At 49.8% G+C, this 54,709-nt stretch overlaps 5 protein-coding genes across 9 annotated transcripts; 3 read left to right on the plus strand and 2 right to left on the minus strand.

Moving 5' to 3' along the window:
- Positions 1 to 3,552: 3,552 nt before the first annotated feature.
- On the minus strand, positions 3,553 to 8,991 carry LOC128268337 (protein big brother). Its single transcript, XM_053005397.1, has 3 exons — positions 8,622 to 8,991; positions 8,032 to 8,262; positions 3,553 to 4,452 (listed from the first exon to the last, which is right to left on the minus strand). Exons 1-3 carry the CDS (start codon positions 8,784 to 8,786, stop codon positions 4,156 to 4,158), a joined length of 693 nt encoding a protein of 230 aa, XP_052861357.1. The 5' UTR covers positions 8,787 to 8,991; the 3' UTR covers positions 3,553 to 4,155.
- Positions 8,992 to 37,834: 28,843 nt separating this feature from the next.
- On the plus strand, positions 37,835 to 43,439 carry LOC128274549 (uncharacterized). Its single transcript, XM_053012782.1, has 6 exons — positions 37,835 to 38,109; positions 38,677 to 38,804; positions 38,924 to 39,257; positions 39,338 to 41,390; positions 41,471 to 41,545; positions 41,860 to 43,439. The coding sequence occupies exons 1-6, from the start codon at positions 38,073 to 38,075 to the stop codon at positions 42,095 to 42,097; spliced, it is 2,865 nt and encodes a 954-aa protein (XP_052868742.1). The 5' UTR covers positions 37,835 to 38,072; the 3' UTR covers positions 42,098 to 43,439.
- A 1,616-nt stretch (positions 43,440 to 45,055) lies between these two features.
- Positions 45,056 to 46,507, plus strand: LOC128269028 (uncharacterized). Of its 4 annotated transcripts, none has more exons than XM_053006367.1 (3): positions 45,056 to 45,671; positions 45,945 to 46,182; positions 46,337 to 46,507. In XM_053006367.1, exons 1-3 carry the CDS (start codon positions 45,056 to 45,058, stop codon positions 46,452 to 46,454), a joined length of 972 nt encoding a protein of 323 aa, XP_052862327.1. In that variant the 3' UTR covers positions 46,455 to 46,507. The 4 variants fall into 4 exon arrangements, with proteins under 4 accessions (XP_052862327.1, XP_052862335.1, XP_052862344.1 ...); XM_053006375.1 differs by having other exon boundaries at positions 45,948 to 46,182; XM_053006384.1 differs by having other exon boundaries at positions 45,056 to 45,668.
- A 4,220-nt stretch (positions 46,508 to 50,727) lies between these two features.
- On the plus strand, positions 50,728 to 53,102 carry LOC128267843 (lysosomal Pro-X carboxypeptidase). 2 transcript variants are annotated; one of them, XM_053005184.1, is made up of 3 exons: positions 50,728 to 51,088; positions 51,282 to 52,325; positions 52,507 to 53,102. In XM_053005184.1, the coding sequence occupies exons 1-3, from the start codon at positions 50,949 to 50,951 to the stop codon at positions 52,742 to 52,744; spliced, it is 1,422 nt and encodes a 473-aa protein (XP_052861144.1). In that variant the 5' UTR covers positions 50,728 to 50,948; the 3' UTR covers positions 52,745 to 53,102. The 2 variants fall into 2 exon arrangements, with proteins under 2 accessions (XP_052861144.1, XP_052861924.1); XM_053005964.1 differs by having other exon boundaries at positions 52,510 to 53,102.
- Positions 52,399 to 53,849, minus strand: LOC128269332 (trafficking protein particle complex subunit 1). Its single transcript, XM_053007086.1, has 4 exons — positions 53,635 to 53,849; positions 53,419 to 53,575; positions 53,096 to 53,305; positions 52,399 to 52,968 (listed from the first exon to the last, which is right to left on the minus strand). The coding sequence occupies exons 2-4, from the start codon at positions 53,515 to 53,517 to the stop codon at positions 52,840 to 52,842; spliced, it is 438 nt and encodes a 145-aa protein (XP_052863046.1). The 5' UTR covers positions 53,518 to 53,575; positions 53,635 to 53,849; the 3' UTR covers positions 52,399 to 52,839.
- Positions 53,850 to 54,709: the final 860 nt, after the last annotated feature.

A 54,709-nucleotide genomic window follows, 5' to 3' on the forward strand; every position in this document is an offset into this window, starting at 1 on the left:
TTGGCCCCGCACCAAACCCCCCCCCCCCATCCACCTGGCTTCCCCCATCCACCAGCTACTCGATCAAACAAACAAACTACCGCCCACGCCCACGTGAAGAAACTGAACACCCACCGAGAGGCTTGCCAGAGAGCCCCCCCGAGGTAAGAAATGCGGGTTGAAGGGCGAAGATGGCGCAACTGCAACTGCAACCCAAAAACACACCATTGCGGGGGCGCTCGAGTTTGATGTTTGACCGACCGACCTCCGGCTGCCGTAGCGTGCGCCTTCTGCACCACGACCGACGAAGGCCGACGAAACGCACCGCGTCGGATCCCTGTGTGATCCCCCCCCGTTAAGGAGGCTCCGGGGCACGGATTTTCGGGGCTGCCACTGCAGCCGAAACAGAGGCAGATGGTGGTGGTGGTGCCTTCACCCCCCCGTGCCACAAACCATCGTCGGAAGGATCGGTTTTTAATTTCCGCTTGGCGCCCGCCACGTCTGATGTGGCGTGCACACGGGAGGTCCCTGTCTCGTCCGTCCGTTCGACGGGCGCTCCTTGGAGACTTCTTAAGACACACACCAGCCGCCGCCAGCGACGACAAGACAGTTTGGTGCCACGTGCGCGGCCACGCGAGTTCGGGCCCGCCTCGCGCAAGACCTCGGGCCGCCATCACTGTCCGGTGCAGCCCCCGAGGTAGCCCGGAGTACCTCTCAAGACGGACCTCGCCAGAGGGCGAGCAATGTGATGGAGAGGGGGGGAAGGGGTTGGTAGGCAGAAGGAATCATACGGGGTGTGCCGGAAAACAAAGGCCGGAAACAAGAAAAAAGGCCGGGGGGGGGCCCTCAAAAACGAGGTGAACCGCATTCGCAAGTCGGCCCACGACTTTCTGCGGGCATTTTTCCCTGTTGAAGGGAAAAGTGGGGGTTGGCGAGGAAAAGTGGAGGTCAAAACCGGGTGACGTCCGGTGAGTGACATCGCTCGCTCGAGTCGGAGCAACTCCGTGAAGCGTGAAGGAAATGCGCGCGAGCCACACGCGAACCAATTTTATTCCGCGAACATGATACACACACACACAGGTGTTGGGCCCGTGGTGTTGATTGTTTTCCGTTGCACCCACACACACAGTGGGATAGGTGGAACTGGGGGCGGCAAAAGAAAGGAAGTACAGAAACAAGAAACTCGAACCAACTCAACGACACCAGAAACACCTTCATCGATTCGCGCGGCGGGACATCGGCACGATCGGCACGACCGCCATATTGTCATCATTACCGGGCTGTCGTGAGGATGCCACGTGGCCCAGGACCTCACCTCACCGCATTATGGAACCGTGGAACGCGGACCTCTTTCAAACTCCTTGCAAACAGCGGCGACGGCGACTCTCGGAAAAATCTCGGATCAGATCAATAAATAAACACACACACACCCACACACACACACAGACACGGACACAAGGGATGTGTTTTTGTTTTCATATTTTCACTGAAAGGACGACGACGTACGCGCGCTTAACAAAACAGAAAATCTCCAATCTCTCCTGCGCGCCGCGTGTTGCGATTTCCGGAATCCAGTGCCAAGAGCTGTTCTGTTCTCTTCTGCTTCTCCCTCTCTCTCTCCCTCTCTCTCTCTCTTTCTGTTTTTCTTTTTCTTTCTTTTTCTCTGCTTTTTCCGTTCTTTCTGCTTTTCTGTTCTTCTGTTCAATTATCTCATCTTTATTTCTCTGATTTCACCTTACTTAAACACACACATAACACGCATCGGTCAAGTTTACGGTCGCTACGGGTTTGAAATCGATTTATCTATGCGTTAGTTTACGGGTTATGCGTTATGGTTTTTTGCCCAAAATATAGCTGTTGCCTTGTTGTTGTTGTTGCATGTGTGGCCTTCGCGTTGCTGCCCGCGTCTTCGCAATTTGCATTTTTACTATTTTCACCTTTGAAGGTGTGTGATTGAGTGATTGGGGGCAAAGGACTTGCCGGACAACGACGACGACGACGAGGCTAGTGGGCAAAACATGTGATTACACCACCGTAAGACCCACTCACACACACACACACACACACAAACACACAGGACTCGTTGGCACAAAAAAACACCATTGTCTACATGTATAGCTATACATAGTCGTTTGCTTTATTAATTGTGTTCCAATGTTCTGTCGCTTTCTGTTGTTGATGTTTTTCTGTTTGTTTTTTTTGGTTCTCTATCTTACAGACCTCAACTACCCCCGCCCGTTCCCCTTCACCCCTTTCTCTGCATGTCCCCTCTCCCGTTACCTCCTCCACACACACACAAAAAGAACGAAGAATAGACGGATCTCGAGAAAACGGCTTTTATATTACACCTTAAGCTTACGGGGTTTCGATTACAGAACTAATAATAATATTATTAATAGTACAGTTATAATGAAATAATAATAATAATAATAATAATAAAATAATAATAAGTCTCCGCTCCGCTACAGAAAAAAAAGTAATAGAAATAATCAAACACAGAAACAGCAATGAGACAGATGCGTACGACACGGACAACCAAAGAAAGCAGGCAGTGCAAACGATTTGACGCAGGATGTGCATCAGGAGTGTAGGAGTAAACGAAAGAAGAAAAAAACCCTCACGAAAGTGTGACACTGTGACCTGACCTTTGATTGGTTAGGCACGACATTGAAACAAAATTTCGTTCGTTCGTTCGTTCGTGTCGTTTTCCATTTTGCCTGTTGTTGTCTTGATATCCCCGTCGGCGGGTAGGGCGATCTAGTTTGGGTTTTGGTTTTCTTCTCGGCTTTTCTTGGATTTGTATCCTGCCCTGTACTTTTTTCCACTTTTGTTTTCCTTTTCCGTGTTCTATCTGTTTGTTTGTTTGTTTGTTTGTTATTGCATTTGTGGACATAAAAGTTCGGCTCTTTTTGTATGCTCCGTCGCACGATGTCTCCGCGGCGTATTGCCGCCGGTTTGCTACTTTCTTACACAATCTGTCTCCTTTCTTCTACCCTTCTTTGTTTCGCTATCTCTCTTTCTATCTTTCACTGTCTTTCTTTTTCTTCGAGTGTTCTCTTAGTGCGCTGTTGTTTTTGTAACTGTTTAGTGTTAGCTTCACCTATTACTGACAAACGAAACGGAACGATTTCCTCTGACATTCTATATTTGCTGTTCGGCGATTTTTTATTTTGTTTTACTTTTTTTCTCCCACTCCCTGTTCGTGCTTCGTCCAATGCCCAATGACAGGAGTGTTTAGAGTTGAGTTGAGTGTGACTCTCTCAGTGGTTGCTGTGCATGCTGCTTCCGGTGCCTATTGTTAACCAGCGGCCTACACACCCTACACACTCCTACACCTCTGACGCTCACTTTCGCGACTTCCGCCCACACACCCGTGGGCCGTGTTTTAACTTAATGATTAGTATGTACAATTCGAGGATTTCCTGCGCTGTCACCAGTGCAGAAACTGCACTGCTCACCGTTCACTGTTCGCGCATCGGTGCCTTTGGTTCAAGATGATCCCCCCCCCCAATCCCCCACAATCTCAACAACCCTCCATAACCCTCCCCATCGCCTTATCGCAACAGCCTTTCCTAAGTTAAGTCAATTTTTTCTGTTTTTCTTTTCATTTTCTCTCGCGCTTTCTCTGTCATTTTTTGCGTTTTCTCCGCGTCAACCATACCATTATACACCTCACCGCACCCAGTTCAGTTCCGTAACTTTTTACACATTCGCACGCCCACATGCAACACACACACACACAGACACACACGAACACAGACTGCGTCGCACTTTCATTGCAGCTTACCGAACTAGACTGAAATTGTGTGCATTGTTGCTACTACTACTACTTCTAATCCACTGTGTTCCTACACACACACACACACGCACTAGAGTCCAAGCCGAACGTTGGCCTTACTCTGTTTTCCTTGCCGGCAGCGGGGCAACAAAAAGAAAAAGGATCCGGATCCGGAACTTCTCGATGTCGCACAAAATCAATCAAAAACAAAAAAGGAAAAATGGGGCCAACAAAAAATAGAAAGGAAAATGGCGGCCGGCCGGGACACACACACTCGCGCGCACGGTGGTCTTGGGCCCCACCGTCTGTCTGTCATCAGGCGTTAAGGACATTAGCTCCGAGGGCTCAGTTTGGCACAGTTGAGCGGGCGGCGGCGGCGGCGGCGATCGGCGATCGGTTTATCGCCGCCACATGCCGGACGCACCGGCCGTCACCCCCACGCCGATGCCGGACCCGTTCCGGCGGATCTGGTCGAACTCGTCCTGCGTGGTGCGCTGGTAGGTGCGCTGCTTGTCCTCGAAGTCGCGCAGCCGCTGGTTGTACCGCTCGAGCTGCTCGCGCAGGATCGCGTCCTCCTGGGCGGCCCGCTTCTCGTCTAGCTCCAGGCACCCGATCCCGTCCAGCCGCTCCATGTCGACCCAGCCGCGGAAACGCACGCACACCCCGTTCATGATGAAGTGCGACTTGATGTGAACCTGCGAGAGAGAGAGAGGGAGAGAGAAAAAAAAACATTAGACACACGTCTTTTGGTGCCGTGGAGACACAGTGGGTTGAAAAGTCCCGAGCCCAACCCATAAATAGCGCTAATCTGCGTTAATAATTTCTTTCACCGTTTTTTTCGGTTAGTGTTATGCTTCACAAAAAAAGCTATTCAGAATTTCATGATATTTCAGTCATAAGTTTGCGTCATAAGTGTTATAAGGACTCCACCCAAGCAACTCAGAAACAACGATAAAACGTCGCACAAGACAACGCACACCGTCGAATCACAAATCAATCAAAACAAAGGCAAAACTACACGACTTGAACTGCTCGAAGTGCTCGATACATCGACCGTATTCGTCAGATTTGAGGCTCGATCGTTGAAGCTGAGGTCTACTTTGTGGCAAATCGATAAAACGCTCTATTGAAGTGATATTGAAATGTTAGAGCGGCACTGGGGAAGCCGATTACGTTGAAAAATAAATTCATATTTAGAACCACCGGGACTTTTCAACCCACTGTCACCTCACTCACTCATTTGCACTTGTTAAAATGTTTAATTATCGGCCCCAGTTCTTCGTCGAGTTCTGCGTCGAGTGCTTCGTCAAGTACCACTCGTAAGAACAAAACGTACGCCACAGACAAAACATAGTCTAAGTTTGGCGAAAAAAAAGGAATCCATTTCCTTTTCTCGGTAGGTATCTCGTAAAGTATCGATCATACAGTTTCAAGTGTATGCTCGCTGTCAAGCTGACACTCCACACTTTGAAAAAAATGCTTTCACTGTTTTCTGTTTGTTCCATTCGGCTGTGAGTTACAGGGTGTGAGCTATGGAAACCAATACACAGAAAATTCGGTACATTTTACGGCGTTTTCTTCAGAAAAGGCGAAAATCGTTTATAGTTTAAAGCCATTTCCGCAAAGCTGTAGGCTTTATAAAGAAGCTCGATGTTTGGGTGTCACAAATTTTCAAAAACCATGATGGATCAAATTTCCATCGGCGAAGCATCCCTTTCCCAAACGGATGGTGACTGGGGATGAGAAATGGGTCACTTACGACAATACTGACGCGAAAATGATCGGCATGGCGAAGCAGCTCATCCGGTAGCTTGGCCAGGGTCTAAAACGTCAGGAAGGTTCTGGTGGGACTTGAGAGGAATCGTTCATTCATTGCAAAACTTCCCGACCGATAAGAAATTCGGGGATCTAGCGAAGATCTAGAGTGAAAATCGATTGCTAGAGTTTTTCGCCAACAGCGACCAAGACTTCCGTAAGAGAAGCATCATGAAGCTCCCTTAAAAATGGCAACAAAATCGGTACATCTTAAATAAAGTTTTTGGAAATTCACGCAAAACTACTGGGAGTTCTGGTGAGTTGTTCTACTAGGAAAGAAACATGTTCCCGGGGACGATGAACTCGTTCCGGGCCCGGTTGCATCTGGTCTGCTCAGTTAGTCAGTCGATCGATTCTGGTCCAGGGATCGGGGCACGCTCATAGAAGTCCCATTGGTCCCAGAACCAGAACGACTTGCCGGCTGGCTGGCTGGCTGGCTGGCTGGGGTTGTGACAGGCCGGAACGACTCGGAAGCAAAGCGGTGTCCGGTGACAAGTGATCGACGGTGACAGGCGATCGAGAACATCGAGGGTCCCTATGGGCTCTCTATCCTGTCCCCCGGGCCCCGCGGGAGGTAGTTTACAACGCCTGTTTAACGCCTCGTTAGGCACGGGCCTACAACTTCTTCGCCGGTGGCCCCCGGGCTTGGACGGGACGGGTGTGGACGTTACGGACGAACGGATCCATAGGCGGACCCCGTGCCTAGTCTCGGTGTCTCCGCTTTCGCGCTGCGGCACGAGCCGAGCCGAGGCGAGTGTGTAATTGAATCCGGTCCGGTCCGGTCCGCTCCGTGTCTGAGATTGGGCGGTCTTCCACCACAACAACAAGCCGGACAAGTCGTGTTGCGGACGAGTCAACGGTTAAGTCCGCGTGCGCGCGTAACAACAAATTCCCGTAATTAGCCGAAGGAGGGAACCTGAGGGTCTCGCTGCAACATGTGTGTGCCCAAAAACGCTTGGCAGGAAGCGCATGGCGTGGGTGTGATCAGCAGCAGCGCTTTTTGGCACGCGAAGGCGAAGGCCGGAAAAAAGGGGCAAGCAAAAGGTGTGCAATTAGTGGCACGCGAGCGTCGCGTTCCCCGGGACGAGTGTGCGAAACAGAACACAGGTCCGGGCCGGTCCAGCCCGGGAGTCCAGGAGAATTGACATCCACAGAACGTCAGCTGCGCGCGCGTCTTGACTTGACGGGAGCAGGCTGCAGACTCTCCTGGGGGCTCTTTTACTCCAATTGCCGCGGCGTGTCAAGTGCGGCGCCACGGCCGCCAATTATTGGCCCGCTTCTTGCGGATCCTCCGGTCCAGGCCCGGGCCAGGGTTCGCGCGCCATCTGGTGGCCGTGTGCGCTTCCACCGTAGCGAGTGCGCAAATTGCACACACCCCGGACGTCAGACGTCAGAGTTGTCCCGGTCGCTGCTGGGAGTAATGTCCCGAACCCGAACTGCACGTCCGCCCAATCGATTGCCGCGCGCCCGCCATGTGTGACCTGTCTGGCTGGCTGTTCTGTTCGGACATCTGCGCCACCAGAAGTCGTGGGTTCTTGCTGGGACTTTCTGGGAGCCGGGACTTCTCCTCCCAGCGATCTCCCAGCTCCCAGGGACTTGTTTGCCTATGGACCCCCACATGTAACTGGGGCGACATCGGGTTCCGCACCACTTCGTTCCGCGTACTGCGCCTCACTTCCGCGCACGTCAAACCCTTGGCGCGCGCGCTTGAATTCAACTGTCATTTAACTGGTCTGTTTTCGACCAGCGGATGTAATGGGTGGCCCGTCATGTGCGGAGAGGGGGGCATGGAAATCGTAGTCAGGTCCGGACCTACAGAGAGAGCCTCGTCACCACGTCCGACGTCGGGGACTGGGCGTGCTGTCATGACAGGTGAGATGGACAGAGTGAGGAAGTTGCGGGTCGTGTGCGATGCAGGTGTAAATAGTACCCTGTACCCTACCCTCCCCCCCCGCGCCCTGTACGATTGCCGTCTATCTTCAAATGTTCGTGGCACCGCCGACATGTGCACCGGACCAAGAACCGGATGTCCGGACCATTCTAGAGTTGTTCAGGACACAGACACTGGCAGACAGAGGCCCGCTCGCGATACGGGTTAGTAGTAGGAGTTGGCTACCCGTATCGCGTAGGGTAGTAGTAGGTAGTAGTAGGGTTAGTAGTAGGAGTATGGTAGCGGAGGGATTCCTGGGCAAAATGGGGAAATGCACGTCTGCGCAAGACCAAAAGCCTCTAGGACTAGGACACCCACACACACGCAACAACGCAGCAGCAGCTGGTGGTCACCGATTTAGCGTCATTCGTCGTCGGGACTACTTCCAGCATCCCTCCCTGGGAAACTTCCCCGGGGGTGGGGGCCACACCCAGCCAGCTCTATCAAAATGGTGTCCCAGACATACACACACTCACACACTGGCCGAAATTCACGTTTGGAGGAACACCTGAATGGGCCTAGAACCTACCTTGCCGTGCTCCTTGTCGAAGTCACACTCCTTCTCCAGGCCCAGGTGCGCCGGATGGAGGTGGTGGTGGTGGTGCGGGTGGTGGTAGAGGCCGTGGTTCGGGTTGAAGACGAGCTGCAGGTTGATGCCGGTCGCGGCGAACGACACCTCCGTGTGGCCCTCGCAGCACCCGGCCCGGAACCGGCCGCGCCGCTCCTCGATCGGGCGGTCCCGGAATCCGGTGTATCGAACCTGCGATGAGAATGCGGAACGGAAAGGAAGGAACGGACTCTGGATTACTGATGCACCCGGACGCTGATTCTATTGCTGTAGCTGCACATCACACACTTCTTCAACTACAAACCCCCCACAAAAACCCGATCCGGGGCATGCGCGCTAGGGCCCACCTAGGGATGCTGGAGCACACAACGGAGCCCAGACTTGGACCATCCCGACGTAGTTCCCGGCCCGGCCATTAAACGGCGGCGGCGGCGACGGCGGCGGCGGCGGCGGCCCGGCAGCGTGTTTATCCGTGGACCGTTAAATCGGACTCGAGTTCCATTTAACGATTGGCGCCAGCCGTGAACCTGGCGTAAACAACGTATACGTACCTCACTGTCGCGGCTGAGCTTCTTGAAGAGGTCGTCGCTCTCGAACTTGGACTTCTGGTCCGGCACTACGCGGGGCATCTTGAAAATGAAGCGCGGCTTCGGCTGCTCGTACAGCCCGATCGTGTCGAACGGGATCATCCCGAGCGCGGCCGGATCGTTCATCATGGCGGCGGCTGCGGCGGCGGCGGCAGCCGAATCGTCCGCTGTCCCGTACGACAGTATCCTGACGGCCGTTTGGGGTCTGGGGTCTGTGGGTGGTCAGGAGTGTCCGCTTCCGGTCGCGTCTGGACCTGGACCGCCGGATCAGACTCCGAATTCTTCACCGACTTCGCACCGACAACCGACACAGACACAAAGGATTCTTCCCGGGTGATGGCGCCGGATTGATTGTAGGAAGTTGCTCAAAGTTGCTGGACGATCGAAGGTTCCGCTCCGGTCACGATAGCACAGCACAGGAGGCGCCAGGCTAGGCGCCACACACACAAACACAAATACAGGCGGGAACACCTCCGACGATTTTAATCCGAAATCCTGACGAAAAAACGCCTTAAACGCTTCTGATTCACACGCCTCTCGGGAAGCTACGTGAAGCGAAAAGTACGTGTCAAAACACACGGTCACACGCTGCACACGACGACGACGACGACGACGACGGGTGAAGACGGTTGTGCTGCCAGCAGACGACTGACTGACTGACGAGAATGTGGTCTGCCTGCCCGCAGCAGCAGTCAGTCGGCAAATTCCTTGCCGTGGTCAGGATGCTTGCACAGGCTCAGGCCGCTGAGAGGGTTGAGAGCGAGAGAGAGAGAGAGCGCTGCTAAAGGGCATGCGGCGCGAGAGTAAGCGAGCGCACCAGTCGATCGGTGGCGAGTCGAGCTGTCAGTGAGCAGTGAGAGCGCGCTGAGTGGGCGTGAGCTAGACGCGGACCGTGAGCCAATGGGTGCGACGATGACAGCACGTACGAGAGTGTGTGTCGGTGAAGAAGCTGAAGATGATGCTTGTTTGTGTTGTTGCTACCCCCGGGGAGAGAGATGTTGAGCGTGGATGACGATGATGATGATGATGCAATCCGAATAGGGATGCGATCAGGCCACGCCCCCGGTTCCTGGTGGAAGGATCTTTCGGTCTCTCGCTCACGCTCGCTCCCTGTCGAAGCCCGGATCAGGACCAAGCATCCCCCCCTATGGAGCGCACCATCACCTCTATTGGAGTGAGAAAGGTGTGCGAGTGGGAGGAAGTGATGCTTTCGGCTAGGGAGCGAGATTGTCCAGGGCGTGGGGCGCACCGTTTTGCACTCATCTCCTAAGGGAGCTGAGATGAGCTGAGATTTCTCACGCTCACGCGCGGTCTCACTGTCTCTGTCGCATGCAGCTTGATTGTATATTCCAGTGGCGAGAGCCAGCTACTACTACTACTACTACTAGTACTACAGTGAGCTCACACTCGTTTCATCTCGTGCGTGTGTGCGAATCCGCGAATTGGTGTTTGTTTTTGCACGCTCACTTACGCACACACATTCATAACTCGTTTGTTTGGAAGTGATTCTTCTAGCGATTTCATCTAGCGCGTTCCCTGCCTGCTGCTGTCATAGAAAAAAGGTAGTGAAGTAGCTGTCGCGAAATGTTAGAGTTCGGTTCCCAAAAATATGGTAACGTCCCATTCCGGAGTCTGGAATGGTTTACCACCACTTGACCGTAATCGATTGGCAAATGTTTTCGCTGATGAGCGCCAAAATAAGAAGATCAATTCTTGGAGGCTGAGGAAAAACGGGTACTCCAGAGCGAACTCCAGCTACTCCACTCCACTCCACCTACTCTATGGAATGCACCTACGATGTCCAAATTTGTTCCAAATCATCGCAACCGGTCGTTTTCGGGAACACTCATCGATTTCGGCCATCAACACGTCGCCTTCGCATCCCCCTACATGGAGTGGACCTCTGGGTGTTTTGCTCACTCATCGAGTGGTCTCGTCAGACCCTTCATCCGCAGATATCGACCGCCTAGTTATGTGGTCCCGTAGGTGCTGTGCTCGCACCCAGCAGGAAAGAGGACTTCTGGTTTTGGGGAAACTCAAAAGGGGGGGGACTTGTAACGCTGACGTCGATACTCGCGGCGTGGAAAAAAGGGCCCGGACTAAAGAGAGCGCCTAATCTTGCTTGTCTTGCTTGACCGGGTTGAAGTTGGCCAGGGCAGACAATGTCCGGGATCCACTATCTTCAGATCCAAGGCAAGCGCCGAGAAGTGTGAGAGTATTGCAGGAGTCTGTGGGTGTGTGTGTGTATTCGCCATCCTGGTTTCCTTCCCCACCGGGGCACCCACGTTTCCGGCTGGTACAATGTTCATCCTCTTATTCAGCGCTCGAGTCCACTTTGTCCGCGCGCGCGGAACTAATACAGAATTGGGAGAGGAACAGAGTGCGAGAGAGAGAGAGAGAGAAGGAAAGAGAAAGGGGAATGTGAAGGTCGGTGCGAGAACAAACACTCTCGGCAGCGCCAGCCCATGAATTCGTGTTCGGACGACCTGCCGATAGGTCGGAAGTCCCGGCCCCCCCCCAAGACACTCCGATTGGGCTCCGAGGGTGAAGCGTTGGGAGGGGGGGAAACTCCACCGCAAATTCGCACGCGTGTCACCGAACGATGGCGGCCATTTTGCGTGTGCCACTTGTGGGCACACTTTCTGCCCGTAAAATGTTGGTCACCCTGCCCCCCGCGCGTACACCCAGGTCTCTGTCTCTACAGGTCCGGTCAGAGGAGCGCGCCCTGTTTGTGTGTGTGTGTGTGTGAGAGAGAGAGAGATAGTCTGGTAGTGTGGCTGGTGTGGCTAGCCAGCGTGCAGTGGTTTGCGCTGGAGATACGCCTCCCACACGCACCGCTCTGGGAAAATCTGGTGGTAATTGAGGAGACTTCCTTCCCCAGGCTAAACACCAGACTTGAGGGCGGCGGCTAGCCTCTAACGGCACGAGCTCGGTCAATCCCGGCGCAAGGACCTCTCTTGGACCGCCCTTGAACGAAACGAGACTTCACGAGCCCGGGGGGGATTTCAGGTCAGGTCAGGGTCCCGACATCGTGGAGCATCCCGACTTGGTGCAGGAAACACCTGGGTAGCTCACCCCCGGCAGGGGATGGTAGGAGCTACCAAGAGTTCTGGGAGACTCCTTCTTGAAGTACCGTCCCTAGTATAGTGTATCGCGTAGGAGTTACTGGGGGTGCCTCGGGGCCATGGACATCACATGTTCGCTATCCACAACCGGAACCACACTCCGGTCGGCTCCGGTCCAGGACCGGAGTCGGGGTTGGGTGTGTGGGTCTGTGGAAACCATGCAATCAGAGGGTTTACCACCGCCACCGCGTGTTTGTATCGGGGTTTGGCGGGGGTTCGGTGGGGTGCTAGAGAGGTTAATCCGCCGATCCGCCAGCTCAGAGCTGTTTCGTTTCGCTCACCACATCACCCGCCCGCTACATACCAGACCGATGCTCAGACCACCACCAATGCCGCGGCCGCCGCCGCCGCCGCCGCCGGTCAGAAGTCAGAAACCGGGATCAGCAGTCGGGCAGCTGTCCATGTGTGTGTGTGTGTGTGTGGATGTGGGTGTGTGTGGTCGGACCACCAAACCCGAAATCTCGACTTCTACGAACCTTCCGCCGCCGGCCATCGGAACCCCCGGCGGGTCGGGGTCCGAGGTCCAGCGCACAACGGGCGGGGACATGTGCGACCCGGATGTGCGTCTGTGCTCCGGATCCGGACCGGAAGCCGGCGGCCGACTCGTGCTCCCGGCCACGGACACATGTCGGCGTCCGGTTACTGGTCCAAAAGAGGAACCACATGGTTCGCATAGATCCTCCGATCTGAGAGTGCGCGATCTTCGCAGTCCTTCACCGCGCGTGTTTGTGTGTATGTAACGTTAAACACACACACACACACCCGGGCAAGGCCCTTCAGTTGGCGGCGTGGTCGTCTTCGTGGTGTCGATTAGCGCTCTTCGACGGAACCGCGCGCGGTCCAACAATGCACAATAGCTGCGAGTGGCGTGCGCGCGCGCGCTACACGATTGCAATTATGTGTCCGCGAGCACCGAGGAGTCACACCAACAAGCGCAGCCAGGCGCCAGTCGAGGTAGAACCCCCCGTCCGGGGACTTCTGGGCCGCCTGCGGCGAAGGTCCTCTATAGAGGGAGCGCGAATGGCAACATGTTCCTGCGCTATGCTTTGCGCCGCGCGTTGTTGTTCCTAAAATCTCTCGCCGTGGCTGGCCGAGTTGTGAGAAAGAGCGATGCCGGCGTTATATTGTTCCAACGAAGATTTCATTTCTGTGAGGCTCTCTCGCTCGCTTTTGTATGTCATTCCCCCAGAGATTGATAAGAACAATGCAACAACAACCATATCTGGGGCAACACACGGGCAGCTTTTTTTTCTAACCTTAGAAGAACGTGGACCTTGGTCCTTATTTATAACGCTCATATTAAAGCCGTTCAAAGGAAGCTTCCTCTGAGAAACGGGGGTTTCCCCTATTTCTTGGTCAAAAAATGTCATCAGCCAGCGAAGCAGTTGCCAGAAATTGTTTGATTACTTGTTATGGGCTTTTGTCGGCAATCGTGGGACTAGCGTCCGAAGTTGTTCCGGAAAACCTGAAACCTGAAGTTGTAATTGGCGGATAGAAAGAAGAATCTTTTGGGCAGCAGTCGAACTAAACCATGGACGTTCTCCAATCGAGTTCACAGTATTCGTCAATTCAATATGTACGCCTCGCCCAAGTCACTTGATTTTGTTCACCCAAAGACGAGTCCGATTCCGACTTATCTCTCTGTGGGCCATTTGGGTCAGATCAAAGTACGGTACCAACAATTCACAAACGGGCGTATGAACTTAGCTCCAGTGTAACTCAAGTGTAAGCCATATAGCCATTTGAATACTGTTTTAACTATGAACCACAAACCAATCATTTGTTTCCAAAAGTTTACGTACCTCAAGGAAGGAACATTTCTAGAGCGCATACGAAATCACTGTGCTGTGGGCGCTTTTTATCGAAAAAACGATTTGACGGAACGGGATTTGGAGCCGTGTGTGCCGTGGTACGCAAATAGGTCGAGGTCGAGGTACGCCGGCGTCGTCTTTTCCGAATCGAATCGAATGTGGACCGTTTGCTCATTCTTGCCTATTTTCAAGACCATCAAGACGGGAGCGGATTAATTAACCAGTGGGATACCGGAATGGGCCATTACGTCACCAGGAAGTACCCCGGTTTGTTGAAATGAGTTGGAGGTAAAATTTCTGGTTGCCACGTTTGGGCGGGGGTTTCTCAGCCGAGCGCCAGTGCTTTACCGAGGCCACGTACGGAAGCACCACCACTAAAATCGGCCAGTTTAAGTACTTGCCGACTATCACCGTTCTCGTATTTTATCTCGACTCTGATTGCTGCAGCGAATCCTTCTGCAAAAGGTGCTCTAAATAGTGGCCATGATTAAGGATCTCTAGTCTAGCTCTGCTTATTATTGCTTATTATAAGAGACGGTCTACGTCCCGGCGATCTAAGATAAAAAAGGGAACTGCTTATTACGCCGACTTATTGGACGTCATGATTTGAGCTAAAAATCTTTCAAGCCCCGGCCCCGGACACAAAGAGCGGACGTCCATTTTGAAGCCAAACCCCCTCCAGGCTAGCGGAATATAGCATCCCTTTCATCCTCTTCGCTTCTACGCGCGTCTGTGCGTTATCCTTCCGATGCGACGAGGCAGCGAAAAAGGGGCGCGCGTATTCCGGAAGCGGCGGAACGCAGCTACACCGATTGTTATGCACACGCAAAGGCATACACCACCCGGCGAGGATATTGGCGAGGACCAATGGGCAACCAATGGCTGGGGTTGGTATATATTTTTTTGTTTTTTCGTTGGCTCTGCCGCGTTGACCCGAATGCCGAACGCATACATTAGTGGCCCATTACGGGGCCAACAGGAGCGCAACCCTCCTAAAATGGCCCCGGGGGCCACCATCGACGGCCCCGTGAATCCGGAGCCGACTCCTAAGAGCCATCGAGAGCCCCGGGAGCCGGGAATCCGGGACCGGTTGACTCCGGCTCCGGTGAAGCGCCCGTGTTGTTGTGCGTTGTTGTGATTGTTTTATGCCGGCCTGGCGTTTTTTAACGCTGCCACGGACGTAATCGAACACCTCTCGGCTCGGAATCGGATGCGCAACGACGGCCCGCCCGGCGGCGGCGGCGGCAGCGGATCGGGTCGGATCCTGTTTGTGGAAATATTTGTATGAAATTGGAGCCGTCAATGAGGCCGTCATCTGGCCGGGGGAAAAGGGGACCGCTACTGTTACGATGTTGATGCGTCCCTGAAAAATACGGCCCAAGGACGGCCGGCTGATGCCCGGCCGAGTCTGCCGGGGCAGGCTCGTCGGTTGGGCCGGCTGACAGCGTGTGATTGTCGATTGCATAATTTAGACCAGCGTGCATTTGGACACCGTTTTCCCCGAGTTGCCTAGTAGCGTAGAAGAAGCGTCCCGAGCGGGCGTCCTAATGAGATTGCAGGTGATTGTTCTGGTTCGGACCGTGAAGTTGCGCTTTTTTTGCGCTATCCCAGCCGTCAGCCTGCCAATAGGAGGAAAACAAAACAAGAAAGAGAGAGAAAGGTGAGGAGAGAAAGACGACAGAATTGTAGAACGGCGGCGGCGGCCTTTGTTCTGGTGCACTTCAAACGACCGTAACGGATTAGAATGCTAATGGGCTCCGAAGGAGGTTCTTGGTCTCGGTCTCGGAGAAGTCCTAGGCCGACTAGGCGTCTATGTGCCCCAAAATCTATCTCTCCAACTTCACTACGCAGTACGCAGAAAATAAAACAAATAACAGAACTAGTAAAAACACAACGTTACAGAAAACAACAGACATTATCTCTGCTCTGCCAAGGCCCCAAGACCGCTCGGCCGTGGTTGTAATTGACGGATCAGTAGAAGAAGAAAAGGGAGTACCGGCTCCCGGGTTCGGCAGGTCCGAAAGGTACACACCGGGATTAAGCTGATTAGCTGCGGGCCCTTTCCGCCGCCGCCGCCGCCGCCCGAGCATTCAGTTGCGTAAGTGTTCCGTGTAAATAGTTCATTAGGCCAGCGTGAAGTGGGACCTGTTACTTACTGCCGCTAGGAAGTTTGGCGTTTTTCAACGCTTTCCTCTCTCTCTCTGTTCCGGTCCAGGACACACACACACACAGAGGCGGTTCACCGGAGAGCCGGAGAGGTGATCTCATTTGCCAACAAAGACCCGGAATGCCCGTTCGTTATGCCCTGCAGGATGCATATAATGAATTCAATTATCGGATCTCCCAAGGCAGCCACCGAGCGCCGTTCCGTCAGAGGACCGTCAGAGACAATAGGGAGCACCCGGGGGCCTCGGGACCCGCCCGCCGACCCGGCTCTGTCCGGCGATGACAGTGTAATCGAAGGTAATCGGATCGGCCGCCCGGACGGACGGACGAGTGTGAGACTACGGTTACGGTTACGCTCTGCTCCTGCTCCTGCTCTGCTCTGGACGGATGGACGCTGCTCGACAGCAAAAAATCCACTTTCAACGGCCATTCCCTGCACACACGCACGTACTCGCAAAAAGGACGTATCGGTAAAAAAAAGTGCGCGGACAACCTTGAGACACATACTGAACACTGCAAATCCGGTGTCCATATGTGTGTGTGTTAATCTCCGGGCTCCGGGTGTGTGAAATGCTATATCTGGAGACTTCCAGAAGATGACGTGACGCGAAATTATGGTGCAGCGCATATTATAGACGCTGTTGAATCCAGTTCCGCTTCGCTAGCGTCGACGAGACCTAGAACTTTTACGGGAGACCTTGTGTTATAGTTTTCTTCGATTGCACGTGCCCGGGCGGGTGTGGTACATCATGAGTTCCAGTTGCCACAGGTCTCGGCAAAGGAATATTACCTGCCGGGTTATGTGCGCAGTTTGCGCCAGAAAACTGGTCAACTGTCACCGTGTTCCCCAGATCTGACCTCCCCGTGACTTGTTCTTGTTCCCAACACAGAAGAGCTCCATGAAAGGACGACACTACCCTACGATTGGGCAGATAAAGACGGCATCGAAGGAGGAGCTGAACAAGATCACAAAAAAATTGTTGTTTTACAGGCGCTTCGAGGATTTCGAAAATACGTTGGCCCAAGTGTATAATTTTCGAGGCTGGGCTGGGCTTTAAAGGGAGACAAAACAGATATTGATGAATAAATAAATATTGTTTTGGCGAGAAGAACAGATTACAGTTATTAAGTATCATCGCGCATAAACAAATTATAATATTGTGAAGCTCTCGAGACTTTCACCCTCTTGGCTTCAATTTCTTGAAGAAGGTTCCCGTTCTGAGCAGTCCCACAAATTGTTGACCCACATCCGTTTGAACAGGCAAACAAACAACGCTCATGCACAACCCCCCCACCCTAAGGTTCGTTGCGAAAAAGCAATTTAAGTCGTTTAAGGCTCTCGACCGGTCCTGCCGCTGACCGCATCGGCCGTAATTGGTCAAACAGAAAGCTTTGGCGTCAGGAGTCAGTGAGCACATTCTGAGTGAGACTCAACGGCAACGGCGACAATGGACCTACTCAGGGTTCAACTCAGGGCCGCCAAAAAGCCGCTTTTCGGCGACCGCATTAACGGGCCCACCTTCCCGGAATCGATCCTGGAGCGAAACCTGGTGAAAATCTCGGTCACAAAACTCACGTTGCCACGTCCCACATTGTTGTTGTTGTTGTTGACGCGCCCGGTGGGGGGGGGTTTCACCAAACAGTGTCGCTAATTACGCACACCGGAGGTCGCACACCCGGTGAACCGGAAGTGGCTCATCTCCCGCCGTGGTGCGTTCGTTATCGAGGGCATTCATCGAGGGCCGCCGTCGCCGTCGAAGAAACTCCGACACCGACGGCCCCGGGGGCTGTCAGGTAAATCAGGCGACATCCTGGCCCGCATCTGGCCGCCTGGGGTTCGTCGTCGAACCGCCGGGCTAGCGGGTAAGTGACATTTGGGGCGGCCGAGCGCTTTCTTTCCAGGTCGCGGAGCGCCAACACGCCAACAACATGCCGGCGGGGGAGGGAAAGATGTTCCGAGCCGAGCCGAGAGTTTAAGACGTTTTTTCGGCGTGACGTCCTTCGTGTGGCGCTTTGACATTTCGGCTGATAGCGGGCGCCCTTTCACGTTTCCCGTTCGTGTTTTCCATTGCCCCAGATGTCAGGATGCCTTCTTACCTTCGGGTACGGGGGCGCGATGCCCTTTCTCGGAAGGCTCGGGAAAACGGGAGTGGAACACAGAGTGGATGTGTCGAGGCCGAGGTCCTGTGTGGACCCAGAGATATCTGGCCCCAGATATCCGTCACCCATATCGGCTGTGACAACAACAACAACAATGCCCGTGTTGCGCACCGATCAATTACTCACCTACTAAAATCGATCGATCCTTTTGTGTTTACCTGTTCGCTTGTTTGTTGTTTGCGCTCGGTTTGTTTGCAATGGTTGATGGGCAGAGCGGGCATTCTGTAGCGGGACAGACCCTCTAGCAGACCCTCGCTGTTGCCTTTTGTTGTCCAGTGTAATTGACGGCGGCTGCCGCATTGTCTCTTTTATTATTTTAGGCGGTGTTTGTCTTTCTATTGATCCTGTTTTGTTTTGTTTCGGTCCTTGCGTTGATCACCGAAGATACACACACAATCGGGTTTTGGTGTCCTTTCTTTTGTTCTGCCATGTTTGTCTTTCTAGTGTCTTTAAGTTGCTTACATTGGTGCATTAGCACTTGTCGACTTGTAATAACATATTATCCTAGGAAAAACAGGCGCTGGTTCCGACAGTAATTAAATAAACGAAGATGCGGCGGGGACAGAGACAAAAGTGACAGAGCTCAAAGCTCCAGCAAAAAAAAAACACCAAACAAGCAAGCCACAAACAGTAACAGAAAGAAGAGAAGAAGAAACAGCGCGGACAGAATAAAAGAACGTAAAAACGTAACGATAGTAACTAAAACATGAAGCAAAAACTGAGAAACCAAAAAAGGAAAATACAGATGATCACGGGAGCGGTCAAACAAACAAGCGGCAGCGGAGGAGTGAAGGCATAAAAAAAGACACAAAAATCAAAACACAAAAAAAAAAAACGGAAAACAGTACCCGTATGGAGGAGCGAAACGACATAAGTACAAACTTTTTGACACGCTTTTCTCCGTCGCAGGTAACATAAAAAAACGGAAGACTGGCCCTACGTTCTATGAATCGCTTCGCTTGGTGATCTGGTGTTTTTTTTCTTTTCTCCCGTCTCTCGTCTATCAAATGTTCTGCCGCCTCCAAGGGGCTTGCCCAAGCCCGAATGGGTGACCCGAAGGATCTTGTGTCATTCGCGTCGCTGTTTTCTCGCCTAATCGGGTTACGTCTTCATTACGTCCGCTGCCCTCTGCCGCCGGTGCGATTCGCAAGATTGTCAGCACCCTACCGGCCCACGGCGGAGAAGAGAAGACACATACCGTATCTCGGTAGGATGCACCAAACCAAAAAAAAAACGCACACACATTGGAACAAGAGAAAGGACACTTTCGGGGCCCATCCGACACATTACCCAATCTTCGGTGTGCATCTTCATCCTGCAGCTCTAGAGCCTTCGCTAGTGGCGGGATGGGACAGGGATAACTGCAACAGTGCCAACAACAACAACAACGCCGTGTGCCCAAACGCCGTGCAGGAGTGTACTGTTGTATGTTGAAGCCCCCGGAGTATCGCGGGGACTAGATCTGCCCCGGTTATAACGATATCCCTATCGGCGCGCACGGTCCTTTTCGCTGCATCATTTTTTTTTTTTGGGTCCGGGTTTTTTTTTTGCGCCTGACTTCTGCACGAATCAGAACAGAAACACAGAGCGAGAGAGAGAGAGAGAGCGTGAGGACGAGCTGACGGGGCGAACGGACACCCTCTCGAGATTATATCTCCGACCCGATCGGGCCCGGTAAACGGATCGAATCAAACAAGCAGATTAAGGCAACTTGAAACGGACCAGCGGCGGCCATGAGGACTCGTATTGTCCCCCGGATACGCTACCCCCTACGGATACGAGCCTCCGAGCGGCAAAACGGCTACCGGTGTTGTACGGCACATTGCATGGCGATTTACGAGAAATTACGAGTGGCCATGTCCATGACAGAGCCCGATCGCTTCGCCTCGCCTCGCCTCGCATCGCGCAGAGATTTGCAGTGTTTTATTTACGGACGCACTTATCCACTTGATCTTGATCCTCATTAGGCGGGCTTCCGAGAGCGATCCGGTTTCATCCGGGCGGCCCTGTGAATGAGCAGCGCAGCTAATTAACAATGTTGCGCGCTTTGTGTAGGCGATATAGGAAGAGGCCCAGGCCCAGTGCCCAGTGAGTCCGAATACCAAAGAATACGCAGTATCTTCGCCGGGATCTGGTCCGCGAAGATGATGTGCTTTGCAAATTCAACTTTTGTTCAACCCTGGGCCGGGCTGGGCTGGGCTTCGTCTATCATCAAGAATCTCTACAGGATCCATCCCGCGTCCCTCCCGGATCTCTCGTTTGGATCTTGTCCCTTGTCCTTGCGCACTCTATTTGTCTCTAGATCAGGTTTAATTTCCTCTCGTCGGAGTCGTGTGAAGCATGTGTGTCGGGGTGTGTCGTTGCAGGCGGAACAATGGCGGAACAGGCTCGTCGCCGGAACCGGATGGATTACGTATCCCCGTCTCCGGACAGACAAGAGGACTGATAAGACGCATCTGCGACTGCTATGCGAAGATCCGGCCCCGAATTCCCGAATCGTTCCGGTTCTTCGCGTGAGGGCAGGCGGGCTTGCTCGGTGGTGTCCAATTCTTCGCCTCAAATCACGCCCCAAACTTCTCCGCAGGATGGCACCCCAAGAAACGAACCGGTTCCCCAACCCCGTCCGGCTGGCTCTGGGTGGCTTTTTTACGATCTCCGCGGACGAATGCGGTGCGGCGCGGTGTGGACAATAAGTGGGCCGCCGCCGCCGCCGGCCATAAAAGTATCCCATAAATCAATTAATGAGTGCTGCTGCTGCTCCAATTGTTGCTGCTGGTTGTGGCTGACCTTGTAATTGAATTGTTTGATTTTGTCCGAAGGCTCCGGTCCGCAGCCGAACTCCCGTTCCGCCCGATCGCCTGGATTGACCGAAACCCCGGGGCGGCCCGAGAGTGGGCCTCTAGCGCTGGGCCCAAGAATGTCCTTTTACCGGGGGATCTAAAATAAGGACCCGCCCGATCCGTAAGTGCCAATACCCCGTCCCGTCCCGTAATGTCAACCAAACATAAACATCAGCCAAGTGAAGCCAATAACCGGAGGACCCCCGGTCCGGTCACATTAGGAGCAGCTTATCTAGGGAAAAGGGACCCTGCCAACAGCAGCCGGACCACACCGGACCGGGGCTGAAAATCGATTTAATTCGCATTCGCTTCAAGTGTTGGTACAAGCGTGTCGAACGTAGTAGCGAAATGTGTGTGTGTGTGGCTAGAGATTTGACACCAGATTCGAGTTCTGATTTTTGCTCATTTTGCAACGCCGCAAATCCAATGCAAGCTGTCAGGCAGACGGATTATCAAGCCAACAAACGGCGTCTCCAAAAAGCACGAAACATCCGGCAGCTCGGACCTGGATGGCAGTCACACAGCTCCTCGACGACTGATTTGTGAGTCGCCGTCATCCACGTCAGGCTTCTAGGCAAAAGGACAACGCTGGCGGTGCTGTGCTAAATTAAAATTTAAGAAAAATCCTACGGCGGGGCCCTACCTAGTTTCCCGAGGACCGCTTTCTCCAGCTTTCTCCAAACCACTCCAAAGAAGCGAAAAAGCAAGCAAAAAGAAAAGAGCTGTCAACTTTTCGGCAACGCCGGACCCTATTGTGCCGAAGATCCAGGCGGCCAGGCGACCGGCAGCGCAGGATCGGCGGTGGCAAAAGAGCAAACTCTCCGAGGGTGGTGGTTCCGAGGCAAAGTTTCTGGCGAAAACCATCCAACAACATCAATCGCTGGCGCTGACGCCTGACGCCTGACGCGGACTGGACTGGATGCTGAGATGCAAGGGGCCACGCTGCGAATTGCAATGCGAATGCAAGGAAGCAAAAACGAAGCAGACTGCAAGGAGGAGGAGGAGGAGGAGAAGAAGAAGAGGCACGAAAAGGGCGGGCGCAGTTGGCATTTGGCGATCACTCTCTCGAGAGAGGTCAATCCAGAAAAGGGCCGTCGGAACCCCCGATGAGGGTCAGACATTATGCAATCACTCAACGCAGCCTTAGCTCAACTTCGCAGGAGCAGCCCGGCAGCAGCCCTCTCTCCCAGCGAGGCTTGACAGCGAGGTCGGGGGTCTATTACCGAATGCCGGAAATGAGTCTGTGCCGCACATCTGCACACCGGAAGGTGGCAACCCGGTCCGCTAGCTGGCTGGCTGGCTGGCTGGCGTCTGGATAGCGGGTGTCCTTACAGGACGGTCACCTCATGCGGTGCACACAGTCCACAGCGTCCCAAGCACAGAACCCGAGTCGTACAGAGCGCGATTGGACGCGTCTGATTCGTCCCGACCCATCAACGGGGTTGACAGACTTGAAACAGGTTCCGCAACAAGAAATCGCAACGCAACCAGACCCCACGAATCCTGGTGGACACCTCGAGCGCCAACTTTGCAACACCAGCTCCCGGAACAACTACATACTTTGTGTTCGCTGCTCCCGGAAGACCGGGCCCGACCGGGGTCGTGTTTTCCGCGGTAGATTGGGATACCTTTTTTTCGGTTTTGGTTAATTTTTTAATTTTCAATAACGACTCACTAAACTCAAATAAATTACACACCCGGGAAACGGTCGGGTCGGGCACACGAAACATAAAACGAAGAGCACAACATACGAGAATACGAGGAGAAGCATAAAAAAAGGGAAACACCAGCTCTCGAAGCGCGAAGCCCTGGGTGAAACGAAAACGAAAGAAGGAAGAAAGAAAAAAACAACGGACGGGATCATCATTGGGCGAGCATCAAAGAGATCATCGCCTGACTCCGTGGCCCCTCCGTGGCAAGGGTTTGGGCAAGGAGGGTGAGCGGGCAGAGAGTGAGCGAGGCAGCGGCGGCGGCGAAACCCTGTGCTCAAATGATGCATGTCAAATTGAAGGCTTGGTGAATTGGAACGCTGCCGCTGCCTGCCGGAGAGGTGGTCTGCCGAAGCAATAAGCTGCAACAAATATAGGGAAGCAGGGTGGAAACGGGGAACGCGGAGAGGATGGAATGTGTAGCAGCAAAAAACGCCAGCCCAACGCCCCCGCGGCCGGCGGTCACAACGAACGTCCGAACCGGAATGTTGGATCCTTGGCACCGGATCTTGGCCAATATGGGGGGGATATTCTAGGTTTCAGGTTCCTGAAGCGCTAAAATACCTGCGACCACCGCCCAGTAGCCCCGCTGGACCCGGCACCCGGCTCTGCGTCCCCTCGAGAACGTCCGGGCGCCTGAAATCCGGACGCGTGTGTGAGAAACGGGCCCACCGGTGTCGTCCTTTCGGATTAATTGGATTTCCGAACATGGAGGCGGCCGCGCCACTTTGAGTGCTGCTGCTGCTCCCAGAAGTGTAGACCAGAAGCAGCAGCAGCAGTAGCAGGGGGAGGCGAAAGTAGAGAGAAAAAAACAACGAAGATGCATTTGTCGCAAACGCGACGCTTCCAAACGGGATGATCGACATCTGACGGCAAATGGCCATTATTATTAGGTGCAATGGGCTGGGCCGGGTTTGGTGGAGGATATCCCCGGCGTCCGAAAGGATAATCATGTTTTGCATTCCGCGTAGCGGCGGGCCAGGGGGAACGTACTGTAGCGGCACACACACATACCCGGCAATCTGCAGCAACAGGTTCCGGGTCCGCGTCCAGGAACCTCGCGGAGTCTTCAGCTTCGGTCCCGTTCGCTTTGTGTCGGTGTTGTGCGAAGCACCACACACTTGTGAAGATTTATGTGACCGACGCCAGTGTGTGAAGGGCATCGAAGTCGAAGGTTTCGTTCCCAACACACACACACAGGACAGAAGAAGTGTAGGGCTAGGTAGCGGGTTCTGTCGATTTGGGGCCGACGCGCCCATAAAATTAGCACCTTCTGGTAAACAGTAAACTTTTCGCCTCGGGAAGCAAACGGCAATTTACGGCCATTCTCGGCAACTCGGACCCTGGGACGGGACCTCGGAGCAGAAGCTGTAGCCTTTATTGTGGTGTGTTTAGCTGCACTGCGTTTTGCGCTGCCTTCGCGCCGCCGATGTTATTGCCGATTGCTACCAAGTGGCAAACTACCGGGAACAATCAGCCCGAGACCGGTGTGGCTACTGGGTTGTTCAGTAAGTTTTGCGGCACAGACTGGGCGCTGCTGTTTGTACACTCTTCCTATGAACGTGCGTGAAGTTTCAACCTTGAAGACGATCCACGTGAAAGACGTCCGAAAACAGCAACAACACGCTCGAATCGTAACGTAGGGGGGAACTTGGGTCCTGAATCACAACAAGATGCTCACAGACCAGCGACTTCCATCTGTTTCCCGACCGAAACCGTGTTCCTAACCGTGGAATCTCCGTCCGGAACGCTCCGTCAGGGAGACCATAGTCTGAATAATGAAGCATATTTCAAACCATAACGTTGTGCTTTTCTTATCGCAACCGCCAACACTTATTGAACAACCAGCCCGAGAAGAGCCGACTTGGATCACTCCCTCTCACTCCGCCGTGCGGGATCTTCGTCCGTGCAGCCCCTTTCACACACCGAAAGGGGTCACCGGCACACAATGTACCAAGACCTGCAAGACCGCGTGGAGTGCCGAGTATGTCCCGAAGTGTCGGAAGTCTTCTGGACGGAGATCTTGCCGGCTTCGGCTCTGATCGGGCCAAAAAGTTCCAGAAGGCAAAACTAGACAGCACTTGAGTAATTAGCTCGCCCGTCTTATGCAACCATCGGTGGCTACGATAAGGACAGCACACAGCCTTCCAATTCTTCCTTCTCCGAACTCCTCCGGGGCAGTAAAACGCCCCGGGAACTCGCTCGGTTTTATTGGGGCCCTCAATATATATGCGCCGATGCCGGCCGCCGCCGCCGCATCAGCATGTGGCAACGCTCGCTGCCGCTGCTCCTTCGGCCGGCGAAGGATATGTGTTTATGGCTGGTCCGGTCCGGAACCGGCGGGGCCCCCGTTGGCCCCCGCATCGAAGTTCCGGGTGGCCGAAAGCGAGCGAGCGTGCGCCAAGGAGCAAGCGAGCGTTCTGCATGACCGTTCCTGCCTGACACCTACCCGGAAGGACCCACCCGTTGCGAACGTGCGTATGCTAGCCACAGAGAGAGAGAGAGAGAGAGAGCTCTCGCGAACCGGACCAGAAGGCCGAACCCCGAGAATGGCGCGTCTAGTGGAGCGTGTCCGGCATCAACGTCCGCAACGTCCTCCTAATAAGCTAAGCCTAACGCATCCCTCAGCAGTCGGCGCGGATCACTTGTCACTGGCTAATTGGCTGATCGAGGCGCTCGTTAGAGATCGGGGCGCACCATTTGTTGCGCCCGGCCCGGGTATGCGAGTTATCCTTCCGAAGCCGAGACTCTCGCTCTCTCTATTATTACTTCCGGTTCCCAAGGCTCGCTGTGTCTAGTCATGTGTTTCATGTCATCTCACAGTGTTCGGCGTAGTCGGCGTACTTTATGAAGCCAATCAGACTGGTGAGTCCAATCGACAGTGACCAGACAACCCACCGGGGCGTTGCCGGACAGGGGTTGCCACGTCCAAACCAGCAGCGTCCAGTGGAGACAGTCGCCCCATAGTTTCCGCCACAACCGCCACTCAGCACTCTGGACCCCCGATGTTTCCCGCGATGCGATGCGGTTGTGTCACGGTTCACCGACTCTCTACACTTCTGGGCTACTTCGGACCCAAAAACCGGGAACAGTTGGGCGAACAGAGCTATAAAGTGTCAAAAGCTAACGATCGAAGCGCACACAAAAATCGATACCCGTTTGTGCCCACTTTGTTATAGGCCAAAGGTCCTGGCAAAGGTAGCTTCCCACAAAACCGGCCCAAAAGGGGTACACCTAGCGCATTACGAGCGAGAGATGGTCCGGAGAAAACGTTCCGAACAAAAAACCGGGCGGTTTATTGACAGTAGAAACTTGGGCGATTCACACGAGGCCCTTCATGCGGCATGCAAACCCGGCCAATCTAATAACGTTCCGTGTCCCGGCACCTTACCGGGTGGATTCGTGGAGAGCGTGTAGAGGTCGTGTAAGAATGCGACCTGAGAGACCGCCGTCCGGGTCAGGTACGCCGCCCAGACGGCTAATTGGACTGCGAGCCTGCGTCCCGCGAGTCGGGTAGACCGGCATGTGGCATGTGCACGCGGCTAATGGTTTGGCAATCAACTGCGGTCAAAACGGAACACCCACCAACGGACCACCGGAGCTACCCCTGGAGAAGCTGGGGGTTTCGCTGCACGTTTGTTGTTTATATTTTTACGATTTCTCCGAGGTAACCGCGCTCTGGGGAAACCGCTGGTAGGTCGCGCTAAATCTTGGTCCGGGTCCCGCTTTATGACCGCCGCCATCGCCGCGTTAGGTGGTCTCTGCCGCGTGAGATGCCTGCCCGAAGCCATGAATTGCCAATGTCCACACCGAAAAGGTCCACCTTCGCTGGAAGTTCGCAGCACTCCAGAACCGCAGAACGGGCCGGGCTTTGTTGTCGCCGCCCGCCCCCGGGGCCGTGAAAACCGGTGCGTACCTTCAGATCTCGTGCAACAAAACAGAACTCGAACTCGGGGCTTGAAACCTCGGAAGGTTAGAGACGATCTTGGCATCCATTATCCACGATGTCGCGACCGCGAGGAAGTCGGGCGAGGTAATCGGATTTAGGCAACGCGCCCCCGGGCAGAGAGGACGATGGACATTAATCCAGCAGCAGTTCACAATTGCACAGGCACAACGTCGGAGATGTGTGCGTCAGAGATCGTCCAAAGTACGGCGCAAACGGCCAGCCGTTGAAGGGGTTTGTGCCACCGAAAAGAAACCTAGGCAATCCATCAACATTTCCGTTACAGGAACGGGTCGCCGAGATGCTTGATAAGCGCGGAACAGAGAGCGGCTAAGGCAAAACACCCTAACACGCCGAGAAACGGTCATGTCCACGATATTACACAAGCGTCACCCTTCTGAGAGGCTGACCATCTCTCCGTTCGATTAGCCAATACTTCAGCAGCAACGCTTCAGCTTCACCAGCGAGAAACAACTACGCTTTGGGAGAGCTGTTTAAAGGTCGAACACACACACACACACGGGTTAAAGGAGAAAGTTCGATTTTAAAAGGACAACCCAACGGTAATCGAATACACGGGCTGAAAAGTTCCCACACTAGCTCCACCCGGCTTCAGCCTGAAACTCCCGGCTCCACCAGAAACAACAATAAAACGTTAGTTTTTTCTGACTTTAAACTGACTGGCCCCTGGGGACATCAGTAATGAAGAACGCAGTAGTCCACATGAGGCGCTAACACCAGAAATCATTTAAAAAATCCACAAATCAAATTTTGAAACCAAATCAAGAAAACCGAAAGAAAACCAAGAACGCGTTGATGATTCCAGAGCAGGGTTTGGCCAGATTTAAACGTAACAAACTGGAATTTTTGCGTCGAAATGTGACAATGGACGGAACATGGGTCCAACACTTCACTCCGGAATCAAAACGATCGTCATCTGAGTGTGGAGAGCAACTGGTGAACCTCGTTCGCCCGAAAGCACAGCAACCGGCTGGACCGCTATAGGCGTTATTGAAGCGTTTGAAGGTAGAAATTGCAAAGAAATGACCTCATATGTCGAAAAAACATTTTGCTTCATCAAGACTACGCACCAAGTCAAGTCACAAGTCAATCAGGAACAGGAATTGACCTTCAAATTGCTTCCACATCGACTCTGCTCCCAGCCGGGTCTACTGGCTGACCTAAAATTTCTCACCGGTAAGAAATTTCGCTCGAATGAGGAGGTTCGATCGCTGAAACTGAGGCCTACTTTGTGGCAAATCGAAAAACCGTTCTACAAAAGTGATATTGAAATGGGGCGATGATTGTGTGGCTCTTGACGGAGACTACGTTGAGGAATAAATCCAATTTAAAAACAAGGGCATTTTCTTTCTTCAGAGCCCGGGACTTTTCGGCCCATGTGTTAGAACACACCCGCACACTCCGACTCGCTTGGCGAACTTGGGTGGTGCCGACTCGTGGGCCAGCCGTCCCAGATATCCCCATCCCAGCCGCTTTAGCTGCGCGAGCGTAGCGTGCCGAGCCGAGGTACGTCCGCAACACGCATATCCCCCGTTTTCGCACTCTCTCACGGGCCACCAGGGCACTTCAAATTAATTCAATAAAATCGTACATTTATTGTGCGCGTACGTAATAACGGAACAAACACACACACACACACACAGAGACACACGGTTGCGAGCAGAGCCCTTTTTACTACTCCGGAACCGGTGACGAAGTGTCGCAAATTGATTCATCCCAAGGCCCCGGAAGCCTAGGACGGCCGTTTCCTTGTAGAGGCGTACAGCTGCACAGCAGAGCAGCGCGAGATCGACGCGGGGACTCCTTCGGCGGCGCCCGGCGACACCGGCGGGGCGTCAACTTTTTTAATCAACAAAATCAAATTTCTATAAAAACACAGCCCCTGCCGGGAGCGCCCGTTCCATAGCGCGGTCCCACATGCGGTGGTCCTGGGAGTTAGATATTCTGTTACCAGCACCGAGTCCCGAATGGCGTCGGATCCCGCTGATCCACTGGGCGTTGAGTTCTCCTTGGTCGGGGTTCTGGGTGACGACAGGCGGTGGCAGCAGCAGCAGTCTACCTGTGTGTGTCTATAATTACGTACCCGGCGTGTGTGCAATCGAATTCCCGGCGGCGACGGCGACCTGCAGAGCTCCACGGTGTGCCCTTCTGGCTGGCTGGTGAACCCAAAATATTTTGCACAAATCGCTCCGGTCCAGGGGTGTGGCACAGCGCCAGTGGCCGTTATTAGTTCCGGCCCAGCCCGGCCCGGCTAAGGGTAGACGGTTCCGGACGCGCGACCTGAACCGGCCGGGCTCTAGCCTCTCTCTCTCTCGGGATCAGCGGCCCTGCGGCCAATCAGTGTGTCCTCCTTCTGGGAGCCTTCCTTCGCTGGGCAGCACCCAGAAGTAGCCCGAAGTAGTTGCAAGTAGCCCGCTCGCCGCGGTTGTCGGTGGGCTACTCCCGTCGCAGCGGGCAGGCAGGAGAACAGATAATTGACCTCCTGGACGTGGGATTCCTCCTGGATGCTGACCACCGGTGTCAGCCGCCCGGACCCAGTGTGACGTTAGGCGTTTTTTTTTTATTGCATTACCGGTGTGCCATTACATTCGCCAGCCCAGACACGGACTTTAGCGGCTCGCATGTGCCCATTAATAATTCCACCCAATATCCCGGCCCGGACGAGCAATGCTCTCGATTGCTGGACCGCGTAGGGCAGCCACAGCCTATATGCTGTGTGTGTGTGTGTATGTAGTTGGTTGGCCGCAATGGTTGGTCTGGTCTGGTAGTGGTGGTGGTGGCGTTGGTCAAGTTGGCTACAGCGCCCCCCCGGAATTGCGAGCGCGCTCAAGTGGTCCAGTTTGTGGTTACGATTACGGTTATCACTGTTTGATTGTTTTGTTTGATTTTTGCGTTGTTTCGTTCTGATGACGTTTGCGTTGCCTTGCGCCTTGCGTATCTTGAGCCCTCCAACGACCGCTCGAAATGACGGACCTCGAAGCTCGAAGATGCGATTCGTTCCAAAAGGCCATCGCTGGCCATCAGAGACAATCGGATCGAGTTGAAATGAGCTAAGGTAAGAGGTAAATGATCCCTGGGCCCTGGGTCTAATAATCCAGAGGGTCTTTATCCACGAAAGGGTAGCGGCATCCTTCGGTACCATCTAGACGGGGCGAAAGAGCCATTAGAACCCGAGTCGTCGAGTCCGAGTCACACAAATTATGTCGATCGATCACCGCCGAACCGCCGAGTCAAAGAACGCGCGCGCGCGCGCTCTCGAAAGTGTCCAGAAGCCTTTCACGCGAAGACGTTGCTCGCTGACGTAGGCCACGCCGTAAGCCGGAAAATTGATGCTCGGCCATAACTCATGCCGGAAGATGATTTACGCTTACGACGGAGGCCGCTGCTGCTCAATGGTAGCCGCAAAAGCACGCTCATGGATGGTCACGCTCCGCTCAATTAAAGACCGTTGCCCGCCTACGCCGGCACACCAGATTTGGAGATGGAGAGCAGAGCCGGTTGTGGCGGCGATGCCTTTGGATGGCCAATTCGTAAGCAAATGCCGAGCACCAACTGCGTGCGTCTTCTGGCTCATTCTCGTGACACGGCCGCCGTGTGGGGAATAAATTGAGCGTTCATTCGGACCTCTAGCGCATTAATCTAATTTAGCTTACCTCAAGGAAAACAACAATCGACAGCGACAACAGCCGTAGCCGTATAGTGCCGTAGAAAGCGCATCGCGATCCCGGGATCCCGGGAGATCCCGAAACCGGGGTGTCCGCTCCCGGATGTCACAACTCTCCTCCGGGCTGCTGCTGCTTTGTGTACCCTTAGAGGCCCCGTTCAGGACCCTTTTGACCGTCTCCTCGTCGGCCGAGTTGGTGCTGTCCGGATTGCGATACGGATACCCGACGGCCATAAACGGGCTTATCCGTTCTGCTTTCTGCCGCCGCCGCCGTCGTCGTCGTCGTTGTTTGATGTCTACGTCTTCATTTGCTGGAGTCGAGTGGAACCCCGGAGGATACCGACCAGCTCTGCAGTCGGTCGGGTCTCGCGTCGTCGTCCCAAAACCCGGCCCAGCACACCCGTGTTGTTATTTATTTATTACATTATATCGGGCCTCTCTCCGTGACCTTCTCGCCCTCCCTGTCTGTCTCTCTCTCACGCTGGGCACGGTATCGGCCTGCTGCTGTCATCGGTGGGTGCGTTTGTCACCTAGTCAGCCTATTGAAGATGGCCGTATTTGCGCCTAATAAATATTTCTTACAATTTTATTTCTCGCTCTCTCTCTCTCTCCCTCTGACTCTATGAAGCACACCCAGGACCAGGGGCGATCGCATCAAAAAGGTAAATGGCGGCAGGAGTGAAGTGCGTGTGTTGCTGTTGGAGTGAAGTTTTGTTTGTTGTCCGGAACGTCATTCGGGTGCGGAGCGTGATTTGTCCATTCTTCGATTTGTTTTCATCACTTCAACGCTGATAGAAACAGGAAGAGAGAGAGAGAGAGTGAGACGTCAGTTGGAGGGACGCTTTGTTTTGATTGTTGCCCACGAACGCCTCGATCACCCGCTGTGCTCACCCCTGGGCCACTGGGCCAACAGGACCCGGAGTGCCCGAGAGGGCCAGCAGGGGGGCCTACCGTGAAGCACGGGCGAAGAACAGATTAACTCCCGTCCCGAGGTAAAAGAAGGTCGCCCGTCGCCCGTCGCCCCGTCGGACGGACACGGACCCTGCTCTGCGCGCCCGGCCGACCGATGACACGCCAACCGAGGCGGCGATTCTCGAAAGCGGCAAGATACCTATACGATCGAATAGTACGAAACGCAAGCAACACAAGCGGAGGCAATACATTAATCCTGTTGACAGTATGCATTACATACCTATTGATGGCAGATTACAATTCAGCAGAAGTGCCCCGTCAACCTTAGGCTGTGCACCCGGGCACCCGGGGCTTGGATCCAATAGTGGAGTAAAAGAAATCACGCGACAACAAAACTGAACCCAAAATAAAAAAAATAAATAACCGTCAACAGCAACAAGCGCAAACAAACAAACATGGCCGCCGTGGCCGGCAAACGCGCGAATGACACCGGCGGGCGGCGGTGCAATCAACGCATCGGTCTCGATTTCTTTTCGGCCAGAGATGTCGCGTGGACCCGTACAGCGCGTGCCGTACAGCCATATCGCCATTTGCTAGTAGAACTGGAGAGTTGAACTTAGGGTGACGTTACGATTTCGGGCAAAATGGAACTCGTTTCGATCTGTGGAAGGTTCTGCAATCGCAATCGCGTTTCGCAAGGACGACGAACGTCTGCTTGTCTCGTCATTACTTGGAACCGTCGTTGCTTCGAACGAACCGCAAGTTCGCGATAAAAATGGTTTTACAAACCGAACACTGGAAAAAATCCTTTGAAGCACACCTGAGAACCGAATGTACAAATTGTATTAACTGTATTGCACAAAAACAATTGATGCACACTTCTGCAGTAGTGTACATACGAGGTTTGTTCAAAAAGTATCGCGACTTTTCAATTTCCGCGGGCTACGTATATCCGATTTCCGATGCTTTTGTGGCGTTGGATTGCTACACATGTCAGTGACTTTTTGGTGAAAAGTTGAAAATTTTTGAAAAATCAGTCAATTTTTGACAATTTTTTTAGTGTGCACGTGTCTTGGCCCATCGTCGATTTTTGTCTCTTCCAAAAAATGGATGGCAAAGAACCTTTATCAAATTTTGTATGAAAAACGAAATTAAGTACTCGGACGCAATCAAAATGTCGATTGTGGCTTATGGTGAAGCTTTTAAGACCAAAAGCATTGCTTATCGGTGTTTCAAATTTTTCTCAGTAGGCCGAGAAGATGTGAACGTCGAAAAGCCTACTTTGATCGATTGCGAACAGTTTTGCTTGCAGTTTTCTTCGATTGCAGGGTCGTGTTTCATCACGAGTTATTGCCAAAGGGTAGAACGGTCAATAAGGAATATTACCTAAAAATTATGTGCAATTTGCGCGAAGCAATCCACCACAAACGTCTGGATTTGTGGAAAAACAAAAATTGGCTTTTGCGACACTGCTAACACATCGTTGTTTCTGCGTGAATTTTTGGCCAAAACAACTCTCTAGTGATGCCAAAGCCACTTTATTCCCCAGATCTGGCTCCCTGTGACTTTTTCTGTTTTTTTCTGTTTCCAAAACTTAAATTACCGCTTCGTGATCAATTTGAGTTTTGGCGTACACAAAAATCGACGATGAGTCAAAACACGCCCAAGCAAAACAGCTGTCCAAAATTGACTGATTACTCAAAATGGCCGAAATTTCTACCATAAGTCACTGACAAGTGTAGCAACCTAACGCCACAAAAACTTTGAAAATCGGATATACGTAGTCCACGGAAATTGAAAAGTCGCGATACTTTTTGAACAAACCTCGTACTTCTTGTGAAAGTTTCCACAACGCACTGCAATTTTCACCGAACCACCATCACCGGAATTCTCGCGTACGATTTCGTCTCACAGCAAACTGTCATTAATGTCATGTCTAGGATGTTGCAAAAATATTACAATTTGGACGCTAACTGTCGTAAATAGGCAATCAACAAATGAAACCGATCTTCGTTACCTGTGATTAGCATCACGACTCAGAAGTTTCTTGTGTTACTTCACATCTGTAACAATCCATACCGGTTTCTTGGTTTGAACCTTAGAAATTATTTGTACGAACTGCTAGTTCTTGTTTTCGACATTTGTCAATTGAAAATTGGAGACTTTGGAGAAATTTGAGAGGTTCGAGAGGTTTGAGAAAAAGGCGGAAACAGTTATGGACGGCTCTCAAAACCTTTTGTCCCTCTGCTGGGAACAGACTAAAATATGTAGTCAATGACCAAATTGACGCGTGTTGAAAGAAGAAATAATGAAATACCACCGACGCTTGCGGTCGACTAGAATATCATTATTTTTTGTGGCAGAAGAATGTAGAATCAATGTTGGTGCAGAAAGATCCGACGAAGTTTCGTTCACTTAGCGTGAAATTCGTACGAAAGTTTGCCAATCTGTACGCCACGAAAGGTTGTTTCGATTTCGGTTTGACTGTTTTCGATATTATGAAAGGTCGATTTGCGCACCACGCCTCTTGACAAAAGCTTGTTAGCTTTGGTTTGGGTATATCCTTTTTGATCAAGAAATTAAAAAAATGGCCCGCATGAGTTCTCCGTGCCACATAGCCAATGTCACAGCCAACAGTAGTAGAACGATCTAAAATTGACAACAAAAAAACACGTATACTGAAACTGGACGATATTGTGACGATTTACTAATCTTATTTCACTTAAAGACGGCTACTTAAGGTAATGCTCTTTTTTCTGTTACGCTCGTCGCTGCCAGCGCTACATCGCGATACGCGTGCCGAGAAGTGAATTGAAGTGAGTCAGCCGGGAAGCGGAACCGGTTGTCATTGGCGTTGTCACCTTTGTTCATTTATTGTCGCCTTAGCACCCACTTTTCCGACGAGTGGACTCCTTCCCCGTGTGCGTGCCAGCCGTAGGCGTTAGACGGCGGGAAAACTTCTTACAACGGCCCGGCATGAGGCTCGACGTCTCCAACCCATCCTCCTCAGCGACTCCTGCAAGAAGGTGCGACAGCCGGCTGCGGAGAAAATAGGGGCTGCGTTGCACGAACACAGTGCCTATAGTAGCAGTGACAAAGGGGGACGGCATCCAAACGCATCGCTGGAGCGTGCTTTACGTGAAGTCATTGGCTGACGTAGCACGGGTCGACAAGCGCTTAAACCCTCCTAAATACCTGCCACGTAGCCGTAGTGGCGCGTAGCCGCCGTTACCGAGCATTGTGGGCAAACAAATGTTTCGTTTCGCTATTCGGAGCTCGTAATGGTTCAGATCTTTTCGCTTCCGTCTCCACGAGGCGGCACAAACGTGGGGTACGGGTTCCCCAACACTAAAGCACTAATTTGGCAAATAGCGGCAACCGGCCAAAATGTTCAGAGCCGCCGCCGCCGAATAATCCGCCGCTTCGACACCGTGGAACCGTTACCGATGCAGCTAGACCAGCCGACCGGAGGATGCTTTGTTCATACGCCAACAAATAGTAGGAAGCCAAACTGTACTTCATGTACTACCAACGGTTAGAAAAAAATCAAAATTACAATATTAAAAATATCCTTGAAATGAGATCAATTTTAGTATTAGTATTTGAACGGGTCAAAAGAGGCCATATCCGTGTTGGCCATCGCATTGGCGCAAGGTACAACCGTTATAAGTATGTGGATTAAACGTAGAAAATGATTGCTTCTCCCACGGTCAATTTGTGTGTGGCCACTTCACACATTTGAAAACCATAAAATTTGTTTTTGTGTGCACCTGGAGATAAAACTAAAAGCCTGGTATGATTGTCCCAATAAACTTTTATGTTCAATGGAACCAACAGAAAACACCCCATTCTATATCTATATATATAAAAATGGTTGTTTGTCTGTCTGTCTGTCTGTACCGCATTTTCTCCAAAACTACTGAACCAATCCGCGTGAAATTTTGCACAGCGTAGTTTTGTGACCCCGGATTGTGAATAAAAAAGTTTGACCCTCCCACGCCTCCGGGGAGGGGGGGCTCCCATACAAACGTAACATAAAAATCAGCATAATTCGGGTTGTTTTCGAGCAAATCGAACAAAATTCGGCAGATGGGAGTTTTGGGGAAGGGGAAATGTTGTGGTGAAGGTTTCAAACCCCTCCCTCCTTTACAAAGGGGGGCTCCCATACAAAATCTGGGTTAATGTTAGCAAAGTTCGGATAATTTTCAAGCAATTTGAGCCAAACTCAGGTTGTGCGAGTTTTGACATGTATCCAACGGGAAGCGAAAACGGAAGCTGATCGGATACGGCACCGGGAAGCCCGATCGTCTGAAAAGGAGGAGTAACGGGAAGTGAAAAGGATCGGATACGTCACCAAGAAGTCTCTGAAACGCCTCCCAATCGAGAAAGAAGGATGAAATGAGGCGCAGCGACGCGCGCCGGGAACTGCTAGTATGATATATTTTGATCATATGTATTATATGACGCAAATTTCACCAGATCTCTCAAAACGAAATTCAAATTTAAAATACCTTGGATCGTAATGGAATCTAAAGACTGTTTCTAGGACCCGAAAGTGTCGTCCGCTCATGATTGTGCTCGAGAGAAAAAGTTCGAGCCGACATCAAGTACTAAAAACTCTAATGGATCAAAATTAGTCCTCCTTTGTGTCGTGAAGGTACGATTGTGAAACACGAAAACAAAAGCGCGTTTAAAACAGTAAAAAATGAAAAACTCGGGAGAAGTTCAAACCAGGATATTTGGATTCTTCTCATGTTCATCGGGAAGCTGCAACTGCATTGTCTAGCACAGATATCGAAAACATCAAGATAAGTGTTCTTTATTTTCCGCTCTTCTCCCATTTCGAGCAACAAACCTAAGCCTATACCGGGGATTAAAAGTCTCAAGTTTGTGGGGTCCTCACTTTTTTCAGTTCTCCCTCTTCCGGCTGTGCTGTGGGCTTTGGGAGAAGTATGTGTACCTTCGAATGTGTGATCTGCTGTAATGATGTTCAAAACGGAATGAAAGCAAGTCATGTCCCCACCAAAGCTTTCCTCTTGTTTGTAGTTGCTGAAGTGTTTTTGTTTTTGATCAATTGTGTTGAAAATAACTAACCTTTTGTCACTCTTAGCACAATAACTAGCAAACTTATGATTACAATGCAAGGATCGGCCAGGAGCTAAACATTAACCATGAGACAGTTTTAAGCCATTTGCGCAAAGGTGGATTCACAAAGAAGCTCGATGTTTGGGCGCCACCCTATTTACACCAAAAAACATGATAAATCGAATTTCCATCTGCGAAGTTTCGGCCAAACGGAACGAAATCGACCCATTTCTTAAACGGATGGGTTCTGGAGAAGCGATTGACACCCTTTTCTCGCTTTACAAAATTTCGCATTACAAAACAAACGGACAATTGGAAGCATCTTAAATACAGTTTTGAAGTACACGCAAAAATAGTGGATTACTTTATCCCCAGCCTTTTATAAATATTACCATATCTATTTGCCAGTAACATAGTTTGAAAGGCACATTCTTCCTTTTTCAAACTGTATGGACTGGATTATGAAAAACGCAAAAAAAGAAAAAACCCTCCTTACTGGACTGATCTACCACCGTGTGACTATTAATATAAGGATCATTTTATGACGACATTACAGCGATTCAACCGGCTCTAACACGCCCCTAAATCTAGTGACACACAATTGCGCTTACTTTTTAATGTTTCTTTCGATTTGCATGAAAGAGGCAGAACACATCTTCCAAACTATGTTACTAACTAATAGATATGGCTGAATTTATATTTAATATCATTATTTAGCGAACATACTTTGTATGTGTACCAAATACTTTTATATGTTGCAACAATTGCAAGCGCAACCCCATCGCAAGCATCGAGCTTTTCATGCCGAGCTTTTCTACTTGGAACATTTGTCAGTACATGAAAGCTTCGAGATGAAGTCTGCTCACGAACCGCGCCCTCTATGAGTCAAAACAAACAACGGTTAGAACTTTTTGAGTCGTTGTGCTTTAGGTTTGCGCATGCCACGCATTTGCATGCATTTGCCCGTGTTCCATTTCACATCGTTCCGATTTTGCGGTTTTCGTAATCGTACTCAGAAGTGAGCTTTGTCAGCTAGATTTGGTACCGTATGCAAACGTCCCCCGTTATTCACCCGTTATTCTTGTAACATGTTTTAACCCTTAAATTTCGGATTAAAGCAAACATTTTAATTTAAAGTAGACGTCCTGTTTCACACATTTATGAAAAGTCTACTTGGTTAGTACTGGACATCCCGCGTTCGAGGTTGCATGCAACGCCGAATTGCATACAATTTTCGTGATCGGATCATAGAAGCTGAAAGTGTTGGTTGGTTGTACTGTCAGTAGTGTTGGTGATGACAGAAGCATTTGTTTACATGTCGCAGCACTTCTCGGAATGGGTTAATGACATTGTAACGAACCTGTCCCAAGCCAGAAATGTTTCAACCTGCATTGGAGTGATCTTAGTATCTCCCACCCCAAAGCAAACCTCTGTCCCACCCCTAAGTGAACCTCTGTCCCACCCCCGTAAGCAACATTGTGGCTCGCAGGCAATTTGAGATGTTATTGGAGTCGGTTTATACATTCGTGTGCAGTACTTTCCGCTGCGTAATAGCGCAGAGTCGCGGTCGTTACACCCTGTAGACCCCTGTGATATTCAGAGTCTATAAATACACCGTGCCAGTGCGTGCTGTCACACGTTGTTTGCAGTCTGATCCGAAGGTCATAGGAAAAATGAAAAGAAAAGGTGCATTAAACGCGAGTGCGAAGGAATGTTCTGGTACCTTCCGAAAATAAAAGCCACCTACAGCCAGAACACAACATAAGAGAACATTAAACTGTGCTCTCCAAGGATCGTCTGTTGTTGCGCTTGTCACAATCACACGAATGCTGCTTTGTGCTGGGTCTGGAAGTTGTTTCGCTCAAACTGCAAGTATACGATCGTACGACCGTCTGTGCTTGCTGGTGGCTGTGGCGAAAGAGGGGTGCATTGTGTGTGGATCCAGTTGCATTGTACAAGAGGCTCCACCCTAGGGTATGGCATCGGTAACCCGTATGCTTCCTTCCAAAATATGTGAGTACTTCCAATGTTATTGTTTTTGTAACTTGCTTGCGATTCGCTGTGCTACTTAAAGGACAGCCCTATTTAGCAAGCAGCATACTGTAGTTCTTTGATGAATGTAATGTTGACGTCATGTCAGTCTTAATGGAGGCTTCACGAACTCAAAAATGCTAGACTTTTATCTCCGTCCTTCTGTTTGTCCTTGTTGATTTTTATTGTCCTTCTTCTGTATGGCCCAAAAAACAGAATACTCTACTAATAAGTATCTAATTTGAGTGTTCCAACCTCGTCGATGGCTTGCTAATGCGCGCTAGGCAGTTTGAGGTTATGGAAAGGGAAAATGGAAAAGGCACAAAAAAGTATTAAACAAGACACAAATCTAAGATAATTTGTACGAAGTGATAACCCTTTATGGTTCCGTAGCGAATAGTACTTTTTCGACGTAAAAATATATCAACACTTAAAGATAAGGACTGACAACGAGAGGACAGCTGAATGCTAGTCGTTTATGTTGTTTAGAGCATTGGTTTTACCGTTTTGCTAATATCGATTTAAACATTGTATCTTTAAACATCGTAGATGACATTGAAGCTCACAGCAGTAAAGTAACATGTTTGAACCTTGGAGAAACCGGACGCGTTTTGGTGACTGGTGGTCAGGATTGCAACATAAAGTTATGGGCTCTCAACAGCAATCAGTGCTTCATGGTAAGCAGTCAACCAACGCATATTGATAAGTTTTTGGATCAGCGAATTTTCTGTAACACGTTCTAATGAAGCATGTGCTCTCACTTAAATACGACGCTATTCTCAAACTTTACTTGCAGACGTTGCCTGGGCACAACTCGTCCATCGAGTGCGTCAGATTCGCCTACTCGGACGATTTTGTTTATTCGGCCGACGACACAGGTGTGATAAAGTTATGGAACCTGAATGTCGGCGAGGCGACCTCTCTTTTTGGTCATATGAAGAGCGTCCGTACATTGGATGTACACCCACTGAACGACAACTACGCCGTGTCCGGTAGCAACGATACTTCCATCCGGTTGTGGGACGTTCGGCAGAAGGTATGCGTCAAGCGTTATAGGGGCCATATGTCTCACGTGAATTCTGTTAAAATATCGCCCGATGGTCTCTGGATAGCTTCGGCGGGTAACGAAGGTATGTTGGAGAATTGAAAGGTGCTGGAGAGAGGGGCTTTTTTTGTTGTAACACCTTTACTTTCTCTTGCCGTCCACCAGGAAGTGTCATCATCTGGGACATTCGGATGAGCAAGTTGTTCATGGAATTCACCGAGCGGCAAACACCGGCCACCTACGTTCAGTATCATCCCTCGGATTTGCTAATGGCCGCTGGTCGCCAGGACGGCACGGTTGATCTGTACGATCTCGAAAAGCGCCAATTGCTTTCGCGATCTGTGCCACCTGCGCAAGCTGAGCGATCAGCACAAGGACTCCCGGTACGCTGTGTTTTGTTTGACGAGAGTGGCAAATGTTTGTTTGTTGGGACGGCGGCGGCCATCACTGTGCTCGGCTGGGAGCCTGATCAAGAGTTCGATCGCATCGAGTCGTATTGGTGCACGCTGGGCGACATGCACCTTGCTGGCTCAGAACTCATCTTCGGAACGTTCGAAAAAGGTTCAGTGACGGTGCATGCTGTACCATTTACGGGACTGCGAGCATTCAACGCCTCATCGTTTGGTCAACCGTTCAACCACAACGAAACGTCGCGCAAAAGCTTCAATCGTGGCAGTGGCAAACTGCGGCTATCAATCGGTGATCGTGGAGTTGCTGGTGGCGGAAGTAGTAAGATGTCGACGGTGGCAGAGGCGTCGGTATCAGCAGCCTCCGGGCTCGACGACTTCAGCGGAGCAAACGGGGGTATGTCACCCAATTTGAGCATCGAAATGATTGACGAGGAAGACATGAATGCGCTAATTTCCACTAACAAGACATCCTCACAATCGGTGGAGAGCGCGATGTTCGTCTTTGATACGATCCGAGATCAGCGGGTGGTTCACAGCCCTGTACCTAATGCCCAAGATGTACCGCCCAGTAGCACATCAACCGCTACGCTGCTGGAATCTGGTTTAACATCGTCTAATCACAGCAACAATGGTAGTATGTCGTTCACCTCACCGCCGCTGATCAATAGCCACCATCATGTACAGGAAGAGATGGACAGATATAATCTAAAACCTAGCAGCATCGTCGGAGTCGATGCCGGATATTCTAGTGATCTACACTATTTCCCTCTTAAGAGTAGCGCCTTGCCAGAGCCGGAAGAAGATTATCCTGTCAATAATGCACAACCACCGGATTATGCTCCGAAGGTAACTGGTGGAAACGCTCAAGATGGGATGGCGTCTTCGAGCGAAGCATATGCGATCGGGGGTGGTGCACTTGGATCGAGAAGTGGTTCTAGGCAGCATGACAGTACGACCGGCCATTTCGCGGGACTGCGCAATTCCGCCACTGACCAGCGTCGGTTAGCAGGTGTTCAATCATCTCACCACCGGTCATCGAGTAATCTAGTCCACCGCATTGCCACCTCTAAAAGCACGTTGGAGCTTAACAAGTTAACCGGAGACGAACCTGTCACATTTAGGAAACCGATCAGTAGGGGCAGTTCACCGATTCGTAACAACCAAGAGCTTCCGATTGGGTCGCACTTTTCCGGCAACCCGTTGTACCAACATCAGCAGGGCAAGCTGCTACGCAGTGAAAGTAACGCACAGATTGGCAGAGACCGAAAGCATTGCTACGGTGGTCCCGACCGGCACCAGCGCTCGTATGGTAACACCGGTGGGCACAACAGTAACATCAAGGTGGAGATAGTCACAAAGCCAGTGGTACGTTCCAAAACGTCACTCGACATGCGTCACCATGGGCGTAGTACTACCTCCATCTACGGTCAGCGACAGTCGAGCTTGATACACTCAAACTCTAGCAGCAGTATGGCCACAGTCGCAGCGGCGACTGCTGACAGTTTGATAGGGGCGTACGGAAATATCAATGGGCCTCTTTACGAGTATGGAAATGAAAGCGGCGGACGGTTAATGGTGCTGGGCTATGGAAGCACCGAAAACGGTACGTCCCCGGACGAGAATGCAATTCACATGATGCGCAACGAGCATATCGCCATCATGCAGACGCTTTGCAATCGAACTGCGCTGTTAGGAGCTATTCGCAATTACACGAAGACGGGAAACGTAACCAATGCGCTAAAAGTTGCTGTGCGCATGGACGAACAGCAAATTCTGGTTGATGTGTTGGGTGCAATATTGGAAAAGACGTAAGATACTCGTTGCTGATGTGAAGGTGATTCGCGTATGGAACTCTTTTTTATGTGTATATGTTTTTGTTTGTTTTCAGTACGCAATGGTCGCTCGACATGTGTGTGTTACTGTTGCCTAAAGTATATGATCTGTTGCAAAGTGAACATAAATTGTAAGTATTTTTTAAATGAGGATTTTTAAGAACGGTTCATTGCAAGCGATTGCATGATGTAACTGTATGTATCTAAAACCGTTCATAGCGGGATGTCGATAGGAGCAGTGGCTGGTGAGCTAGGGAGGTCTCACAACACCGCCCGTAAAACACAACAGAGATCAACATTGTCTCTGGTGTAGTCCAAGTTTTAGTTTCTTCGGTTCAGAGTTCGAAATAAAATTAAAAACAGTTGAAAATTAAACACGGATGATTAGAAAAAAAAACAAATCGATGTATAACTTTTTGGTGCTATTTTTTCTTGTCTCATATAGCTACTGTACCAGAGCGTGCGATACACTGCGCGTAATCCTTTCCACCTTTCTCCCGGTGATACGTGAAAATACTGATTCGTGGGCCGCATGTACACTCGGAGTCGACGTTAGTCGCGAGGAGCGTCAAAACAAATGTTTGGAGTGCAAGAGCTGGCTGCTAAAGATACGCTGCCTACCAGAGAACGCAGTGATGGGAAACAATCTGCAGCAGCTCCAAAATATGATCGTGGATATCTGAGGGAGACGTGCGGTATAACGGTTGGTGCATCTTAGATCTTAAATATATAATGCTTAATAATTATAACCTGCAGCTGCTGCAAAACAAGATCTTGGATATCTTATGCTGGCGTGCGATATAACGTTTGGTACGTCCTACATACATAGTGCTCATTATCCTTCAATTGAGGTCGAAAGAAATATCTAGTTGAAGGTCATCATCATATTAAAAGCAGATTTAGAGACGAGAAACATACCTTGACAGCATTAAGCTCGTCATGCAGTGGTTGCAATTCGCAATTACAGTAGTCAAACTGAGCATTTGACTATAAGCAAGCTGTGTTCAAAGTGGGTGCCGCGTTTGCTCAAGAAAGTGTTGAGCAGTGTTTTGGTCATGTTTGAACGTAAAACATGAAATTTTTGCACCAATATGTGATAATGAAATGTGGATGTGTGAATATTACGGATGGAACATGTATCCATCACTTCATCACACTTCGAAATCAAAATGATCGTTAACTGATTGGAGAGCAACTGGTGAACCTCGCCCAAAGCATTCGAAAGCACAATCATTGTCTGGAAAGGTTGACCTCGATATTCTGTGATGTGCGTGGTGTAATAATCATCGACAATCTTGGGAATGGGAAATACCATCAACAGTGGATATTATAATATATTATATTGTATTATATATACTTTCGTGGGGCCGGGACTTTTCAGCCCGTGTGTTATACCAAGCTGTTCAATAAGTTTTGCGGTTCGATTAGAAAAACGCAATGTTATGGTTTGTGTTTTTGTTCCATTGTTCCATTGTTAGCGAATGCGGAACCCATTGTGCACACAGCTGTCTGAAACCCAACACTTCAGTCCAAATATTGCCTACACCGGCCAATGAGATGCCTAAGGCTTCTACTAAATCTCTTTCACTTTCATTTCAGATTGAAATGAACTTTCCCATACGTTCGTATGAAGAGTGTACGAACATAACAAAATTAATTTAAACTAGTAGCAGCAGCGGGCTACTGAATCGCAAAACTGATTGAACAATCCAATATATAAGTCGTCCAAAGTTCGTTTTTGGAAATAACAGCAAACGTGCATTACATCCAATGGTTATTATTTGATAGAAGAACATGAAACATGAAAACAATACATTGAACATACAAGTTTATTAGAAAAATCCTACCATTGACTTCAATGGCATTTATTAAAGTGCTGCTGGGTATACACTGTTTTTAGTTTGTTCTCCACGTCACTGTTGGTGCATATTTGCATATCATGACGACGATACAGTATCTGGCGAAACATAATTTATCATCTGAACATTTGAATAGTATGTGAAAATAATTGTACATATTCGTTAGGAACTGTTCTTTTAAGATGTTGAGTGTTAGTTTAAGGTTTTAAAAGCAAAATAAAGACTAATAAATGTAATTTTTATTTAATCTCGTGTAAAGTGTTGGCTCGTTCGTATATCATCCATCTCGCTGCACCAATCAATCGATTTCTATGCGAAACACGTTAGTTCGAACTCTAACAGTACATCAACTCGAGTGCAAAACATTAAGTTGGTGCCTAATACGGTTCTAATCGTTCTAATAATAATAGCAAATAACAATAATAATTAGGGTAGATTTAGTTATTTATGTGTTATATTAACCTGATTTTTATATGTTTCGATATTCAAATGCAGAATTAACAAAGAGAATTGAGAATCGAGAGATTAAATTCATAACACATTATTTTATATATACTTTTGTTTTTATGTTGCCTCACGTCGATAAACCAGTTGGCAACGCTCGTCGTGGTCCAGGTGTTTGACTCGGGGCCAACAACCCCGCCCGTATAAAACACAACGTTCCAGGGAGCAATAGAGATTAACTTTATCTCTGTCGCGGCCCAAGATCGCTCGGTGGTTGCAGCCGGATAAAAAAAAAGTTTCCCAGCTTGTAAGATGGCAATAGCTCGAAGTGTTGTAAGCTAACTGACGAAAAAAGTAAAATGTTAATAAATATGAATGGTAAAGTAACAGTGATAATTAAAAAAACAGTTGACAACAGCGAAGGATGGCTGCTTTGCTATTCACGCAAAAGTCGGTCGGTCTAATTAGCCAAAAAAGGTATACATAATACTAAAAGGTAAAAAAAGGTTGTGTCCGTCGTGAATTGAGCGACTAGTTCGTAGTTATGACAATATTCAAACGCAACAAGCCATTTGCAAGCAGCAGTGTTTCATAATTTACGATTCTACCCTTTACAGCTTATACGCAAGAATGTATCCATTTATGTTTCCAACATTTCTTCCATCTCGTACAGTGACAGATATTTTCACAGAGCAGAGCGAGTATAACATTTGACGACAAACTACACACAGTGGTCGGCGTCACGTGGCAAATGAAGCACAACGGGCAACATTTGGAGCAAGGGGCGCGATTGCGATCATGGACCAAGTACTCACCATTGATGGGGCGGGCACCTCAGGCAAATTGATTAAGAACAATTGAAATTGTATTTTGCGGTATTGTTGGCAACTTCGGGTGGATCATGCTACCATAAGCGCTGCAATTTGCGAAGCCGATTATACCGGGGTTCTGGTTTTGTGCCGCTGCCGGCTGTCACAGGACTGAATGGCAACACCTTTCTTAGGTTCGACCTATAGTCTCGGCGACATGCTCGGTATAAAAGAACACGCTGAACCATATACCCTCTCATTACGCCAGCTGGTGGTGGATCATACCGTTGCTTCTGTGCTTTGTGGAAACCCTGTGCTTTGGAAACTCTCAACAGGATTTCTTCTATCAAACGCTTCCGGTTCGACCATACGCACAGATCTTGTCTGTGATAAAAAGAAAAACGCTCATCGAGCTACCCGGTATCCTCATCAACCGAGCCGTTTACGTTGTGCTCACTAGTGCTAGACGCGCTGTGGTGTTTCGTTTTGGTTTGTGTCGATTGTGGTCATTGTGAACTGTTCTGGTAAAATGTCGTACATCGGCAACGCGTCGGATGTGGAACAGGAGAAAAACCTTTCGGAATACCGGCGCCAGCGAAGTTCGAGCAATCTTATTGCCACTGGCGCAAAGCAGTCGGTCGGTAGCCCCAAAATGACCGATGTCCTTTGGAACGATAAGCGTGCAGCGCGAGCCATCAACGCCAGCGACGACGATGACTCGGAGGTGTCGGACAGTGAGAATTTTCTCGCCAAGGGCGCGTTCCTGTTAACTCCCTCGCACGAACTGTCGATGGACCGGGCCGCGTTGATCTGCGAAAAAATGAACTTCAAGGGATGCTTCAGCCTGACCAAAACCGCTACCGGCATCCTGTTCAAGTTTTCCAGCCCCGAAGACTACCAGGCAGTGTTCAAGAAGGGCTTTCATAAGGTTACCGGTGCGCGGTTTTACAAAAAGATCGCCATACCCTGTCGGCCGCAGAAAACGTTCATGCTGTACGTATTCGACGTGCCAGAGGACTTGCCAGAGGAAGACATTAGGCACTCACTGTACCGTTTCAATTCTGTGGTTGAGGTTGTACGGCTGGTAGTGCACTATCAAAAACCGTCGATTCAGCAGGATCCCAGCCAGCCACTACACGCTGGTGGTAAGCGACCACGAACATGCACTCGACTGATGTACTATGTTTCTCCCTGCCTCTCTTTCTGTCCCTCTATCTTTCTCTCGCCCTCTCTCTCTCTCTCCCGCTTTCTCATCTTCATTTTTCGCCTGTGTTTCCACGTTTTTCTTTCGGTCTGCATGAGGGCACATGACGTGTTCGTTACTCTCGCGACTCCCGACGTTCGCATATGGTCCCTGTTCGCATTACTTGTTTCCTTGCACGTTTTTGATTGGCATACCATTTGAAATTGTCCAACAGCAGCTGGAACACAACCAAAGCCGCAAGTGCCGAAGCTTTCGACTGCCAAACCGATAGACGAGCAGGACGTGGCGCTGCAAAAAGAGTCTCCGCCGCCGCCCATACGTATCACGCTCGCTTCGCTAGATGAGTACAATCACCTACTACAGAACGGGCTCGACTTTTACGGGGCTACTTTTTTTCCCACCGAAGCCCAGCTGCCGCCCCATGCAGCCAAAATAGCAACCAAACGAGGAGCGTAAGTAACTAATAAAATCAAAACGTTGTAACTATGTGTTACCCGGCTTTGGTAGAGCTCTAGCTTCTTTAGCAACTATCTTCTTCTTCTCGTTACATTTTGCTCACGTTATTCTCTCTTTTGCTATGTTTTCATCTTCCCCCTCCAAAATTAGGCGCATGATTGATGGCAGCATTCCTGGACGGGTCCGCGAATTGCTGCCCGTGTTTGACGCGGCCGGATTCAGCAAAATTCCTCCCCCGGCATCGAAAACAATCAAACCGCGCCCATAAAACCTATAAAAGGTCCTTTCAATTTATTCGCCGCATGCAATCTTCGCGAAACCCTCCACCAAGCTTAACCGAAACGAAACCAAACCATCTAAGGTCACCCCCGATGCACGTACACCTCACTCGGCACGCAGCCATCCGATAAACATTCCAAGAACGATCATCCCTAACTGCACCCTAATTGTCAAGACGTGCCATACCGTCGAGTCGTACGGTCGACTGTTACGCATGATTTACGATGGTACAGCAACTAGGGGAAATCACGCGGAGAACAAAACCACACGTTACAGGTAACGATCGAAACGTTGCCAAATTAGTGGAACGTATCTGATAGCAATCAAGCGATCGATGGTAGCAACTCCGTGGTACTATAAAAGGGGTTGATCATTCTTCGACCATGTCATTTTCCTGTTTTGCTGGCTGGCTTCTTGTCTTTCATACATTTGTCGTGTCACTAAGCACATAGATAAGTATACGTCATTTGGGCTTGCCTCTTTCGGCAGGAGGCCACAAAATGTCTGCATACAGTTCCTCGTAAGAAGGTTTATGTTTAATGCTTTGCTTCGATGCAGCACGAGTAGGAAGTTAGTTGATTGGAACAAGTGTCTCTAGGCTCTGTTCATGCCTTCACTACTGATTACTTTCCATAGTTACATTTCTGGCCTTATTACAAGTGAATGCATGTGTAGCATTGTGTTAGAACAATATTTTCTTGATTTATTTATTGTTACTGGCAGTCTAGCATTTCCCTCACTAAGCCGAACCTATGCAGTATCTCCGCAAAAGTATGGATCGGTTGAGGATCCAGCTGTGCAAGATGATAACAACAAAATCAATCATTGTAACGTTTGCTCTATCAAGGCAATTTTCCTACAGATAATAAAATGGCAGCCGATTGACCAATGGAACAGAGGTTTGAAGCAATCTTCTATCAAACGCCTGAACTGATAATCCGAAGATAATCATAAATGATAGTCCGAATGTTTACATGTCATCGAAATGATTATAATCGACGAATCGGAAGCATAGCAAGCAATATAATTACTTATCCGGCCACAAACGCCGAGCGGTCTTTGCCTGCTTCAGGGAACTTTTCCACCGCTCGCGGTCGAGAGGTAGTTGGCCGTTAGATACTCCGAAATAGAGACCTCAGGGACCATCTACTATAAGCCCAACCAGATCCTGGCCTATGCTGAGGGTTTACATTCCGATTCCGGTTTTTGGAAAAATGCTTTGTGGATAGATAATTTTATAATCTTCTTCTCTTATAAATGAACTTCGAAAACCTTCTGTACTTCCTACATTCACCGCACAGACTGTTATTTTTTACCTTTACATTTTAAAAGATACCGAAAGTCGTCGATGCCGTAGAAAAGTCTGTATTCTATTGCTGCGACCAACGCAGTGTGGCGATTTTAAAAGTTGAATGATTTTGAAAGGCTACAAAGCCTCTCGTATTTTTGTGTCGACGACACATGGGCTGAAAAGTGGCAAGCCTTTTGAGTACATTTTCGATTCCTTGGTTTCCCATGTGCCATCAAAGACAAAGTTTTGTGAACAATAATTATCTTTTATTGTACTGATCCAAACAAAAGTTATTTGTTCTTTTTATGAATTTCCGAATGAAGTGGTAGTGCGAATGATGAGTGGAACGTTGTCTTAGATTTTACACACAAACGGCTCTCCACCGGTATGAATGCGAACGTGATCTTTGAATTTGTCTAACCGTGCAAACTTGGACGTACAATGCGGACACTGATGGTATTGGTCCTTGTTGTGGATTTTCTTATGTCGAACCAGATTGCTTAAATACCTGAATGCTTGGTCACATATTTCACACACATAAGGCTTGTTGAATAACTGTGCAAACTTAGACGGACAATACGGACACTGATGGTGTTGGTCCTTGTTATGAGTTTTCTTATGTTCTGTCAGATTGCTTGAACACCTGAATGTTTGATTACATATTTCACACGCATAAGGCTTTTCGCCGGTATGAGTGCGGATGTGAATCTTTAGATGGCATGGACGAATATATGTTGCGGAACAATGAGGGCAGTGGTGCTTCCCCTTATTGCGATGGCCTTTGCTATGGGCTTTCCGATTTCTGCCATTGTCAACTTGTTGACGACTCCGATGGTTATACGAGCGCAACCGATGTAGCGATTTGTTGTTACACGCATAAGGCATTACGTCGGTGTGTGTCCGGATGTGAATCTTTAGCTGGCTTGGACGAATATAAGTTGCGGAACAATGAGGGCACGGATGCTTTTGTTTACGGCAAGGACTTTTTCTGACGGTGTTCCGATTTCTGCCACTGTCAACTTGTTGACGACTCCGAAGATTATACGAGCGCAACCGATGTAGCGTTTTTTCTTCATCCATTTCAGCAATTCCGTTTCGAATTAATTCTGATGGCGAATCATTAACACATGTGTTGGTCGTCGCAGGGGGATCTTCTCGATCGTGGCAGATTAACTCTGAAGTTGGACTGTTATCCTGTTCATCGACATCGGCATTCTCTAACTTGAATGCAATTGGATTTTCTTCTGCTTCGAATAAATCATCTGCCTGGTTGCCACAACATTCATGTGTCCCATTTACGTGAGGAACTATACAACTCCTCTGAATCAAGTGCAAATCGTTCGCTGCATCCGGTGCGGTGGCTTCAGTTTTGATTAACAATTCTGTGCCAACCGTTTCTTCAGCAGAATGGCCAAGATGGTCTGTACTGATGTCTGCCTCGTACTTCACTGTGTTTTGCTTTTCGGTAAATCCATTGACCAGTGCAATGTTTTTGTTGCATCGCCAGCGAAACGCATACATCTTATCCAAACGCGATTCGCAATTCGTGCACAAAAATGATGGAACTCCAGGTAATACATTGGCCTACAAAAGTACAACTCTCATAAAACAGTCTTTCTTGTGGAATAGGCTGAGATGTCTGTTTTAACCATCTTCCTACCTGAAAACCGGTACAATCGAAGAGTTGTTGAAGCTTGTATTGTCCGGACTCGTCGTTCGTTAGGGGCTCCAAAGCTTCACATTTCGACAGGCACCATCGGCATACTTTGGATCTGGAAAATAATGTGCTATCACACCTTTTTATCATTTTGAACACCGACTTACTCAACATCATTCTCTTTCTTGATTAATGCCGCAGCTTTCATTTTGACTGCAATCGTATATTTCTGTGCAGAGATTTTATAAATACGTCCGGGTTGGATTTGTGTTCTATTCTGTGGTACTATTTGACAGCGCGGTAAAATTTCGTTAACACAGGAACTCAGGGCACTTTGACAGCTAGCCCCGAAGTCACTCAATCATGTAGGCAATTCAAAATATAATCTACCACGCAAACGTCGGTTAAACTCGATAAAATGGAACTTCGAGGTAATGAATGGAACGCTTTCTGACAAATTTTACACACAAACGGCTTTTCAATAAATCAATACAACGGTCAGCTGTTGCCGAGCTTTCCATAGCGATACGCGATCAGAAAAAAGTGTGCACTAATTCGGTGTAGTGTGCCACTTCGAACAAGTCCCGCATACGGGATGGTATGTGGTATCTCCATTTACAATATCCAGTCCACTTAAGCTGAGGCCACACGAAACGTAAAATTAATTTTTAATGTCAAACCGTTTGCGCTTATGTCAAAAAGTTTATGCCTCCGCGAAGACGTAAAACCAAGCGTAAAACCGAGCGTAAACACTGTTTGCATACACTTTGTTTACAAACAGAGCATAATGTAAGTTCTTATTTGCTGGTACAGCAACTAAATCTAAAATAACCGAAAAAAATATTTAAAAATCGACTTACCTCTTCGATTTCTATTTTCTCGGGCCAAAAACACGAATGTAAACACGTTTGACATTTCGGTATAAAATATTTTATATTTTAAGCCTGCCTACATGAAGCAAAAACGATTTTAACGTTACATATTTATTTTAAGCTCGCTTGTACGGTTCGTGTGCTTCCCCAGTTATGCTTATTTCACCACTATTGCTTATGTGGTGAAACCCGTGCACTAGTGTAGATTGAAGTTTTCTGTGAAACATTTCACGCTAGGCAAATGGGTAGGTCTCCTAGGGAGCGGACCAAAAACAAATGGCCATCGGACAGAACGAATCGACCGCGGTTGTATGTGGTTGTTCCAGACCACAACTGTCCCAGTCGAATAAAATTCCTGATCGGGCTACAGTCCGCTGATCGACGATTGTCCTGCTTCTTATTTACTCCTTATCATGCGCTCTTACCCAACCATACACAAGCTCGAAGCAGTTTTGAAGAGAGCCGTCGGTTCACAGAGAAAACATCGAATATTCTATACGGGAAAAGAAGGCAGTCACAGGCCTCGGTGATGACCGTTCGGCTGTTAGATCACGATCAGATTGTGTTTTCGACTAGTTGTGTTTCAGTTTGTTGTCAATATAGTTATCACCTGAGTTTGAGTTGAGTTTATCCTTTAATCGATCAGTTAGCTCTCGAGGCAATATGATCGCTGTATCGTGGTGTGTTCTTTTTATTCCGGCATTGGCTGTGTCCGGCGTAGTTGCCTATGAGTATCAAATCAAAACACTTGACGTCCCTATCGATCAGTTCAGCTTTACGAGCAATGCAACGTTTAAGTTACGGTAAGTTTTCCTTTGCGGATTTCCCGAAAGTTCATTCTATTGTATCCCGAAACGTAGTGACGACTTGTTTGATGGCGAAATCGTTGCCCTAACAAATTGTTTTCACTTGTTCCTCTAAGATAACAAATCTCGTTTGCACCGCCATTGGTATTTGCTATTTTTTTTTTTCATAAACACCTATTTTCCTCTGCAGCTACTTGCACAATGATACTTACGCGCGAAGCGATGGTCCTATTCTTCTGTACGCCGGCAATGAGGGTGACATCGAGTTGTTTGCTCAAAACACCGGTTTCATGTGGGAGCTAGCTCCGAAGCTAAACGCAACGGTTGTTTTCGCTGAACACCGATACTACGGCAAGTCGCTTCCGTTTGGCAACCGTTCGTTCGAGTCGCCAGCCACACTCGGTTACCTCACCTCTGAGCAAGCACTCGCCGACTATGCGCTGCTACTGGGCACCATCAATACGGCGAACGGAACCAATCGCGCCAAGCCCGTTATTGTGTTTGGTGGCTCTTACGGTGGCATGCTGGCGGCCTGGTTTCGCATCAAGTATCCGCACCTGGTAGTGGGAGCGATCGCCGCATCCGCCCCAATCCGCCAGTTCCCTGATCTGACGCCATGTGGCGTTTTCAATCAGATCCTTACGTCGGTGTTCCGGACCGCCGACAAGCCAGAGTGCGTGCACAACATCCGCCGCTCGTGGCAGGTAATGTCTAATTATTCCGCGACCGCCGACGGGCTGCGCGTGTTGAACGAAAAGTTCCACTTCTGCACCAACCTTACGAAGGCGACCGACGTCACGGAAACACTGTTTGCCTATCTCGCCGACGTGTACGGCAACCTGGCGATGATCAACTACCCGTACGAGTCAAACTTTCTTGGACCGGTCCCAGCGTATCCCGTGCGTGAATTTTGCAGTCACCTGGCGCTGAACTATACGGGCGCGGAGCTACTCGATCGGCTGTCGCTTGCACTCAACGTGTATACCAACTATAGCGGACAGGTGCTTTGCCTTAACATTAACTCATCGTACGCCGGCACTGGACTCGACGATCATGCTTGGGACTTCCAGTCGTGCACAGAAATGGTAATGCCGATGTGCACGGACGGTGTGCACGACATGTTCCTGCCGCAGCAGTGGGATCTGCATGCCTACACCGAAAAGTGCTTCAAAAAGTTTGGCGTTCGGCCACGACCGACCAACGTGCTCATCAACTACGGGGGACAGTTTCTCGAGTGAGTTTCTTTTTAGCGAACTCCCTATTATACTTTGAACACAATTCAGATATATTTTACAGTTTGTAGGTCAGCTTAGCGTTGCTATCTGTTCCTTAGCTTGTTACATGTGTTTTGTGTGGTTTGCTACGTTATCACTGTCACTCATGTCACTTTTACTTTCTTTCTCCTGTCCCAGCAGTAGTAGCATTACGAACATTGTCTTCAGCAACGGCCTGCTCGATCCGTGGTCTGGAGGAGGCGTGCTGCGTTCAAGCAACGATAAAATTAAAATCATACTCATCCCAGAAGGCGCCCATCATATCGATCTGCGTGCTTCGAACCCGAAGGATCCGGAAACGGTGGTTCTAGCACGAGAAAAGCACTATCGAAGCATACGTGACTGGATGTCGGAATATTGGCGGTTGAAGAGCTTCTGAGATCGCGAGATTGTCCGGGTCCCAGGCACATGCTACATGAGGGCGTTGTGCTTGTTTTCTTTGTAGCCAAGGAGAATGCCGCGATACGGACTTTTCTAAATTATCTTTGAACCGTACAGTGGCGATTGCTTCACGAACTCATTCAGCTTCGCCTCGAACAAATCCGACGTGACGGGCGTGCCCATCGTCCACAACGGATTCCGAACGACGTACTCAACCCAAAGCTGCAAAACCCAACAAAACTTAAGTGAAACTTTGCGAACGTTCCTCGTGCTTCTGCTAACACGAACCAATAGAAAGCAATAAAGTTTGATCGATTACAGAAGCGCTCGTCGGCTATCGTTGTCCTACCTTGCTGTAGATGGTTTGCAGAAACTCGCGAATGCCTGTCGAAGTGTTGTCCGTGTTGAGCACAAACTTCACGCCCGACGGTAGCTCCAGATAGTTGAGCGCATATTTATTCGTTTTGTAGTGCAGAAAGCCCGCCTTGGGGTCCATCGGTGATATCTTACTAACGAACGATTTGATCGAAAACAGCATCCCGTACATGAGCTTCGCTTCCTGAGCCGTTACCATGTGGATGATGGATATATTATTAATTGCGACAGTCAAATAAACGGCTTTTTTTGCACTGCAATCATCTTAAGATGGAAATTGAACAAATAATCGCCTACCTCGTCTTTCGTAATGCCAGAGTGTTTAAGGCGATTCCATTCGCCATAGTAGAGCAGTGTTCCGTATTTGTCGAAGATGTACAGATTACAGATCGTCATTTTGGTGCCGCGCTTGGTTACGCGCTTTAACCAACCAAGGGACTGACTTTACAAAGGGCTACAGCCCGAACAACCCGAATCAAGAAAGGATCGTGTTGATCAGTGAAAACGCCTTACCAAGTTCTGACGTGGTGGTCGTTCAGTGCGGATGTGCTTTGTGCTGTTTAATAATTTAAGCTGTTGTCAAGCAAGCGGTCAGGGTTGATGGTTCGGTGCGGTTTCGGTCGTAGCAGTTTGCCTGGACCTGGTGTTGACTTTGGTTGATTGATAGGGAGTTTGTAAACTATATCGAAAATTGTAAATAAAAGCGTAAGGTGGAATCCGGTGTGTGGTTTGTTGACAGTTCAGAACGGGCACCTTCGTGCCACAGTTGCCCAACAAAACACAAGAGCTGTTGCCACAATCTACACAACTAACGTGACAGCTGTGACAGCTGTGTCAAATTTAAAAAAATTAAGTCGTTTAAAACTATGACTGAGGGGAAACTTGAGAGGCAAAACAGCTCGAGCAACAACACACTAGATAAACGGCTTAGTGCATGGCCTTTTAGAAGAAAATAATCGAGCTGTTCGAGCAATAGCGTCGCTGGCTGTCCAACCACCTGTCGAGCATCAGCAACCACAGCAGCAACAAATGTCGCGACAGGTGCAGCAACATCAGCAGCAACAGTAAGTACAACTGTGGCAGTGAAGAACTGCGGCATGCAAAAAATACTACTCATTAGCAAACCGTATTTCCTAATGATTTGAATGAAGGCCATTATTTGGTCTTCTTTGGATTTGCAAGCTTTCTAGCAAGTAACCGTCCCTGTGATAATGACAGAGAATTCGTTTGCTGTGAATAAGGCTTGGTGCATCATTACTACGTTTCTTTTGTTTTTCATTTTACTGCTTTTACTTCTTGAATGTAGGTAAATGTAAATGTCTTGAATGTTCACTGCAAGCTACGTTTCTCTGTTCCGCCGAAACTTTAATACGTTCGAACAGAGGAGCCCTGTTCCATAGAATATGGTTCTATACGAAGAGCTGTACCTAGACGAAATTTAGAAACAATCGAAACTTGGCCACCAGAATATGACTCCTTCGAAGAAATAACGAAGGAATAACAACAACAGAGATAATACTGATAATCATATTGTTGTTGTGGGTCCAACCATCGGTGGTTGGTAGTGTAAGAAATATGCTTTATTCGT

This window comes from Anopheles cruzii, chromosome X (assembly GCF_943734635.1).
Source record: "Anopheles cruzii chromosome X, idAnoCruzAS_RS32_06, whole genome shotgun sequence".
NCBI lineage: Eukaryota > Metazoa > Arthropoda > Insecta > Diptera > Culicidae > Anopheles > Anopheles cruzii.

Coding starts and splice junctions, on each gene's coding strand:
- LOC128268337 (XM_053005397.1), bottom strand. CDS start 8,786: ATGATGAACGATCCGGCCGCGCTCGGGATGATCCCGTTCGACACGATC. Junction 8,263..8,621: donor AGCTCAGCCGCGACAGTGAG/GTACGTATACGT, acceptor TTCTCATCGCAG/GTTCGATACACCGGATTCCG. Junction 4,453..8,031: donor TCGACAAGGAGCACGGCAAG/GTAGGTTCTAGG, acceptor TCTCTCTCGCAG/GTTCACATCAAGTCGCACTT.
- LOC128274549 (XM_053012782.1), top strand. CDS start 38,073: ATGGCATCGGTAACCCGTATGCTTCCTTCCAAAATAT. Junction 38,805..38,923: donor ACAGCAATCAGTGCTTCATG/GTAAGCAGTCAA, acceptor CTTTACTTGCAG/ACGTTGCCTGGGCACAACTC. Junction 41,391..41,470: donor GGTGCAATATTGGAAAAGAC/GTAAGATACTCG, acceptor GTTTGTTTTCAG/TACGCAATGGTCGCTCGACA.
- LOC128267843 (XM_053005184.1), top strand. CDS start 50,949: ATGATCGCTGTATCGTGGTGTGTTCTTTTTATTCCGGCATTGGCTGTG. Junction 51,089..51,281: donor AATGCAACGTTTAAGTTACG/GTAAGTTTTCCT, acceptor TTTCCTCTGCAG/CTACTTGCACAATGATACTT. Junction 52,326..52,506: donor TACGGGGGACAGTTTCTCGA/GTGAGTTTCTTT, acceptor CTGTCCCAGCAG/TAGTAGCATTACGAACATTG.
- LOC128269028 (XM_053006367.1), top strand. CDS start 45,056: ATGTCGTACATCGGCAACGCGTCGGATGTGGAACAGGAGAAAAACCTT. Junction 45,672..45,944: donor CCAGCCACTACACGCTGGTG/GTAAGCGACCAC, acceptor ATTGTCCAACAG/CAGCTGGAACACAACCAAAG. Junction 46,183..46,336: donor ATAGCAACCAAACGAGGAGC/GTAAGTAACTAA, acceptor CTCCAAAATTAG/GCGCATGATTGATGGCAGCA.
- LOC128269332 (XM_053007086.1), bottom strand. CDS start 53,517: ATGACGATCTGTAATCTGTACATCTTCGACAAATACGGAACACTGCTC. Junction 53,306..53,418: donor CTGGCATTACGAAAGACGAG/GTAGGCGATTAT, acceptor GTAACGGCTCAG/GAAGCGAAGCTCATGTACGG. Junction 52,969..53,095: donor TGCAAACCATCTACAGCAAG/GTAGGACAACGA, acceptor TGGGTTTTGCAG/CTTTGGGTTGAGTACGTCGT.